The following is a 72,089-nucleotide window of genomic DNA, read 5'->3' on the forward strand; positions in this document are numbered from 1 at the left end:
CTGCAGCATTGACTGTGGATATGGCAGCAACTACTCCCCAGTGGGCTATGGCTTTGGATGTAGATATGGCACCTCCCAGCCACTTGACTACAGAAGATATTGGACATTCGACCTCTATTAATCAACTTCTAACCACAAGAACTGTACAATGTGTCCTCAGGAACCAAACTTGAAGCAATGTTGTACTAACAGCTTTCCAGAGGATAAAACATGGTCTTCAGATTCTCTATGTGTTAAACTGTGCAAAGTAGAGTGAACATAAATTTTGTGGATTGAACTTTATTTGAACTCTTAATTTTTCTTGATAGATTACTGTACCTTAAGATTTTAAATTCCCAATATGTTTTTTTTTCCATTAATTTCCCAATTCTAATAAATATACTTAGCCTATAAACATGATTTTCAATTTCGTTGTGTTCTCTTGATTCATTCTTTGTGGGTATCTTTTCCTCCTGCATTTTGCAATGAGGGTAATACTTTGCTATTCTAAGCATTCTATCTATTAAAGGGATATTGATTTAAGAAAAAAGTAGACAGTGGGTGGTGAATGTTCATGGATTCTTCTTTCATTCCCTTATTCATATTATAATCTTGAATAAGAAATATGGAGATTAAATTTAACCCTAACCTCTCTAATCTCCATTGTGTTAAGTGTCACTATAAAAGGTTTTCAGCTTTTTAAGAATACTTTCCAGTTTCCTGTTGTCTTCATTCTGGCTCAGTGCTGACAATGCCAACTAGAAGAAACAGTGTACAATCTTAAATTTGTACACAGTGTGAAATCAAAATTTATATCCCTTATATGTCCATCATTTTCTGTTTCCAGTTTGATTTTTGTTTATATGGCTAATTTCTTGAATCTGTGGTATGAGTTTAATGGTTAAAAAAAGAACAAACATGTGAATTAAAATAAATCCCAATGATGTTACAGTGGTATTTGCCTCACACAGCAAGCTACAGAAAGGTTATTCTTTTGAGTATTCTCAGTGGACTGCATGAAGGAAGATGAGAAATACATTTTAAATTCCTTTAAATATAAAAGGTCAAGAAAGGTGAATTTTGTTACAGTAAGTTTTATTTCACATTCTGGTTTATTCCTGAACCACCGAACTTGACATAAAAATGGACACATAAGAGAAATGGCAGAAGATTCACTGCATTAGATCAAACTTGACCAAAATTACAGTTCCCTGAATAATATTCACATCCCCCTGGGTCCATAACTTTGTGCATTCATGGTCTTACATTGAATTAGCTGTCAATGTTAAATAATTTTTTTAAGTGTTACTATTATTATTAAATATCACTTTAAGAACACTTCCATAATTAACATTATAATGAGTTTCTAATGTCTATTTCTTTTTTTTTTCCGCGCAGGCTCAGCGGCCATGGCTCATGGGCCCAGCCGCTCACCAACATGTGGGATTTTCCCGGGCCGGGGCACGAACCCGTGTCCCCTGCATCGGCAGGCGGACTCTCAATCACTGCGCCACCAGGGAAGTCCTGAAAGTATGTTTATTACACTGACAGTTAATTTATATATGGACTGGTTTTCTAAGCTAGAAATATATACTTTTTCATCTTACTAAAAATCATTGCTTCATTTTCTTCTGGCTTACAATTTTGCTTTTGAGATATCTAATATCATTCTGATCTCTAGTCCTTTGTATGAATGCTTTTTTCTCCCCTCTGTGAAATCTTTTAGGATTCTCTTCATAGGTGCTGGCTTGGAAATACTTTTTAAGTTAAATTTTACTACCAGGTTAGGTCATGCGGAACAGATTCCTGTGACTTTTCTTCTAGAATATCACATTTATTAATATACTTGTGTTCTCTTTTAAATACTGTGCATGTGATACTCTATCTTTTTTTTTTTAAAAAATCTATTTCTTTGTTAGAAGATTCTTGCCACTACTTATGACCCATAACACAACCCAACTAAAGGAGAAAAACAAAAAGCAAAAAACAGTACAGTGTGAGAAGAGCAGGTAATAAAATGGCAGCGACCTCTCCTGTAAACTGACTGGTTTGTTGATCTAAATATTGTTTTGTCAGTCAATAAAATGGTGAAGCCAGCACTCAGGGCAACATGACACAGAAGTTAAACACTACTCCATAGGAAGAGAGCAGCAATATTTTTCACTGACTGTTGACAAGAGGCAGGATTGGGCAAGAGAGCAAAGAAATGTTAGTGGTAGCTTGGAGGAAAATCACATTCAGACACTTGCCAAAATGTTGTTTCTTGTAATCCTACTAATCCTGACTTTAAGGCTTCTCTAATCCCTGCAATCCTTTATATAGCTTTAACCTTCCTTTAACAGTCCATACTCAAATGTGCCTGTGTTTCTACCATTACTATATCATTTTTTTAGTGAACATTATGTTAAGCAGTACCATTGGCTCTAATTTTGCCTTGAAAGGAAAATGGCTTTCCTTTTTACTGAATTTATTGATATATGTATAGTTATTTCTATTTACTTTCTAAACTTGTACTTGTGATAGCACAACTGTTTACTTTGTGCTTGCACAGCAATTCAGAGTATTTTATTGATTGTACCAGCAATTTGGTGACTCTCTATGAATGTATCAGCACATTGTACTTCTCACCATAATATAAGAAAAATAGAAAAGTAGAATTCTGGATCTAGAATGGAATTTCTGTAGGTTTCAAGGTCCAGTCTAGAAACCTATTGAGTAGATAAGATTTGTTTATGTTGCTTTACTGTTAACTGTGACAAATCAAAGTGTAGAATAGGTTTCATTTTCAAAAACTCTTTTTGAGCAGGGCCTTGGGATTTCTACTTGAGCTGTTCATCAATTCAGGGACCAGCAACTGTTAAGTTTAATATGATTCCTATTGAGCAGAGGTATTCACTGAAACACCTGTACATCCGGAAAAGTAAGTGAAGCCATTTATTATTGTTACAGAGTCCAAGTTCATACTGCTCACCATATGACAGGCCAATAAATCCAGAGACTAGTTGTAGGGGAAAGGAATAGACACTTTATTCAGAAAGCCAGCAGACTGTGAAGATGGTGGACTAGTGTCCCAAAGAACCATTTTAACCGAGTTAGAATTCAGACTTCTTTTATACTAAAAGGGGAGGAGGTATGGTTGTTGCAGACTTCTTGGTGTCAGAATCCTTTGTTCTTGCATCTGTCCACATAGGTCAGGTCATGATGTTCCTGTAAATCTCCAACAAGACAAATGTTATTCTCTGCTCTGCAACTTTTTATCTCTATATGAATGGAAAAGTGTTATACCTTTAAAGGTCAGAGCCTTGAGAATGGGCTATCCTGTAAATTTCAGGCTATAGGCAACATTCTTAACTTGTAGCAAAAGCAATAGAATACAAAGGTTAAAGTAAAAGAAACAGATCCAATATGGAGTCAGAATAGTTCTTCCCTATTACATTATCTAGATGCTTTTTGAGAGAAATAGCCATGGCTCAGGTCAACAGTGTTGGTTAACTCTGGCAGTTATCTTAGCTGGGGTCTGTCAATATCTCTAACAGTTGTGGGCAATTGCTACATTTGGACACATCCTGTTGGTCATTCAGCTTACTGGTGGGAGTGCAGGGTGTGTCAGCGTCCAGAAACCCTGTGTTGGGAAGGCAGCATTCTAAACAAGGGAATTTGTTCAGAAACTCCCAGTTTCTGGGAAGTTTCATCTAGTCAAAAGTTTTGAGAGGGGATATGAGATCTTATTAGAGGGCAAGGAAATTTCAGTATGCTGTATGTGAACAGAATCAAACAGTCTAGTTTCAGAGCTTTACCTCTGGGGTCAAAAAATTAAAGATGTTCTCTTCCTAGTGTAGTTTACAGACTGAGATGGGTACAGCGAAGTTGCAACTTGACCTCAAAGAATATTGTGTCTTTAAATGTGTAGCAAGTTTGTTCTCATGTAAAAAGAAAACTGGTTAATGAGGTTTATTATTATTATTATTATTTGCGGTACACGGGCCTCTCACTGTTGCGGCCTCTCCCGTTGCGGAGCACAGGCTCCGGACACGTAGGTTCAGTGGCCATGGCTCATGGGCCCAGCCACTCCGCCACATGTGGGATCCTCCCAGACAGGGGCATGAACCCGTGTCCCCTGCATCGGCAGGTGGACTCTCAACCACTGCGCCACCAGGGAAGCCCTATTATTATTTTTTAAATACGATTTTAGAATAATGAGTTAGGGGATTTACTTGCAGTATCCCACCCACTGCTAGGTAGATGTATTAATAAACAGACTTACAGACCATGGAAACCGTGATGGTCTAACTTTGATTACATGCTCCGGGATATCAGAGGGCACACTTAGTTTCAATATGACATTACAAAAATTGCTCTTCTGACTGGTTATCCCCCTGCCCCCGGGTTTTTCTGGACTTTGTGACTCTAGATATGGTGTCTTTGAGACCTGAATTATTGCTGGGGCTCTGGGGCTCTGGTTATGGCTGCAAAGTTTCCAATGACTTGGATATAACTGTGGATGTGTCTTTGCTGTTGGTTAGGCCTATACCCAAGCCCCAGTTTACTGTGGAAGATAATGGTCATCTGGACTCTCCCACGTTTTAACTGGGGACTTCTACACCTTGATCACCATGACCTGTCATCTTATCTGCCTGCTCACTTCACACCTAGCTGCCAGTTCCTATATTATTTTTTGGTAACTAATTTTCCTGTTCTTTCTTGTACTTGGGAATCCAAATGCGAGTGTTGAACTGACATTTTAATTCAAAGTGGATTGACTGCAATGAATTTTACCTGAAGTTCCTCAGATACTCTCTATTTAAAAGTCCATTTTCCTCTTAATGGAATGCTATGCTTGAGTGATGGAGCTTAGAGTTCACTGTCGTTCAAGCTGGGGGTCACTTTGCTATGCGGATTATTCTAAGTATTCTTTTCCTGGAGTAGCCATTGTTGGCCCCTCTCTGATTTTTTGTGTCTATTTTGTTGTATTGTTGCTATGCATTTTTTCATTCTGTATTCAATTTGGATTCTGGATTTATGTCTGTACCCTGGATCCCAGAATAATTTATCTTCCAGTTTTGCCTCCTTCTTTCCTGAATTTGCCCTCTGTTTCACTTGCTCATGATTTTGAATTTTCAGAGGTTCACATTTGGGCAGATGTTTCTGCTATTCTGAAAAGCTGATCAGATCTATGTCTAGATTTCGGCCTGTATTTTTAGGATTGTGATTCTCTGAGGGTCCTTTCCATTTGATCACTGTTGAATCACTAAGGTATTTTGACCTGTATGGTCCCCAAAAGAGGAGCATTCCTGTGTCCTGAAATAATGTAACACACCTCCTTTGGATCCAGGGCTCAAATATTACCTAGGAAATTCTCCAGAGGATGGAACACTTTTGTTGTTTATACTAGAATATTTCTAATATTCAGTTAATATCAATGATAAAAAATTGAAGTCCTTAATTATTAGACTTCTGTTTTCTTAAAAAATCATTTTATGTGTTGAGTACCTAGAGAAATGAATGAATAACACATACGTACTCCTCCTAAAATGTAGCACCAAGTGGGCTATGGTTAGCAGCCTGATAATTGATCATTTCAGATTGTTTTTTTCTGATTTGGTCCTGAATGTTTATAGATTATATAATTGATTAAGGGAAGAACCTTACTCTTCCCTGTGTGCATTTAGAAGGCATGATCATATTTTTTATATAAAGGTCTTTTAATTATTCTTGTTAATTTTGGGGGGCATAGGGATAATATTTCTAAAAGTTATGGCATTCATGTGATATTAATTAATCTTCATGAGAAAAGCACAATACACATAACATTCTTTATACTACCATATTTAATTTGTCAAGATATTGATATGGGTTATTTCCTGGAAATAAAAGAGCATATCAGTATATAAGAGGGTAGAATTCATCCTGGCTGAAAGATGCAGTATGTTTTCATTAGAAACATGTTGTCCTGAGCACATAAGTATATATTCTGTTTTAAGAGGAAAAGTAACAGAAAAAGAAAGAAAATGTCCAGGTATGTACAGAATAACATTAACATTTGCCTTGGCTTCAGCTTCTGGAAATCTGAGCAGCCTAATGTCCACTCTCTGAACTTTTCATTATTTCTGAGCCTATGATGGTTCCAGTCCTGTGGTGATTATCAGTTATCTAGACAAGGCATGTTGTTAAGATTTGTAGTTATTGTCTGAATATTCCCTTCAAATACAGGCAAACTGTCCAGATGTAAGCTGAACTGCTCATGTTTTTGTAGATTGAAGTGCTAATTGAGGTATTCATGATCATAAGAGAAATGTGCTACCTTTCCTTGTGCATCTCCTCCATCTGGCTGCTCCTGAGTTATATTCTTTTGTAATAAACTGGTGCTCTAGTAAGTAAAATGTTTCTCTGAGTTCTGTGAGCTTCTCTAGTAAATTAAATGAACCCAAGTAGGCGGTTGTTGGAACCTCTAATTTATAGTCAGTTGCTGAGCTTGTGATTGGCATCTGAAGTGGGGAGGGTGTGTCTTGCAGGACTGACCCCTTAACCTGTGGGATCTGACACTATCTCTAGGTAGATAGTGTCCAAATTGAGTTAAATTGTAGGACACCTGGTTGACATTCCGAGAATTGCTTGGTGGTGTTGGGGGGTATTCACTGCCACCCACCCCCACTATTGGAATTGGGTGCAGAACCAAGGCCCAAATCACATGAGGTTTTGTTAAAAATCAGATTCCAATTCAGTGGGTCTGGATTGGGACCTGAATTTCCTCTTTTCTAGTGTTGACTAAAAGAAAAACTGCACAAAGTAAGAGCAGTGAGTTAAGTTTTATTCATTCTTACTGAAATTTTAAACAAGATGGTCAGTGAAGCTTTCCCTGATAAGATGGCATTCAAGAAAATCTTAAAGGAAGAGAACATGTGACTCCTGTTTATGTGAGGAAAACATCTGAGGCCAAGTGAACAGCGAGTGCAGAGGCTGGACTCTGCTTAGTGTATCGAAGAGGAAAGAGTTGGAATTTGGCTACAGAGGAATGAAGTTGGTGGGTGGGTAGTAGGAAGTGAGGTCAGAGAACCTACAATAAGGGTTTTAGCTTTTATTCTAAGATGGGAGTCCACAGCAGGGTTTGGAGCAGACTAGAGGCAAAACCTGACATATTTTAACTGGATGTCTCTGGCTGGTGTGTTGATAATATTCTGCTAAGGGGTAGGGACAGGCAAAACTGGGATCAGGAAGGCCAGTCAGAAGGCTACTGGCTATTGCAATTGGCTTTTGGTGATAGCAATGGAAATGAGGATATAGTTCAAAGGTAGAATTTACCAATTTTACTGAATGATTGGATGCTGAAGTGTAAATGAGGTGTTAAGGATGATTCCAAAGTCTACGCTGAGTGACAGGAAAGATAGGGCAGTCTTAAATTGAGGTAAAGTAAACTGCAAGGTGAGTGGTTCTGTGGGGCAAGATCAAGAGGTATAGTTTGGACTTTTTATGTTTGAGATAGTCATCAGATATTCAAGTGGAGACGTTGATTAAACAGTTGAGAAAGATGTCCAGGAAGAGGTCTGGGTCAGAGTTTTAAGTTTGGTAGTTTTCAGAAACTACCAAAAATAGACAAGTATTTAAAACCATGAGACAGGATTAGACCATGAAGGAAATAAATGCAGGCAGAAAAGGGAAGAGGTTCAAAGAGAGAATTCCAGGTGCTCTATGTCAAAATCCTGCTTCAGCCTAACTATATCACAATTCTCCCTATTTTCTACCCTCATATAATTTTTCTTTCCCCCTGGAATATTTTCCATGATTCTTTGTCTTATGGTATCTTACTTATCCTTTTGAAGCTTCTCAGAACCCTCTAGCTTAACCTAGAACCCATCTCTATGTTCTCCTTGTCATATTACCATGGATTTTCCAACTTACATGTCTATTACATGTATGATCCTTGAGGATAGGGATTATTTTTCATTTTCATGATTTAACACATGTAAACTTTTCAATTAATATTTATTGCACAATCGAATGGATGCTTTAGTTCATGTAATTCATCTGCTTATCAGACGGTAGTAATGGGCGACCAGAACAAAGGTTTTGATTATATGATCCAGCATGTTATTGCAATATTAACTATTGGAAAGAATATGGTCTTGTGTTACTGTAGAAAGAGCTATACTATATACCTATATATATATACTATATATATACTATATACCTATACTTTGAACAAGGAAATTTTAGTAATAATTTGCCCCTCTATTCACTATTTGCTTGGCCATCTGAAAATAGTTTAATGTCTCCAAACCTTGGTTTTCTTTTCTGTAAATGGAATTCATAGTTTTTAATCACTATATAAGATCATCCTCCTGCTGGAAATCAGAACACATGCTGCTTCATAGAGTTGGGGTGAAATCAGGGAATTAGCTTCTCTTTTGTATTTGAAATACACAAAGATTATCTTTAAATTTTCTCCCTAGGTCTTGTCTGCCTGCACATACAGCAGGCATTTGCCTTCAGGAGTGAAAATTCTGGTGGCTTCCTGCTCTTCTATGAGGCTCACTTCTCTCTTGAATTTGGTTCACAAGGTCTTCCTGCATCTACTGCTCTTTGTTAACCCCATGGAGGAGTATGATTTTCATTTGTTAAAGCTTTTCTGGTTGTTATGGGAGGGAAGATCTTTCTTAATGTTTTTTTTTAGTTTATTAAAAAATCTTTTTATTGGAGTATAGTTGCTTTACAATATTGTGTTAGTTTCTACTGTACATCAAAGTGAATCAGCTATACATATATATATCCCCTCTTTTTTGGATTTCCTTCTCATTTAATTCACCACAGAGCACTGAGTAGAGTTCCCTGAGCTATACAGTATGTTCTCATCTGTTATCTATTTTATACATAGTATCAATAGTATATATATGTCAATCCCAATCTCTCAGTTCATCCCACTCCTGCTTTTCCCCCTTGGTATCCATACATATGTTCTCTATATCTGTGTGTCTATTTCTGCTTTGTAAATAAGATTGTCTATACCAATTTTTTCAGATTCCACATATATGTGTTAATATACGATATTTGTTTTTCTCTTTCTGACTTACTTCACTCTGTATGACTTAATCTTTTATATGACAACTGGAAATAAAACTCTCCTCATAGAGTTCTTTATTCACACTCTACCTGCAAATCAACTTAGGAGTTTCGGGGTTTCTGAACTTTCTGATTGTGGCTCTTTTCACTTTTCTATACTTGCTGGTGCAATTGAATTATCTGCTGGGGAAAACTCAGAACTTTGGAGAAATACTGAGTGTAAAAGAGCATCTGGTCCAATTAGTGATTCTTGTCTATGATTCTCTCAATAATGTGGAGGTCTTAGGCATTATTCTTACTTGGGGAGTTGAGTGTAATGTATTCCATCACCATGGCTTGGCGTCCAATCCAGGTTAATCACCTTTGATCTGCATGTTGGCATTTCTAAAGGGAAAAAATATGGATTAATTATTTCTATTCTTCTGTTTCTCTTACGAATAGTTATGTAAGTATATCTTCTATTGATGGCTTATTTCTGTCATATTTATGAAAAGGAAAAACTATGTAAACGCTAATAGAACAAGATAAAGCTATTCAAAACACGCCACATGCCTTCCTAAAAATGTTTTCAATTTTCAGAAACATTAGTAGGTAGCATATTAAGCCATTTTGTAAGTGAAAAACTCAGGGAAAATAAATTTATTTCATTTCTTATTTTCCACAATGGCTTTAAAATCCTGGGGAAAATATTTTTTTAAATATTTTATCTTTCAAAATTAAATATATAAAGCATTAAATTAAAAACTACTTTATTCATATTAACAGTCACTTATTTATATATGTTTCATCCCCAGAATTTTCTAAATGCATCCTATTTGTATTCCATGATTGTTAAACTAAAACTAATATTCAAGACCAACTGCTAACATTTCTACGTAATATTAACATACATTTTGCCTCAGGTAAAATATAGCAAAACTAATAACTATTTAATAACTTCTAAAAGTTTCACAGTCCCAAAGGTACCTATTAACATTCTCTGTCCTTAATTCTATGTATAATCAAATAGTACTGTTTTAGTTGTTTTTTCAATATTATATTTGTTTTACTTCTGAAGTGCCATAGGCCATAAAGATGTGTTACTCTTCTCTCTCTCTCTCTGTGAATGTGTATTTGGTTTTAATATATGGAATAATAACCATAGCTAACACTCAATAATATAATAATAATTACTATTTCCAGACATTATTCACAATGCTGTACATATAGTAACTCATTTAACCCTTAACACTTACTTACAGATGAAGCAATTTGAGAGACGGAGAGATTACGCTTGTCCAAATTTACACAAATGGTAAATAACAAAGCTTGGATTTGAACCTAAACAGGCAGACCCTCAAGTCAGTGATAATAGGACCCTAGTAGAATTTATTATCTAAGCCGGAAAACCCCTGAGAATAAAGGGTGGCAATACTAATAATTATACTAACGAATTAAGTACGTGGTCCCACTAGCTTTACCTTGTGACTGAACTGTGATTATATGGTTGCTTAGTTAAAAAACACATTTAAAATGCATTATACTTATGATTATGTTATTTCTTCATTTGGATATGTCAGTGTTTGTGCCAATCGCCAAAAGATGAGTGATGTTTCATAGTGGAAAAAGAGAAACAGAATGAAGGGCAGGAATTTGAAGAATACACTGGAAAATGTTAAACATTTTTTATCAGCTTTACCATAGGAATGAATTTTGAATAATAGAAATACATAAACCAATTACATGAAGGATGGATAAATTATCAAAATATGATTAACAACTAACAAGTTAGATGAGATATTACAAACAGAAAAAAATAAATTATTTGTTTTTAAGGCATAATTTTTGATACAAGTGTTGATAATTTTACTTATTAGTTAACTCTATAGATTTGATGGCACATGTGACCTAATCACAATTGTACTTTTTTTTTACATATACATATACCTATTCTTTTTCAGATTATTTTTCTATATAGGTTATACAGATATTGAGTAGAGTTCCCTGTGCTAGACAGTAGGTCCTTGTTGATTATCTATTTTATATATAGTAGTGTGTATATGTTAATCCCAAACTCCTAATTTATCCCTCTGCCACCTTTCCACTTTGGTAACCTTAAATTTGTTTTTGAAGTCTGTGAGTCTGTTTCTGTTTTGTAAATAAGTTCATTTGCATCATTTTTTTAAGATTCCACATAAAAGTGATATCATATGATATGTGTCTTTCTCTGTCTGACTTAGTATCATACTTAGTATGATAATCTCTAGGTCCAGCCATGTTGCTGCAAGTGGCATTATTTCATTCTTTTTAATGAGTGAGTGAAATTCCATTGTATATATGTTCTTCTTCATCCATTCCTGTCGATGGATATTTAGGTTGCTTCCATGTCTTGGCTATTGTAAATAGTGCTGCAATGAACATTGGGGTGCATGTATCTTTTTGAATTATTGTTTTCTCCAGATATATGCCCAGGAGTGGGATTGCTGGATCATGTTCTCCATAGTGAATGTAGCAACTTATATTCCCACCGATAGTGTTGGAGGGTTCCCTTTTCTCCACACCCTTTCCAGCATTTATTGTTTGTAGACTTTTTGATGATGGCCATTCTGACAAGTGTGAGATGATAACCCATTTGATTTGCATTTCTCTAATGAAAAGCGATGCTGAGCATCTTTTCACGTGCTTTTTGGCCATCTGTATGTTGTTTAGACAGCAGGTGGACACAGACATAATTCTGTCTCTGAGGCTTTATGCATTAATAGGAGTGTAACTCCTGCCTAATCTGATGTGTTAAATTGCAGTGAGGAAGAAGTTGAGTTTATGGTCTTAGGTAAAATATCAGGATAATGAAAGAGCAAAAGAATTTGTTGTAGTAGCTTTCACATAGTTTTGTGTTCACAGGGGAACTTCACATTAATAGAAGGTGTCACACTGATGATTATGTATAATAAAATCTGAATAGTACATTTCATAGTAATAGAACTTATCATTTTAGACCGAAGATTTATTTTGGGGACACCCATGTTAGCAGGAGGTGACCTTAAAACTTCCTTAACTGCTGTGACAAAGTCTTTTTTTAAGAGGGCACCACAAAATAATGAGAGGCTGCTACACAATCGGATGTATTTAGTGGGAAGGCAGAGTCCGTGTGAGACATGGTCCACCCATTCCTGGCAGTGGATGTATGTATAGGTCTTGGAGCTCTGAGTGACATCAATCTTCTTTTACAACCAACTGAAAATTCACCTTTCGACATCATGCATTCCAGTCATGGCAAGAATTCTTGGCAGAGCCTGTGGATGTGGCCTTGGTAGTGGCTATAATATGGATGCAAGAGCTACCCAGGGCCAGGTTGTTGTTTATGCTCAAAGTATGGTGGTGACTGTGGGTTTAGCTATGGCTGGAGCTAGATACAGCTCTGGCTATGAATACTCTTTTTTCTGACCATTATATTCCCAAAGATGTTGGTCATCTTGTGGCTATTTACTTAAAAAAAATAAATTTATTTATTTATTTATTTTTGACTGTGTTGGGTCTTCATCGCTGCACGCAGGCTTTCTCTAGTTGTGGCGAGTGGGGGCTACTCTTTGCTGTGATGCGCGGGCTTCTCATTGCGGTGGCTTTTCTTTTTGCCGAGCACAGGCTCTAGGCACGTGGGCTTCAGTAGTTGTGGCACTCAGGCTCAGTAGTTGTGGCACACGGGCTCAGTTGCTCCGCGGCATGTGGGATCTTCCCAGACCAGGGCTTGAACCCGTGTCCCTTGCATTGGTAGGCGGATTCTTAACCACTGCACCACCAGGGAAGTCCCTTGTGGCTATTTTCTGACTTTCAGAGTTTTTATGCTTCTCACTAGTATCCTGTGACAAATTTCAGGAAGCCCGTGTTGATTTTCCTTACATTTATCTTCATCTCTTGTGGACAGTGGGCGACAGCACGACATGGCAGTTTACACTTCAGCCTCTGGGACAGAGTTACCAATATTTTGTTACAATCAACATTTAAACAATTGCTCTTAAACTGTTAAACTCTGGTGTTCCAACCACTCTATTTAGTTTATGTGTTATAGCACAGTTCCTTAATAAATGCATTTAAATTCATCTCACTATTTTTTCTGCTTATTTTTGTTAAAGACTTTATGATTCTTTTTAACCATGAACTGGGCCATGTTTAACAGTTGTAATCATCCAGAAGAACTGGTCCACCTACAGAGCTGGACACAGGAGCAATCAAGGATTAGATCAGATGAAAAAGCTTGTGTTGCTTTTGGTCTCTACTTCCAATCTTATACGTTTTATATACCCATTTTTTAAGTTTCAAGTGCTACAAAACAATGTTATTTGAGAAATCTTCTTTGTCTTGGTTTGTTATAAAGTAGAAAAATGATTATTTTCTTTCTACCATGATGTTTATAAAAGTTGCAGTGTTTCTTACCCATTTAACACATGAAAACATTACTATGTTTATTAATTTCCATCACCTGACTTACCTTGAACACTGTTTATTGCTCAACCTGCACTGTGGGTATGTATTTTAGTGAGTGCATTATAAAATAAACTGTAGAGGCCTTCCTTATAATTTAGAAAGTCTATATTTCAAGCACAATGTTCATGCTTGAAATATAGCTTATACTTCAGTGAGTCTAGATAGGAAACTTTTGGGGCAAGTAAGCCCAGATTTTGGAAAAAAATAAAATGGGAGATTCTGCACATGAAAGAAGATATTGACATATTAAAAGTAAAATGTAAAAAGGAGCTTTTTAAGGCTTTAATATTCCAACAAGTAAGGAATTTTACAGCAGCAGTTCACTCAATAACCAGAAGTTTGTATGTATAGTGCCAAGCACTAGTGCTGTTTTGTTTTCATTTTTACCATTTGGTAATTATTTTTCTTATTATCACTTTAGATTTTGGAGTGATTATTATATACGTAAATTTGAAAAATAAAAGAATATAAAGTCTAAATTTGTAGTCTGAAAGCTCTTCTTCTAGCTGGAAGCTTTGTAACATCTGAGACTGTGTCTTATTTCTTGTTCACCTCTATATCCTTAGTCCCAGAACAGTGGCTGGCATAATGTGGACTCAGTAAATTTTTGTGAAATAAATTCATGTGTGAGTTTTTTACTATAATGATGCAAATTGTATTGCCTTCAACTTTCTTTTTTTTTAAACCCCACATTTTGTTTATTTATTTATTTTTTTGGCTGTGTTGGGTCTTCATTTCTGTGTGAGGGCGTTCTCTAGTTGTGGCAAGGGGGGTCACTCTTCATCACGGTGCGTGGGCCTCTCACTATTGCGGCCTCTCTTGTTGCGGAGCACAGGCTCCAGATACGCAGGCTCAGCAGTTGTGGCTCACGGGCCCAGTCGCTCCGCGGCATGTGGGATCCTCCCAGACCAGGGCTCGAACCCGTGTCCCATGCATTAGCAGGCAGACTCTCAACCACTGCGTCATCAGGGAAGCCCCACCTTCAACTTTTAATACCAGAAAAAAAACCTCTTTTGCAAAAAATATTTCACTCTATCCTCATTATAGCTCAGTGAGTTGGGCAAGATTGGCATTAACATCTCATTATTTTAATCCCCTCACTCTGCTGTCCCCTTCCCCTCATTCATTTTATTTATTTTTACCTTTTTATTTAAATTTTTTAAAATTTTATATTGGCGTATATTTGTTTAACAATGTTGTGTTAGTTTCAGATGTACAGTACAGTGGTTCAGTTATACATATACATGTATCTATTTTTTTTCAATATTTTTCCCCATTTAGGTTATTACAGAATATTGAGCAGAGTTTCCTGTGCTATACCATAGGTCTTTGCTCTTTATCTATTTTAAATATTAGTAGTATGTGTATGTCAATCCCAAACTCCCAATCTATCCCTCCCCACCACCTTTCCCCTTTGGTAACCATAAGTTTGTTTTCTAAGTCTGTGAGTCTGTTTTTGTTTTGTAAATAAGTTCATTTGTATAATTTTTTTTAGATTCAGCATACAAGCAACATGATATATTTGTCTTTCTCTGTCTGACTTACTTTACTTAGTATGATAATCTCTAGGTCCATCCATGTTGCTGCAAATGACATTAGTTCGTTCTTTTTAATGGCTAATATTCCATTGTATATATGTACCACATCTCCTTCATCCATTCCTCTCTCACTCATTTTAAAAACAAAGATACTACAACGCAATGAGCTTAAATGACTTATTTAATATCATATGAGGATGGCTGGAGCTTCAGTGTGACATTCTGATTTCCAAATCCATGCTCATTTTCAATGTGATTAATTACTATAAAATTCAAGGACATTGTTTAATGTATTTTCAAAATATTAAAAACAATTTTTGTATTGATTTACCCACTGCATTTTAATTTTTTAAAAATGTGTATTTTACCTTTAGTCCTCTGCACAAAATCCAATGTTCATTAACTAAATATAAAAGAATAAATAAATGAATTAAAATTATAAAATACAATAAAACAGATTACAGAGTCCTTATAAAACATTGACACACTTATGAGCTGAATACTTTGTGAATGTCAGTGTATCCTTTCTGTAGTTACAAAAGAACAATACATTCAATAATTTGTGCTGGAAATTCTTAGAAAAGCACAACCTTCCGAGATGGAACCAGGAAGAAATAGAAAATATGAACAGACCAATCACAAGCACTGAAATTAAAACTGTGATTAAAAATCTTACAAAAAACAAAAGCCCAGGACCAGATGGCTTCACGTATGAATTATAACAAACATTTAGAGAAGAGCTGAAACCTATCCTTCTCAAACTCTCCCAAAATATAGTAGAGGGAGGAACTCTCCCAAACTCATTCTACAAGGTCACCATCACCCTGATACCAAAACCAGACAAAGACGTCACAAAAAAAGAAAACTACAGACCAGCATCACTGATGAACATAGATGCAAAAATCCTCAACAAAATGCTAACAAACAAAATCCAACAGCACATTAAAAGGATCATACACCATGATCAAGTGGGGTTTATCCCAGGAATGCAAGGATTCTTCAATATATGCAAATCAATCAATGTAATACACCATATTAACAAATTGAAAAAGAAAAACCATATGATCATCTCAATAGATGCAGAGAAAGCTTTTGACAAAATTCAACACCGATTTATGTTAAAAACCCTACAGAAAGTAGGTATAGAGGGGACTTACCTCAACATAATAGAGGCCATATATGACAAACAGACAGCCAAGATGGTCCTCAATGGTGAAAAACTGAAACCATCTCCACTAAGATCAGGAACAAGACAAGGTTGCTCACTCTCACCACTATTATTCAACATAGTTTTGGAACTTTGAGCCACAGCAATCAGAGAAGGAAAAGAAATCCAAATCAGAAAAGAAGAAGTAAAGCTGTCACTGTTTGCCAATGACATGATACTCTACATAGAGAATCCTAAAGATGCTACCAGAAAACTACTAGAGCTAATCAATGAATTTGGTAAAGTAGCAGGATACAAAATTAATGCACAGAAATCTCTGGAATTCCTATACACTACTGATGAAAAATCTGAAAGTGAAATTAAGAAAACACTCCCATTAACCATTGCAAAAAAAGGAATACGATACCTAGGAATAAACCTACCTAAGGAGACAAAAGACCTGTATGCAGAAAATTATAAGACACTGATGAAAGAAATTAAAGATGATACAAAAAGATGGAGAGATATACCATGTTCTTGGATTGGAAGAATCAACATTGTGAAAATGACTCTACTATCCAAAACAATCTACAGACTCAGTGCAATCCCTATCAAACTACCACGGGCATTTTTCACAGAACTAGAAGAAAAAATTTCACAATTTGTATGCAAACACAAAAGACCCCGAATAGCCAAAGCAATCTTGAGAAAGAAGAATGGAGCTGAAGGAATCAGGCTCCCAGACTTCAGACTATTCTACAAAGCTACAGTAATCAAGACAGTATGGTACTGGCACAAAACCAGAAATATAGATCAATGGAACTGGATAGAAAGCCCAGAGATAAACCCATGCACATGTGGTCACTTTATCTTTGATAAAGGCGGCAAGAATATACAATGGAGAAAAGACAGCCTCTTCAATAAGTAGTGCTGGGAAAACTGGACAGCTACATGTAAAAGAATGAAATTAGAGCACTCCCTAACACCATACACAAAAATAGACTCAAAATGGATTAAAGACCTAAATGTAAGGCCAGACACTATACAACTCTTAGAGGAAAACATAGGCAGAACACTCTATGACATAAATCACAACAAAATTCCTTTAATTTTTTTTTTTTTTTTTTTGCGGTACGTTGGTCTCTCAGTGTTGTGGCCTCTACCATTGCGGAGCACAGGCTCCGGATGTGCAGGCTCAGTGGCCATGGCTCACAGGCCCAGCCACTACACGGCATGTGGGATCCTCCCAGGCCGGGGCACGAACCCGTGTCCCCTGCATCAGCAGGTGGACTCTCAACCACTACGCCACCAGGGAAGCCCCAAGATCCTTTTTTGACCCAGCTCCTAGAGAAATGCAACTAAAAACAGAAATAAACAAATGGGACTTCATGAAACTTAAAAGTTTTTGCACAGCAAAGGAAACCATAAACAAGATGAAAAGACAACCCTCAGAATGGTAGAAAATATTTGCAAATGTAGCAACTGACAAAGGATTAATCTCAAAAATTTACAAGCAGCTCATGGAGCTCAATATCAAAAAAAAAAAAAAAAAACAACCCAATCCAAAAATGGGTAGAAGCCCTCTATAGACATTTCTCCAAAGAAGATATACAGATTGCCAACAAACATATAAAAGAATGCTCAACATCATTAATCATTTGAGAAATCAAAACTACAATGAGATATCATCTCACCCTGGTCAGAATGGCCATCATCAAAAAATCTAGAAACAATAAATACTGGAGAGGGTGTGGAGAAAAGGGAACCCTCTTGCACTGTTGGTGGGAATGTAAATTGATACAGCCACTATGGAGAACAGTATGGAGGTTCCTTCAAAAACTAAAGATAGAAACACCATACAACCCAGCAATCCCACTACTGGGTATATACCCTGAGAAAAACGTAACTCAAAAAGAGTCATGTACCAAAATGTTCACTGCAGCTTTTTTTTACAATAGCCAGGACAATGGAAGCAACCTAAGTGTCCATGGACAGATGAATGGATAAAGAAGATGTGGCACATATGTAAATAGAATATTACTCAGCCATAAAAAGAAACGAAATTGAGTTATTTGTAGTGAGGTGGATGGACCTAGAGTCTGTAATACGGAGTGAAGTAAGTCAGGAAGAGAAAAATAAATACCATGTACTAACACATATATATGGAATTAAAAAAAAAAAAGTCATGAAGAACCTAGGGGCAAGATGGAAATAAAGATGCAGACCTACTAGAGAATGGACTTGAGGACATGGGGAGGGGGAACGGTAAGCTGGGACAAATTGAGAGAGTGGTATTGTATATATGGACATATGTAAATACAAATGTAAAATAGATAGCTATTATCAAGCAGCCACATAGCACAGGGAGATCAGCTCAGTGCTTTGTGACCAGCTAGAAGGGTGGGATAGGGAGGGTGGGAGGGAACGAAACGGGGAGGAGATATGAGGATATATGTATATGTATAACTGATTCACTTTGTTATAAAGCAGAAACTAACACACCATTGTAAAGCAATTATACTCCAATAAAAATATTAAAAAAATATTTTGTGCTGGAACCTCTGATATCTACATGCAAAAGAGTAATGTTGGACCCCTTCTTTTCCCTGTATACTCTTAATAGAACTTAGACATAAATATCAGAGCTAAAATTGTCAAATTCTTAGAAGAAAATATAGCAGTAAACTTCAGGACATTCAGGTAAAACCTTCTAAGTTATGATAATAGAAGCAAAAGTGACAAAAGAAAAATATGTAAATTGCACATTATCAAATTAAAAAGTTTTGGTCTTCATTTGACATGATCAAGATAACTCACAGAAGGGGAGAAAATATTTCAAATCATATACCTTATGAAGGATTTATCTAGAATATATAAGGAACTCTTACAACTCAATAATAAAAGACAACCTAATTCAAATATGTGTATAACATCTGATTACAAACAGCATCTGATTCTACAAATATCCAATAAGAACATGACAGGATTTTCAGCATAATTGATCATCAGAGAACTGTAAATTAAAATCCCTGTTGGATATTACTTCACACTCAGTAGGGTCACTATAATAAAAAATCAGGTAATAATAAACATTTGAGGATGTGAAGAAATGGGAACCCTCATACAGTAATTTGTGGGAATGTAAAATGGTGCAGGTACTTTCGAAAACATTCTTTCAGTTTCTCAAAAGTTTTAAACATAAAGAAACCACATAACCCAGCAATTCAATTACTAGGTATATATATCCAAGAGAAATGAAAACGTATGTCCATACAAAAACTTTTGCTTGAATCTACATAGCAGTATTCATATTAGTCGAAAAGCGGAAACAAACCAAATATATGCCAACTGATGAATGTGTATAGAAATGTTATATATCCATTTCGATGGAATATTATTATTTAGCAATAAAAAAGAATGAAGTACTGATACAAGAAGATACAGTTGTGCCCATACTGGCCATTTGAAGCATTGTATGTGTACCTGAGCATTGAAACCCATGAAAAGACTCATCATAACCTATACTTTAAGACAGGTAGCAAGAAGATTCATGATGGTTCTCTCTGAATTACCTATAACACTGTGAACTAGCCCATTTTCTTTTCACTTCATATAAGGTTATTATAGGATAACTGCTAGTATGACAATCTCTATTTTACAGGAGTCAGTTCTTCCAACGTCAGGTTGAGAGATGCCTCCCAACAGTCCTTGGTGTACCCCTATTTTCTTTTGTCTGTATTCAGGTGCTTTTTGAGTCTCTGGAAATTTCTTACAGAAGCTTGTATTTCTTATTCATAAGAAATATGGAGGAAATAAGGGAAGAGTATTAATTAATACTCTGGTTCCTAGGATTGTAAGGAACAGAGACTTCATTTCATTAGTTATTATCGGCATTATTATAACATGAGTTCCAAAGGAGTTCACTGGAAAGAACAGCCCACTCAACAGTAACGTTGTCAGTCGGTTAAAACCCTGTGTTTCTGTGGATATTTTTCCTTCTGTTTATTCATTTTATTCATGTCCATGTTTCAGTATGTTTGTTTCCATAGATCACCCGCTATCTAGTGTGGACTGAATACCAAATGAAGTTTTCCCTCTTGAAAAAAAATGATATATGTGTTTTAATATTTTTTGATTTCCTCCTCAGCATTAAACTGGAGTTCTTAAATTGCCAATAAAATCAGGGAGTGCTTAATCAGATGTAATGATCTGGTACTCAGTTGATTGCATTAATCAATCGCCTGAGGGGTTCCTCAGAAATGGAGTGTGTGGCTACTCCATCACATAGTCTGAGTCTTTCTTTTTTCTTTTTTATGGGCCATGACAAATATTTGAAAATTAGAATTTTTTAGCAAATATAGATACAGTGTGTAAGAGCTAAACATTCAAATATTTAAAATAGCCAGAATATTATCTAATTTTTTTCTTCAGGTTTCAGATGTGACATTTGATCACGTGAAGACAAGGTCTAGGTATTTTCCTAGATATTTAGGTTTATTTAAATTTTAGGTATTTTCCTAGATATTTATATTTATTTAAATTCTATGTATTTAAACTGATGAAAAACCCAGAGCTTTCTATGAGCTGGATTTTATGAGGTGCCAATGAGAGGCATAATTTTGTATTTATTTCAATTTATCTTATATTTAATGAAGCACCTATGTTGAGGAATTTATTACCTGAAGTAACAGTTCAAAACTTAAAATCTAGGTAGGGAGATAAAATCTTGCTAGTGTTATAGGGAAGGAAATAAAACTACTTACTGGTTTTAAAAAGGATTCATCTGCCAAACTATATCAATTCTTTTACAGTAGAGATATTTTAGGCATAAGAAGATGAAAAGAGGAGGTAAGAGATCTAAAATACTGCTTATTACCTGCTTATTTTTCATTGACTGAGGGTAAGAGTACAAAACTCAACAAAACCAGTTACTTCCCCAAAGCCCCGTCTTCAAATATCAACACTATCACACAGGGGATTGGGGCTTCAACATATGAGTTTAGGGGGACACGATTCAATTCATAGAAAGAACCTATGCTAATTGCAAATTGGGATAGTTACCAAGTGTCATATGTACTATGGAGAGAACCATCATTAATCCTCTTGCTGCCTATTTTAAAGTCTAGTATTATGCGTCTTTTCATGGATTTCAGTTCTCAGCTGCATACACATTTCATAGGATTGTAGGGGCACAGTTGTATCTTCCTTGAGATAATTTTCTTTTTCTTTCAACATCACATGCAACGTGTTGCTATAGATTTCTCTTGTGAAACACAGCAAAATTATACAATTGGCACAAAAAATGTCTTGACTGTAAAATATAACAACATGGTTTGCCATTCAGTTCTAGTTTTGGAGGCTTGGTGGTTGCAAACACAGTCTCAGTACTTGTGAGAGAAGAATTTCTTGCTTTTCTAATATCAGCATCAGCACAACTCAGGCCACAAGGCATGCCCTCCCTTGGGTTTCTGTTCTGCACAATTAGGAGTGCAACCCAATACTGGCTTCCCTGGATTCTCCTGTAACTTTAAAGAAGTAATGACCAATTATCATTGAAACTTACATTCCCTCAGACATTTAGCCAATTACAGTTTGCTGGTGAACCTGAGATTCTCAGAAAGAAATTATCTGGTATAAAATTCATAGGGTCATTCTTAATAGGAACACTTAGGCAGGCCCACATCTATACTTCATCATGGTTACCTCACTTGCTGTTATACTAGGATGACAAAATAAATGATGTAACAACTGCAAACTGTGTTTACAATAAGGGATTGTGGTGGTTACAAGAGTAGCCAAAGGTGTAAAGTTAATAACTAGATCATATCTTTTATGAGCATCTCCAGGGTGTGAAATACCCAGTGGAGATGAGTATCAGAGCTTTCATTGTGGGAATCTTTCCTTGATCCCAAAGATCTTACACATAGAGAACTGAAATCATCTTAACTTTAAAAGTAAAGAAAAGTAAAATAATAGATATTAAAATGTTGTCGTCTTTGCCAAATTGCAAAGGTCTGAAAGTTTGACATCATCATCCAGTTGTTTTCCCTTACCACCAGAACCAATCTCTTGTCAAATTCTGCTCGTATTTCTTTTAATTTACTCTTCCTTCGAGTGTCATTTCAACTGTCTGGGTTGGAGATTCTTTGCCTTTTATCTAGTAAAATAATTTTATAAATGTTCTCTATGACTTCAGCTTTTCTCTTGTGTAATCCATCCTAGACCTTACTATAAAAATTATTTTTTTTGTATCCAACCCAATTCCACTCCATCCCATTTTATTCCATTTGATGTAGCAAATAATCAAGCCTATATATATACCACTTGCTGTGTATGATAGACAATGGGAGACTATAAGATAAATGAACAAACAAAAAATCATTTCACCCAAGGTATTCCTAGACTTTATAAAAAAAGGAACAAAACCAACAAGATGACAATTGTAACAAAGTTATGCTCAGGATACTAAGTAGTTGTTTTTAATTAAGACATCTTTACTTTGTGTTTAAAGTTCAAAATGAATAATGAAACAGCAGATAAAAGTAATTTCTCTTTGTAATTCATGTGTCTACTCATCTGTAAAGCCATTAATGGAGTGCTATGCTGGACACTGGCTGGTATGAAAGGACATCCTAAAAACTTCACAAAAGAGGTGAAGGCTGATTTTGCCTGATAGCACCCTGGTGGAGATATTCCAGGCAGGCAAGGTAGCATGTGAAAAAGCAGGAAAGTATGAAAACACTGGTATTCTTCTTGCCAACTAAATACAACAGATGTTTACTAAGATCCTCCTGCAGGCTAGGATTCATATCTTTGTAGTTTGGCAAAGTTAAGGAATACATAGTATGTCATGTTGTAATTTAAAATGTGTATTTCACTCTTATGGTGATGGGGAGTGTTGAATTAAATGAATGAAGACACACAATTAGCCTTGTAGCTTAGAAAACTTATGGTAGTGGTTTGTTAAATGGGTTGGTGTTAGACCAAATTTATATTAATAATGCAGGAAAGATGATGATGATGATGATAATATATGAATAGAGCATGGCCTGAGGGGACGTGCAGATTCCAGAGATATATGTACGACATAGAATCAAGACTTGATGACTGCCTGGTGGTTGATGGAGATGTCATTGTGAAACATGACTTTCAGGTTTGTGGCTTGGGTGATTGTGTTGCACTGATCATTGAGAGTAGAAACATGGAGGAAGAGGAGATTTAAGGATAAATAAGATGTATTTACTCTTTCATCCATATAAGAAACATTTATTGGATCTAACAAAGTTCTGGGCACCACTTAAGATCCTAGGAAATACAATGGTGAAAAAGATCTATGGAATTTGTGGTATTTCAGCAACGTTCACGAGAAATTTTCTTTTTTAGCAAGCTGGATTTATGTACTTGGAATTACAGGTAGTTAAACAAATGGGAAGAGGAGAGGTAACTCAGTAAGCATGTAAAGAATGAGAAATAAGTGGTGAAGACAGAATTAATGCAACCCTAATAATTAAAAAGCCAAACAGGAGGTATATTAAGAGGAGCCAATGAGAAATAAGAATTTTTCAGAGAAGTAAGATCGGAACTAAAAATGTCTATTATCACGAAACTGAAGATTCCAAGTTTTCAAGAAAAAGGCATGGTTACTATGCTAGAAAATGGGCATGTAAAAGAGGCACTGAAAATGTAATATGGGTCATTATAAACATCCTTACCAAGAACAGTTGCAGTAGATGATGGTGTTGAAGTGTAGTCATGAAGAAGTGGAGGTTGATAACATGAAAAAGAAGTGTAATTGGGTCATAGGCAGGAGACATGCATGGTCAAAGGGGAGTTCCTGAAATAGAAGTTTAAACCTGGAAGACAGGGAAACATTTTTAAAATTCAATAAGTTAAGGCCTTTCAGATTGTGTGTGCTTAATAAATGCTCACCAGTTGTCTGATGACCACAGAAAAGCAAGAAAATTAATGCAAATAAAGATTATTGTAATAAAATCTACTTTGTGGTAATGGTAGTGGAAAAACACATTTATAATAAATCCTGGAGTCTGGAAGGATTGATATTTCAGAAGATAATTATGAAAGAGTAATCATAGCACCCACAATAATTAAACAGGCTGAGGAATGTTTGAATAAAAGGCACGTTTTGCCCATGGAGGTTGTGGGATTATGACACTTTATTACATAAGATTCAAAATTAAAACTGTTAGAAAAATCACTGTTCTTTCTCCTTAACTCCTAGTGTTACATAACTCCTTTTCATAAAAATACTGAGGCCCCTCTCTCTAAAACCAGACAATAGCATGGCATTACCACGAGAACATAACACTTTGAGTTTGAAGGCAGCCTTGCAGTGAATGTAAGAGCTCAGTAAGGGGGTCTACTTAAGAAGCATTCGTGGTTTCACTGCAGTGGTGGAGGTCAAAAAGGAGATTAAAAAAAATTGGTATCTAAAATGAAAGAATCATAAATTTTTGTTACTTAGAAGATGTGGTGAACATAAACTTTATGAAAAAACCTTGGTAATGAATCACCTTATTTATCTTTCTCTTGTTTTGAGGCATCAAGGAAAAAGTATAGATATTATATTCAAAAGACATGATTTAAGTTCTGCTGCTGAAGATCTGAGTGGTCTTGTAAATATCTTAACTTCTAACATCGGCCTGTTTATTTATAAAATGATAAGAACAAATTATAAAATATTTCTCACAGGACTCTTGAGAATAACATGGGCTAACATGGGTGGGAGTACTTTATAATCAAATCAAATATAATTGTTAATATTTGTTTTATTAACTATTATTGTTGAAATTTGTGTTTTTATCTCTAACAAAAATAATAAAAATTAAATATTAGAATTGGGATCATCTTAAATATTATCAGATCTAGTGATTATTTGTCTTTCATTAATTCATTCATTTTCTCATTCATTCTTTGCTTTATTAAACCACAATTTGCTCAGTGCCTCTTTTGAACCAGATGTTGGGCTAGGTTCAATAAACAAAAGGTATTTCAGGTATGCAAATAAAATTCAGTAAGGTAGGTAGATAAAGAGAAGACTATAGTATAATGTGCAGGGGTCATGATATAGTATAGAGCTACATCCTTCAAGAAGAGGTATGTGAATCAGATTGTGGGAACCAGGGAAGACCCTCTGGAGAAGGTGATGTCTGTGTTGATTCTCAAATGATGAGTTAGGTTTTCCCAGACATTACTCTGGTGGGAGTATGTCTTACACATTTGAAGCATCATATAGGGAAATGTTGAATTTAATCTTCAGTATTTCTGAAAGTACAATGGAAGAGAGATTAACAAGGAGAGGGACTGTTGTAGGTTAAAACCAAGGTTGCTGAATATGTTTTAATAGCATGGACTTGGGTGATGTTGATTTCCTTCAAGGTTGCTGACTGTCTTTACATACTTTTTCAATAACAGCAGATTAAATAGAAAGTTTACAACAAATTTGAAGTCACCAAAATAATGAGTTCATTTTATTCAAATTTCTGTGATGAAAAAAAGATTCTTACTGAGGTAAGCCCCACACATTCCTCACAGTATATGAGTCCCAGGTGTGTGAGTGACATTAGAAAATTCTTACTATAACCCACTAGTCCTGAAACCATGGGCTGCTGTGGTTAGGACCACAGTTATGGCTGTGGATGTGGCCATGGCTATTGCTATGGATGTGGATGCAAGAGCTACAGAGGACTAAACTGTGGATATGGTTCCAGATATGGCTGTAGCTATCGTTGTGGATTTGGATCCAAATATGACTGTGGATGTGGTTCTGGCTATGTCTGTGGTCCATTTTGCTAGAGAAGATGTTATTTCTCTTGTATCCAAAATATATAAAGAATTATAAAATTATCAGGAAAAAGGACAGCCTGGTAGAAAAACAGACATAAAACTTGGAGGTTTTACCAAGGAGGATATTCAAATAGCCAAGTAACATTTAAAGTTTTTTAATCTTCACTATTAGGGAGATGGAAATTGAAACTATAATGTGTTATTATTACATACCCACCAGAATGGTGAAAGTGTAAAAACAGATAATATCGAAGGTAATTAAAGATATGGATAAATAGGACTTCCATTTACTGCCCCAGGGAATATATATTGGTACAATTTTGGACTATTGCTTGGCAGTATCTTTTAAAATGGGCATATGCATACCCTACGATCAAGTACTTCTACTAAGACTATTCCCAAAAGAAATGCATACATATGTTTATAAAAGGATGTAACACAGAATACTCTTGGTAGCATTATGTTTAAGAGCCAAAACAAAAAACAACTCAAATGTTTACCAACAGTAAAATTTATAATGAAATGTGGTATTTTCATAAAGTTATATATTATGAAGAAGTGAAAAAGAACACATTACTTTGACATATGCAAAATGGGGAAAGAATTGTACAGTTATAATTATGAACAAAAGAAGTCAGACACAAAATAATGGATGGGCAAGATTTTGTTTATGTGAAATAAAAAACAGGTAATACTAATTTATAATATTGAAACTCATGGTATTGGTTATAATTTTGGTTCTCCTCTTTGGGAAGAGAATTGAAATGGTAGCTAGGAGGAGGAGAGGGGTGGCTTCAGAGAAACTGATGTTTTTTCTTGATATCGATGGTGGTTTCCCAGTTGTGCTAACTTTATGAAAATTTATTGAGCAGCACACTTCAGATTTGTACTTTTCTGTACACATGTTATATTACAATGAAAGATTTATAAATATTCTGCCATCTGTCTCATTTCTCTCTGACCAGTTCTCTCCTCATTAATCACCATTCACTATGTCATCTCTGTTCCCCACTTCCAAATTCTCTCTCTCTCTCTCTCTTTTAATATGCAGAGTAATTTAGTTTTCTTTGTAGCCATCATCTAGGTTATGCTTCTGGGGCCTTACTTTTTTCTACTAAAAATAAAAATAACCTACAAAGTTGCATTCCTAAATTAAGATACCATTTATTTCCTGGAGATGAATCCTCTCCACTCTTTCTTCTCATAGAGGTCTGGAATTTAATACACCACATTTTTTCATTGTAGTTGTTAATTGTGGCATTCACGAAGGGCATAGGAGAGATTTTCAAGTTTATTTAGAAAGATTCATGATAGAATTATTTAAATTAAATAGGTATTCATGTGCATTAAAACATTGCTCTCTATGGAGAGCAATGAAAGAGTATTAGGAAAATCATATATTTATCGTTGTGTGATATTTGGGACACTCTGATTCATGGGTACCCTTGTATTCCAGAAGAATATTGAAAGAAACATTGATTACCATTAAAATCTCCTGTGACAAGAAATAATGATTTCAGTTCATTAAAAGAGCATTTCTAAGCCTAAACTTAATGACATACAATGATTGAAATTCCAGGATCTAGCATGAAAACAGGATCTTCTCTTTGTTATTTACTTGATTTGTGGTCTTGGATAATTTACTTTCCTTCTAAACTGTATTTTTAAGAATAAATTATAAGGAATAATAGTGCCCATTTCATGAGTGTTGTGAGGATTAAATGTAGCTTTTAGAGTAGGGTTTATTAAATTCTAAGAGTTAATCATCTAAAAGTCATCAAACTCATTTAATGGTAATAAAATTTCAAGGAAGAATTGCAACTATTCATAATTAAATGTATAGAAATAGTTCTAAATGGAATATTATGTAAGGATAAAAATTCTTCATCCCTTAGTTACTGAACTCCAAAGTATCATATTATACCAGATTGCTTTTATTACATCTTCAATGATATATTATTATATGAAACACTTCAGGCAAAGTATAATAAGGCCACTAAAAGTAAGAGCTTATATTTCCATGATATGACCATTTTATTTCCTGCTTCTTTGTAAAATAATAAAGGAATTATTCCAAAGCATCAATTACATTGACAAATAGTTCAATTATGGTGATTTCATGAGAATATTGAATATTTTCATAGAGAGGTGAGAGTGAATACAGTTTGCTTAACTTGGGACTGAAAGAATAGTAAAGGAGTGAATAAAATGAGTATCAGTTACTATTTTAAGAAGCATCATGGTCAAGGGGAGGAGGGAGATTGATGGTCATTCATCAGAAAGGAACTTCCAAAACACTCTATGTGAAAACATAAGGTGAAGAATATATGTATTCTTCAATTTTGCAGTTCCTCAGAGATTCATTAGCTATGGCTGTGTAACAAGTTACCACACACATAGTAGCTTGAAACAACATACATTTATTATCTGCCAGTAGGTCAGGAGTCTGGGAACAACTTCACTGGTCCTCTGCCTGGGGTCTCACAAGGCTAAAATCAAGTTGTTGACCAGGCTGGATTCTCACCTGGAGGCTGAAATAGAACGCATTACTTCAAGTTTCCTCAGGTTTTGGGCAGAATCCATTTCCTTGATGCTATAGAATTCATGTTTCATTTGATTCTTTAAGACTAGCAATGGAGGGAGAGGGGAGAGAGAAAGAGAAAGAGAGAGAGGAGAAGGAGAAGGAGAAGAAGGAGGAGGAGAAGAAGAAGAAGGAGAAGGAGAAGAAGAGAGAGAAAGGGAGAGAATGTGCCACTTCAAGTTCTTGCCTGATAGGCTCATGAACACCAAGGATAATCTCCCTTTTGATTAATTTAAAGTCAACTGATTACGGAGCTTAATTATATCAGAAAATCCCTTCACTTTTGCCATATGAGGTAACACAATCCTGGGAATGATTCCCATCACTTTTGTGATAGAATTCTTGTTAGAAGGATGTTACAGGTCCTGCCCATAATCAAGGTGAGGGGATTGCAAAAAGCATGGATGCCAGTGGGTGGGACTCATGGGGGCTGTCTTAGAATTCTGCTGACCATGACATGACTTTTATATTGTCTGGGTTTAATGAGAGCTGTTCCTTATTAAGACAATCAGCAAAATTAATTAAAAATATTGACATTACAAAACTATTGAGAGAGAAGAAATGTGAGAAACAAATGCAGAAATATACTTGGCTTCAGGAAGAATGGAGGGAAGATGGCTACTTTTTAATGGGTAAAAATTGTCAAAGTTTACCATTCATGACTGAATAATAAAGAATTTCTACAAATAGTTGAGAACTTGAGGGTCTGTTTTTAGGATGGGTATTCTTTGATCTTTGGTATTCCACTTTCCTTTACTATATATAAAAAGGGAAACTCCTGGAGTGATCCCACTTTTTTTTCCTATATTCTGCCAAAATTTAACTCTTATAAAAGAATAGCAGTGATAATAATATTCTGTAACTCAGAGAAGATATACAATAGGTTTGTGAATTAATCACAGTGATCTGCTTACAAAACAAACCATGATTAGATCAATAAAGATAAAAATAACAGAAAAAGCAAGATATGGGAAATACATGGAAAGAATTTAGTGTTAAATTATCAATATGTTGAATATTCACATTTGAAAATGGAAAACTGGGAGATTTCCCTTACTAGAAAAAAAGAAGCCTGTTTTCATACTATTTAAAATGATAGAAATAGGGGCATGAAATATTGTCTGGGGTGTTGGATATTTGAAAAGTATTAGATAACTGTATTTTATTTGCTTTCCCAGGTCAAGAGGCCATAATCATTAAGAGTAAATGGAAGATTCAAGGGGTTAGACTTCTTGACATTAGAAATTCCTCTAAAAATTAGTTCTGTCTGAAAAGTGGATTGGCAATATGCTTGGCTCCCCTGTCTCCAAAAGTTTTAAACTAGTTCAGGTCACCAATTTGTGGACATGTTGTGGATGGAAATGCTGCATCAGGAGAGAGGTAGAACTAATTGTCCTCTCAACTCTCTTCTTACTGTAATACTCTGGGATTCTGCAGGCAAAGAGTGGCACTGAAATATAAAGGCTTGAGAAGAATAATGATGCTGGATGTAGAAACAGAAAAAAATAACATGATTTTGTACAAGTTTCTGTAATGGAGGGCGAAGTCAAATAGTATTAGTTAGTTTTAAGAAACCTCATCACATTGTGGAGAGATATCTTCTAGCATTGAATACCTTTGAGATCCAAAGTAGGGAGCAGATAAAATGTGATTGCGTGAGAGAGAGAGAGAGAGAGAGAGAGAGAGAGTGTGTGTGTGTGTGTGTGTATGTGTTCATGTATGTGTGTGTATGTGTGTGTGTGTATGTATGCGTGTGTGTATGGATGCTTTGAGGAAAGACAAAAATTCACCTTTAATGAACCAATCTCTATTTTAGATTCTGAATTATAAACTTTCATTCATCAAACATTCATGAAATATGATGTATTGGACTTCACTAGGGGCTGTGGATTTAATGGCATAAGTTAAATTTCTAGACCTCAAGGAATTCATACTCTGGGGTATGCGAGAGGTAACAAGATCACACATGCCATTTTATAACACAAATAGAACTTCTTAAATAGCACTTACTGGAAGCCAGGTGTTATTCTAAGTGATTTACAGATATTAACTCAGATTTTCTCAACAACTTTAAGAGTTAGATACTATCATTTCACGTCCTCATTTTATAGGTGAGGGAACTGAGACACAGAGAAGTTCATTGAATTGCCAGAATTTGAAGCCAGGATTCACATTTTTAAAGTGCCACACCAAGAGGCCTCTCTTGCAGAAGTGTGCAGAAGCCAGCCTGTACCAGCTTGGGAAGGTTAACAATGTGCATCTCTCCCCAACTCCACACCAGTGACATCCTGTTGGTCGTTTGAAATTAACCAAGATGGAAATATTTAATTTTTTTAGTGAGTCAATTTACTAGTGACCTACTGGCAACTTATGGACTGCTTACAGGGTCAAGGACTAATTCCTAAAATATCGTTGGAATTTTGCATGTCTGAGAATACCTGCTCTTCCTACTTAATCCTCCCAATCCTTGGCACCGTGTCCAGGGCCAGCTACATAATCTGCAGAGCCCACAGCAAACTGAAAATGTGTCAAAAATGCAGGAAAAAAGATATGTTGCCTGTATTCCGTGGTCTCTTTTGACATATTATGATGCTTTTTGTTTTCTACTTAGTGTCATGTGCTTTTGGGCATGAGGATAGCTGTTGAGTGAATCTAGACCCTCACAAGTACCGGATCCCAACTTTCCCATGCCCAGGTTCCTGTCAGGCAGAGGGAATAGAAGGTAGCAGCAGTTATAGGACTACTGGATGGGGCTGAGGCAGTGGGAAACTAAGGACTTATTCTGGGGAGGTGGGGAAGTGGTGAGAGGTGGGACTGCATGTGACATAACACCCCAAATCCTCTGCACATGTTCCATTGTCCCAGCAGACTTCACTTACAAACCACAAATTTAAGGATGAAAAGTGTTAAGAACTTAGAGATGGTGACGATGGAGCATTTAACACCAAGCACAGGGAGCCTTCTGAGCACTGGGCCTTGTGCACATGCACTGGTTGCACAGCCGTGCAGGTGGCCCTGATTGTGCCTCATAAATGGTGTGTACTCAGCATATGTTGGATAAATTGAATTGATTTGCTTCATGACTGTCTAGCGAAGAATCCAATTAAACTTGTGTAAGCAAACATCATTATTCAAAACTTGTTTGGAGAGAAGGCAGGGAAGAATTTGCTATGTGGGTGGAATCATAGCACCGATCCAATTTTAAAGGATTGCACGTGTATTGGGGACTTCTTTGGGGGCAGGGATGGGCATAGGCAATAATGATGGAAGTCTAAGCTTCAAGATGACATTTACTTTATGGTTTAATTTTATAGGATCATGATTAAAGTTTTACACAGGTTCAGATCCAGAATTAAAGCACTTATAAACAGCCATATTAATCCTCTCTTAAACCTATCTTTGCCTATCTCTCCTTTCAGTAGGAAGAAGAGTAGGCAATTCTGACCTCAAAGGACAAAGCTTAGAGCAGTATGAGTGGAAGAGAGAGTAATAATGGTATTTTGCTCATGAAGGGATACTTGGAACTCACAGAAACATAGTTAAAATTATCCACTCACATTTTGTTTATACAGACCTATGGAGGGCAAAGTGAAAGGTAAGAAATGCTCTGTTAATATAAAAAAGCAAAGCATGGAGGTTGACAATTTACAAAATGCAAATATTGGCATTTTTATATTTTTAAAGATAACTAATTTATTAAATTCTGCCTCTTCTTGAAGTCAAACTTGAAGCATATGGAATTTGGAATCAAATGACTAAGTTATATTTCTATCATTAAACAGCTGTGCTATTCTGACCAAGTCACTTAATTTTTTAAATCTCAAACTATTGGGTGTAAGATAGGCTCAAGGATGTATTGTACAACAAGGGGAATACAGCCAATATTTTGTAATAAATGTAAATGGAAACTAACCTTTAAAAATTGTATGAAAATAAAAATATAGGGACCAATAAATAAAATATTCTCCAATTTCTCTGGATCTCCAAAAAACCCCACAGTATTGTAGTATTATATTATTTTATATAAAGTGTAGATAGTGATAATAATATTACTAGTCTTGCCTAATAAGGATAAACATATACACACACTATGCAACATATATACACATGCACACACATGATTTCAAAGCCACTGAATTTAATTAGGGGACAAAATATTTACTTTGGTCTTTGTAAGGTCATGAGTCACATGAGAGATATGTTTTCAATAGAGTTGGGGTCATGAAAAAGAAGTCAATGTTATTCCAGGCTTATTAACTAGAGAAAACTCTGGGAAAGAGCAAATTAAAGACACTTCTTAACAAATTTGAAGTGCCTACTAAAATGGGCTCTTTCGAAGCAAATTGTTATGTCACTGAGCAGGCTGACTCAGTGTTTCCCATCCACACCTGACTGCATGTAAAGGTCTGAGATTGTGGGTAACACTCTGATTTGCAGACTCCCTTGCTTCCCACATATACCTTCCATTGACACTTTTAGCTCCTAAGCATCATGTGTTGTTACTGCTATGGAAATTCCTATGGAGATATAGCTACAGCTATGGCTCTGGCTATGTCTATGAATAAAGGCCCTGTGGTAGTGGCCCTATGGGTCAAGCTATGGATCTAGCTGTAGTTGCCGTGGCTACTATTCATTTTGCTACAGGAGATGCTATTTCTTTTGCTGTTAGCAAATTACCACTAGAATATCCTTTGCTACTGAAGTGACAAGTGGAACTCTGTTCCAAGGAGGAGTCATTGAATATTTTTATTCCTTTCAAATGTTTTTGTCATAGATGGGCTTTGATAACAATGGAAGAAAGAAGATAAAATTCCATTTGTTTTCTGAAATTTAACCCTTACATCTATCTCATGCTTCCTTTCTACATTGTGTCCTTGGCCATGAGCATTAGTGCTCCACACTGGGGCAAATTGGTTTCCCAATGAAATGCTTCTTTGAATCTATCTAGTCTGTGTCATTAATCTTACTATAATGCATCACTGACTACAGGTTTTGTAACTTCCCTGTTTTTTTAATTTTTAATTTCTTGTGCATCCCTGTGACTTCATTGGTTCCTCCAAACATTTCTCTTCAATAATTTACTGTTTAGCAATTACTCACATCTAAAATAACAAATACATACTTGTATATGCATATACACAGAAAGAAGAATTATTTATGTGTTTATGGGGAATGAAACTGGTATTGTCTTACAGAATGGATTGAAACAGAAAGAGATATGAGTCTAGGAGAATTCAGGGAAGCTGTGATGTGGACCTGAATTGGATATTGACACAAATAAAGGGGAAGAAGTGATAGACTTCTGAACCCCTTGAGAGGGTAAATCTCTGAATTCTGGACATGATGAGGGGGGAAGATAGAAGAGATGTCCAAGGAAGAGAAACAGTGGAAATGTAACCATATAATATCTAGACTTGTGAGGAAAGAAGTGACATGAGTTATCAAAGCATATTTAAAGGCTTATAATATGGCAGGAGAATTGGATTTGCTTCTCGTGTCCCAGAAATCACAATTGGAACTAATAGGTGATAATTACTGGGGAAATGACTTCTAAATATAAAATATGTTTCCAATAACTATGGCTCTGAGAGCTGAACTGACTATTCCACTGGAATGCATGTGATGGAAGCTGCCTGATCATAGGCAAGGAAGGCAAGATCACCACAGTGAGAACTCCAAGGTAAGTGGTGACCTAGGGTACATCCAGGCCTGACATTCTGTGAACTGTTCATCAAGAATGACTCAGAAGTATTGAGCCTGACTAGCAGAGAAAATGATGTTAGTACTCTAGAAACAAGAAAGTAAAGGGGGATATTCTTTCTCTGATTTGCGTCTTCCATTGCAGGAGTAAGGAGAGTGGATGGAGGGGAGAGTCAGCTTTTCACACTGCAAAGTATTGTAGAAAAATAGGAAAAATATCATGGCTGGTGTGAGCTTCAGTCATTCTGTCTCTAAGTAGAATCATGTCAGGTCTTCTGGATCCTCAGCAGTGTAGGAAGAAGTTGTTGTCCAGTGTAGAGGCTAGGGAAAGAGAGGTAAGGTTTGTGGTATGGCAGATGTTGTGGACAACTTATCTGTGTATCTGTTTATTATTTATATTCTATCTATCATCTATCTCTCTATCATCTATCATATCTATCTATATCTATCATATCATATCTATCATCTATCATTTATATCTATCATCTATCATTTATATCTATTTACCCATCTATCTATCATCTATCTATCTATCTATCTATCATCTATCTAATCTGTCTATCCAAATGGGCTCAGTTCTCAGTGAATTCATAATCTTGTGTAGGAGTAACATAAGATTAAAAATAGAATGAAATAATTGTTTTTATAGCCATATGTTGTGAAAGTTATAAAATATGGAGGGTTATTTAGTGTTGTGAGCAGCAGGAAAGAGATCTGAGGAGACCCTTGAGTTGAGGCCTGAGTAGGAATTGGCCAGACAGATAGGGGAGTGGGACAATAAATCTTTGTGTCCATTTATTATCATTCCTGGGGGACGTGTAATCACTAAGCACATCTAGAGAGGAACTCTCAGGTTTTCCCTGTTCTCATAAGAGTACCTAGAGCGCAGTGCATACCTCTTCCGCGAGCGGGAGAGGGCCTGGCCAGAGGAGCATATGCCAGGGAACCCACCAGCAGAAGACTATGAAGACTTGGCTCTGATACCCCTCTGCTGTGTGACTTCAGGCTAGTGACTTGATCACTGCAAGGCTCGGCTTCTTTCTCTGAACACTTGTTTGTCAAGTACCCACTCTGTTAATTTTACGAGGTTGTGAAAATGAATTGAGATAATGTGTATACAGACACTTTCCAACATACAACAGAGATGGACTGATTAGAAGGAATGTTTTCATTGTTTAATGAGAGTTTATATTAGAAGATTTGGGGGGATTTGAAGCTAGAAAAAATATACTCTAAGGGGGAAATTTATGTACATTCCTAATTATGGGAATCTCTAGAACATATTTCACATGGATAATGAAGATTTACTGTTTAATAAATCTTTGATCTTGACTAAAATGTCTTACTGCAAGATGATACTTAATCCAAGCTATCAAAATAGACATAGTCTTAAAAATAAAATATTTTTCTATGGACTGATCTTTTTACTCTTGTGGATTTCAAAAAAGTCCACATCAAGTTTTTACATGATATGTACCTAAACGTGTTCCCAAGATATATGCTTTAAAAATACAACATAAATTTCTGAACTTGAAAATATGCATGATTCCATGCCCTATGACATAATGTTGACATTGTATTTTTGGTAATAAATTACTATACAAAATGGCTCAGTCAGGTTGCAAAAAGGCTGCTAAGAAGGTAATTTATATTCTGGGGGGTTTTGCTTCCTTATCAGAAAAACAATTTTAATTAAGGCATATATATATGTATCATAGAATGACCTCTTTTGAGTTACAAAGCTATTACCTTAAGTTCAGACTAAATCAACATTTTAGTACAAATAAATATGGGTATCTGAAATCTATTAGTAGACAAGAGTTTAAAACTATGGGGTAAGAAAAATGAGATTTTTTAAAATTAATTTTTATTGGAGTATAGTTGATTTACAGTGTTGTGTTAGTTTCTGCTGCACAGCAAATTGAATCAGTTATACATATATACACTCTTTTTTAGATTCTATTCTCATATAGGTCATTACAGAGTACTGAGTAGAGTTCCCTGTGCTATACAGTAGGTTTTTGTTAGTTATCTATTTTATACATAATAGTGTGTATATGCCAATCCCAATCTCCCTATTTACCCCTCCTGCCCTCCCTTTCCCCCTTGGTAACCATAAGTTTGTTTTCAACATCTGTGATTCTATTTCTGTTTTGTAAATAGGTTTATTTGTACCATTTTTTAAGATTCCACATATAAGGGATATCATATGGTATTTTTCTTTCTCTGACTGACTTACTTCACTCAGTATGACAATCTCTAGGTCCACCCATGTCACTGCAAAAAAAAAAAAAAAAAAAAGTAAAATTATTTAAAATTAAAACTTATGTTTGGATTCTAAAAAGCACATTCTTAAATAACATGTATTAAAATGATAATCACAAAAATAAATATTTATAGCCAAGGGGAAAAAAAACAACTGAGATAAAGGGAATAGCATTTACTGAGTAATATTCCTGACCCAGAGCACTAAATAGGCATGCAATATATGAAAAACAGTTATGTAAAAATAGTTAGGCTCCATTTTAGAAAGAAGAAATTGGTGTTCAGACAATTTAAGCATATAATCAAATATCTTATAAGTGGCACACCAACGTTTGAACATATGTTTGACTTGATCCATTCATTTTTTTTTTAATTTTTTTTTTGTGGTACGCGGGCCTCTCACTGTTGTGGCCTCTCCCGTTGCGGAGCACAGGCTCCGGACGCGCAGGCTCAGCAGCCATGGCTCACGGGCCCAGGTGCTCTGCGGCATGTGGGATCTTCCCACACCGGGGCACGAACCCATGTCCCCTGCATCGGCAGGCAGACTCTCAACCACAGCGCCACCAGGGAAGCCCCAGATCCATTCATTTTTTATGGAGAAATAGTAAGTTCAAATTATGTGTCGGTCACTGTACTCATAGCTGGTTATTCAGGGATGCACAGAATAGAGATTGTTTCTACTGTTATAACCCAGTATCCAAGATCTGAATGGAAAGGTATTAGAAATAATGCAATAAAGATAAAAGACTTTTTCAATAATCCAGGGGTACTGTGACCAAAAAGTGTGTGTTGGCAGTTGCACTGAAAAGTAAAGTGTCTATTCCAGAGAATTCGTGAAGTAGAATTTATAGTTTTGAATTTTAAGGAGGACAGAAAAGGTAAGAAACTGAAGAATAAGAAAAATTGGAGTGGGAATATATTTTCTTTCTGTTTATGGTTAGGGATGAAACATAGCAGAGTGATCATTAGACTGGAGACCAATACCAGAAAAAATAGATAGAATGATTTCTCTGAAGGAAAAATGTCTAATAATGAGAATTCTCAAAAATTGAAATTGGCAGCTTTGTGAAAATCCCTGTTGAAGGCATTCAATAAAGTATTCAATCACCACTCATTCCTTTGTTGTTGAAATTCAAGTATCCAGTAAAAAGAATGACCTTCTTGGCCTTATATTCCCTTCCAACTTGGACTTCATGGTTGTTACAGTAAAAAATAATGTAAATTTTGGAGTCTTCCTGATTCTGAAGATGCTGATTTAAATAAAACCTAGAAAGTAAGATAAGCAAACAAATCAAAACAAAACAACCCCCTCCCCTGAAACAAACAAAAAAAGCAACACTTTTGTTTTGGACTGAATGTTTGGTCAGGGAAAGACTGAATGTTTGGTATAGAGTGACATATTTTAATTAGTGAGGTAAGACATTGTTTCAATAAAGCTTGACAAGTGCTATGACATGTACCTGCACATAGGAGCCAAGAGGAGGATGATCCAATCCAGATGTTAGCAGTGAGGAAAGGCATCTCGCAGGAACTTATCACAGATGTGAATTTTGATGGGCAAACAGATTTTTTTTTAGCTGAGAATTAAGGTGGCAAGAAAAACATTAATAGCAGAAGAAATGATGCTGTTTTCCCTCTTTTACATGTTGAAAAGGTAAATGTGATAGGATTATTTGGAAGAAAGGGGACACATTATACTTCAAAATCACAATAAAAATTTTTGTAGAAGGTTGAGAACTTCTGATTAATGTACGTATAAATACAGGGCAAAATTGAGTTTTGTACTACTTTATGTCATGAGGGTGGGCTTTTGCTGTAGGTATCAATGTTACTTCCTAAACTTTAGCTTCTGAACGAAACATACGAGGAACAGTAGTGATAGGAAAAGGAAAGAATGGTTTATCGAATTAGGGGAATGCACTAATCTTTCATAATGTAAAACTCTGGTAAGTTCTGCATATGAAAAATATTAGGCTCTGGTCCGAGGTTTCTGATTCTTCAGCCAAATAAAGTTGGTTAGGTTGTGAAAGTCTCCTCAATGGTATGATAATACTTATGTAGCTACAAAAAATGCAAGAGAAAGGAGGGCTGCCTCACCTGTGAAGGACCTTACTTTGCCTGGTACATGGAAGAAGGAAATATAACAAGAAACACTTACATACAGCACACTGTCTCCACACTTATAAGTAGTTATTGTTCCAGTGGATGGGCTTGGCTTTGAATGATCAGATGTTGATCTGTTTCTTGGGATTTGAGGAGAGTTGGACATGGAGGAGGTACGGAACACTGAGAGGGTTGGAGAAGCCTGGCAAGAAGTCAAGAAAGGAGACAGGAGTATTACCTTTCCTATGGCCGGAAGCAGGGGTTTTGAAAAGATGAGAGAGAAAAAGGTGCAAAAATTTCCTACATTCCCCAACAAGCTTGTTTTATAAGATACATATTAAATGAAAGGAGACTTTGAAAATGATTATCAGTTTTGCACATGATTCTACTGAGACAATTCTTCAGCAGAACATATTAACATGATGCTCTTTAAATAAAAGTGGAGTCTCCAAAACAACAAGTTATTTTAAGCAAATAATTATTGATTGTCAACAGTGACTGGCACATAATGGTTGCTTACATATTTGTTGCCTGTGTCAAGGAATGAATGTTATGCTCTGCCAATTACTGACAGTATATAAAGGTCCATGGGAAGTAGTGACACACACACTTCAGAAACACCCTCTTGCAACCCACCTGAATCCACTTCCTTTGACAACATGTTTTGCAACTACTACAGCAATTCCTGTGACTACAGGTGTGGAAACAGCTATGACTGTGGATTTAGTCCCTATTATGGCTGTGGATATGGCTATGGATATGGCTGTGCATATGGCTCCTACTATGGCTGTGGATATGTCTCTGGCCCTGGCTACTGCAACTACCGGCCAGTTTGCTATAGGAGATGTTATTCTTCTTGCTACTAGAACATCACCATCCAAGGTCCATTTGCTTCTGAAAAGACATCTAAAGATAATGCTGATTCAAAAATCTTTAGGGCACAATTTTTATATCCAAGAAATTACATGTCTGACAGAGGTATTGACCTCCAACTACCAATTTTTAGATTGGCATCTTTGTGGCCTGAAGTCCATGGTGGTATCATTTGCCTATTTTCCAATTGTTAGCCTTTACTCCCTTAATCTCTGATTCTCTGTATTGATGATCCTAACATCCTATTGTCGGGGAAATCCCTTGTTATCAATAAAAATTGTTCATTGTTATTAACAAATTTCTGTGTATTCATTTGTGAATTAGTCTTTTTTGAGATGTTATGGCCTCTGTTGAAAATTGGGCTAATATCTTGTCTGAATCTCGAGTTTTTCCTTGATATAATATAAGCATTTCTTCTTATATTTGCGTCAGAAATAATACCTCTACACTTATTTCTTGTATCCCACATGCTCAGGCACTCACATACTCAAGCACAAATCTCACAGTATTTCAGAACTGTGCTTTGCAAATCGCTCTTTGTCTGGGAGGGAGCTGGAGGGGAAAAGAGGAGGAGGAATGACACTTTAAGCAGGATGTTAATGCAAAGCCTAAGGTAGAGAAAAGGTGACCTGAGGGCTTAAAGGAATAGTGGAATGAAAGAGAATACTTTCCAGAATTAATGAGAAATTATAAGCAGAGCTAGGTATTAAAGTACATGAAGAAAAGAGAACTAGGAAAGGATAAGTTAGAATAAAATTATTCTACTGTATCATCTGCTTTTGATGAAACTGCAAATATATTTACTTGCACATATTTATTGAGATTGAGGAAATTTATTCAAGTCACTTAATTGACAAATAATTTTGAGTAGTTTTGAAAGAGTCTCATTTGATACAGTGAAGACACAGTAGGAAAATTATAGACAAGTTTCCTGCTCTCACAGTGTTTATATTCTAGTATGTGAAGATAAAAAAAGTATAAAAAATAATTAAGAAAATTTCAAACCGATAGTTGGGAGAATAAAACAGCTTAATGGGAAAGAGAGTAAGGACTGAAGTGTTAGAGGGATAGTTCAGGGAGGAATTTTGAACTTGTGACAAATGAGCTGATGTCAATTGCAAAGAAAGACAGAAAGTACAGTAGTAAGTGTAAGGGGTGAGAGAAGTTCACTAAGTTTTGGAAAAATATGATTTATTAAGCATGTATGAGATCATTTGTGTATCCAGAAAAGAATCTTCACACACTAGCTCTTAACATACCTTCAAAATCTGAAATGTTGTGACTCCTTAGTTAAAGAACATTTGAGACACTCAGCTTTATAGAAATGAGAAAATGGTGATAATATTTACAAATATCCTACAATTTATATGTGCCACACAAATGTTTGACTTCATCCATTTTCTTATTGGAGAAATATTGATTGAGTACAAATTATGTGCCAGGCACTGTTGTGAGAGATGATTATTCAGTGATGTATAGAATATATATATATATATATATACATATATATATATATGTATATTTGTTTTGGATCAATATCGAGAGGTTTGAATGGAAAGGTATTAGAAGTAATGCAATAAAGATAGAAGACTTTTCAGTAATCCAGGTGTATAGTTATCAGAAAATGTGTGTTGGCAGTGGTATTGAAAAGTAAAGTGTCTAATCCAGAGACTTTGTGAAATAACATTGATAGTTTTGAATTTAAATGATGACAGAAAAGGAAAGAAACTGAAGAATAATAAAAATTGGAATGGAGATATATTGATATTTTCTTTATGTCTATTGTTATGGATTAAACATAGCAGAGTGATCAGTTTATACCAGTGACCAATATCATAAAAAAGATATATTCATTAACTGGAAGAAATTTGGCTAATAATTAATGTTCTCAGAAAGTGAAATCAGCAGCTTCATGAAAATTCCTGTTGAAGGCATTCTATAGACTACTGGATCATAACTCATTTTTTGTTGTTGAAATGTGAGATTCCAGTAGAAGGAATCACCTTCCAGAGTTTATACTCCCTTCCAACTTGGATTTCATAATTGTTACTATAAAAAGTTACTTTAATTTTGATAAGAAAGGAAAGAGGAGAAATAACAGCTGATACCACAGACATACAAAAAATCATAAGCGATACTATGAACAGTTATATGCCAACAAATTGGACAGCCTAGAAGAAACAAATTTCTAGAAACATACAGAATGACTAGACTGAATCAAGAAGAAACAGAAAATTTGAACAGGTTGATCACTACAAGTGAAGTAGAATCTGTAATTTGAAATACTCCCAGCAAACAAAAGTCCAGGACCAGAGAGCTTCACAGGGGAATTCTATCAAACATAAAAAGAAGAACTTATACCAATCCTTCTCAAAATGTTCCAAAAAATTGAAGATGAGGAAACACTCCCAAATTCATTTGACAAGGCCACCAAAACCAGATACCAAAACCAGACAAAGAGATTATAGAAAAAAGAAAATTATAGTCCAATATCTTCGATGAACATAGATGCAAAAATACTCAAAAAAATATTAGCAAACCAAGTCCAATAATACAAAAAGGATCATACGTCATGATCAAGTTAGATTTATTCCAGGGTCACAAGGATGGATTAGCATGTGCAAGTCAATCAATGTAATGCACCACATCAACAAAAAGAAAGACAAAAGTCACATGATCACCTCAATAGATGCAGAAAAAGCATTTGAAAAAATTCAACATCGATTTATGATAAAAATTCTTGTCAAAGTGGGTTTAGAGGGAAAATACATTAACATAATAAAGGCCATTTACAGCAAACCAACAGCCAACATAATACTCAATGGTGAAAATGCGAAAGCCTTCCTGCTAAATTCAGGAACAAGAGAACAAGACAAGGATGATCACTCTCGCCACTTCTACTTAAACTGGAAGTTCTAGCCACAGCAGTCAAAAGAAAAAGAAATGAAATGTATGCAGATTGGAAAGTAAGAGTTAACACCATAACTATTTGCAGATGATATGGTACTTTATATAGAGAACTCTACAGTCTCCACCCAAAAACCATTAGAACCAATAAACGAATTCAGTAGGTTGCATGATACAAGATTAATATACAGAAATCTGTTGTGTTTTTATATATTAATAATAAAATATTAGGAAGATAAAGTAAAACAAATCCCATTTAAAACTGCATCAAAAATTACCTAGGAATAAACTTAAACAAGGAGGTGAAATATCTATACTCTGAAAACTATAAAATTTTATGAAGGAAATTGAAATTGATATAAAGAAAAGGAGATATATCCTGTGTCCTTAGATTTGAACAATTAATATTATAAAAATGGCCATACCTCCCAATGAAATCTACAGATTTAATGCAATCCCTATCAAAATACCTATGACATTTTTCAAACTAGAACAAATATTTTTAAAATTCACAGAACTAGGACAAATAATCCTTAAACAACTCTAAAATTCATAGAAAAATATTTCTAAAACTAGGACAACAAAATATCCTCAATTTTCAAAGCACTCTTCATAATAAAAGACAAAGCTAGAGGTTCAACCCTACCAGACTTCAGACTATATTACAGTGTGGTATTTGCTACAAAACAGACACATAGGACAGTGGAACAGAATACAGAGCCCAGAAATAATCCCACACACTTATGATCAATTAATCTATGACAAAAGAGGCAAGAATATACAAAGAGAAAAGACAGTCTCTTCAACAAGTGGTGCTGGGAAAACTGGACAGCCATATATATATAACAATGAGAGTAGAACATTCCCTCACACCAAATACAAAAACAAACTCAAAATGGGCTAAAGACCTAAATGCAAGACCTGAAAATATAAAACTCTTAGAAGAAAACATAGGCAGAACACTCTTTGATGTAAATTATATTATCATTTTTTTGGATCTGTATCCTAACGCAAAAGAAATAAAAGCAAAAATAAACAAATGAGACAAAATTACACTTAAAAGGTTTTGCACAGCAAAGGAATCAATTGAAAAGATAAAAAGACAACCTATGAAATGTGAGATAATATTTGCAAATGATGTGACTGACTAGGTGCTAATATCCAAATTACACAAACATCTCATACAACTCAAAGGCACAAAAAACAAACAACCCAACCAAAAAATCAGTTATTGGTCACATGATTCTACTGAGACAATTCTTCAGCAGAACAAATTAAAATGATGCTCTTTAAATAAAACTGGAGTATACAAAATAATGAGCTCATTTTAAAGAAACTATTATTGTCAACAGTGACTGGCATATAAAGGTTGCTTGCATATTTGTTGTCTATGTCAGGGAATGAATGGTATGCTCTGCCAATTACTGACAGTATATAAAGGTCCGTGGGAAGCAGATGACACACATGCTTCAGAAACATCCTCTTGTAAACCATCTGAATCCACTTCCATTAACAACATGTGTTGCAAGTACTATGGCAACTTCTGTGGCTATGGCTGTGGAAACAGCTATGGCTGTGGATTTAACCCCTATTATGGCTATGGATATGGCACTAGATATGGCTGTAGATATGACTGTGGCTATGGAACCAGTTATGGCTGTGGATATGGTTTCTGCTGTGGCTGTGGATATGGGACTCTCTATGGCTGTGGATATGGCTCGCGTTATGGCTGTGGTTATGGAACCAGATGTGGCTGTGGATACGGCTCTGGCTACTGCAGCTACTGGACAGTTTGCTATAGGAGATGTTATTCTTCTTGCTGCTAGAACATCACCATCCAAGCCTTGTTTGCTTCTGAAACAACACACCGAAAGATAATGGTGATTCAAGGATCTATAACCCATGATTTCCGTATCCAAGAAATTACATGCCTGACAGAGACTTTGACCTCCAGCTACCCATTTTTAGATTGACCTCTTTGTGGCCTGAAGCTCCATGGTAGTATCATCTGACTCTTTTCCAAATGTTAGGCTTTACTCTCTTAATCTCTGATTCTCTATTATGACTGTGTTGATGATCCTAACATTGTACAGTTGGAGAAATCACTTATCCTCAATAAAAATGGTCCATTGCTCCTAACAAATCTCTGTGTACTTGCTTGTGAATTAGTCTTTTTTGAGATAATATGGCCTCTGTTGAAAATTGGGCTAACATGTTGCCTGAACCTTGAGTTCTTCCTTGATATAATACAAACATTCCTTCTTATACCTGCACTAGGAATAATGTCTTCTCCACCTATTTTTTGTATCCCACATGCTCAGGCACTCATATACCCAAGCACAAATCTCACAGTATTTCAGAACTTTGCTTTCCAAATTTCACTGTGTCTAGGATGGAGCTGGAGGGGAAAGAGAAGGAGGAATGACACTTTATCCAGGATGTTAATGCAGAGTCCAAGGTAGAGAAGAGGTGGCCTGAGTCCTTAAAGGAATAATGGAATGGAAGAGATACTTTCCAGAATTAATGAGAAATTAGAAGCAGAGCTAGGTATTAAAGTACATGAGGAATAAAGAACTAGGAAAGGGTAAGTTAGAATAAAATTATTCTACTATATCATCTGCTTTTGACGGAATTGCAAATATATTTATTTGCACATATTTATTGAGATTGAGGAAATTTATTCAAGTCACTTAATTGACAGATAGTTTTGAAAGAGTCTCATTCTATACAGTGAAGACACAGTAGGAAAACTATAGACAAGTTTCCTGTTCTCACAGTGTTTACATTCTGGTACCTGAGGATAAAAATCAACAGTAAAAAAGATTTAAGATGAGTTCAGACTGACAGTTGCTATGGAGGAAATAAAACAACTTAATGGGAAAGAGAATAAGGACTGAAATATTAGAGATATAGTAAGGACTGAAATATTAGGGATATAGCTCAGGAGGTGTTTGAAAGTTGTGACCAATGAGCTGATGCCAGTTGCAAAGAAAGACTAGAAAGGACAGTAGCAATTGTCAGAGGGAAGAGGAGTTCATTAAGCTTTGGGTTTGCTTAGGTAGTACTACATTTTTCAGCTGGAAAAGAGTAAGGTCTAATGGCTTAATAAGGTTGTCTAATGCCTTAATTGGGACAGATACAAGAATGAGATTAAAAAGTCCCATTAAATTACTGAATTGGAGAACCTATTGCTTTGTTGGATTCTGACTTTAGTGTTCTTTCCTCATCTGATCTTCCCAAACTCTAACATTTAGATCCTACAACAGAAAAGCCTCTTCAGACTCAGTAGCAATCGAGTTTCAACCAGCAGTGATAAAGATGTTGTGTCTTATTTGCATGACATGGGTCACTGCCCAAAGTCTGACACTGAGGTCCCTGGAGCTAGCAGACCCCACAAAACGGCCCAAACCAAGGAAGATCGTCCTGCCATCAAAGTCTGCCCTGGTGTAAGGTTATGTCCAGGATATAATTTGTCTAACTGATGAAGAAACAGGGGTTCTTTCAAGAGCAGGATGGTTTTTGTAGCCGGAACATTTGTTAGTCTGATCTGAGGAATAACTATGCTCTGGGTAACCCTAAGGTTAGTCTTACAAGCAGAGGCAGAGGATTCTAACAGTTAAAGCTCTTTGAAAAATCTAACTTGTTTCCTTATGTTCCTCCTCATCAAAGGTATGTCTAAAATAAGGAAAAATGTAATTTATTAGGCATATATAAAATAATTTATGTATCCAGAAAAGGTTCTATCCATTATTAGGCATGTATGAAATAATTTATATATCCAGAGAAGCATTTTCACAATCTATCCTCAAAATCTGAAATGTTATGACCATCACTCCAAGAAAATTTGATACTATCAGCTTGAGTGAAATGAGAAAATGGCGATAATGTTAAGAGAGATAAGGATGATTAAAATTAGAGAAAATTTGTGTGTGTGTGTGTGTATGTAGTATGGGTTTGGTGAATGTTGGGAAAAATGAAGATTTGGTTTCACATATCTAATCATATTATAGAGGAAAGGAAAGACCATTGCCATGAATGAGTTTTTTTCTGTAGTTAGGAAATGATTTAAACTTTATAACCCCTTTATGAGGAAACTCAAAATCATTTTCTTTGATGAGCTATTGCATATTGTAAAGGTTTTAAACTGTAAAATTCATTATTTGTTCTTTCAGTCATTTAACAAACCTTAAGTTCATGTTCCAGCTATGTGCTCAGATTTGGTGTTTGGTATAGAGATATAAAACACATCGTTCCTTCTAAGAATTTGAAATACTCAGTTGAATACAAAATATCAATAGTAAATCATAGATTCACATTATAGCAAGTATGCTTGCAGGTGTTATAGGGCTACTGAACAAGAACTCCAGGGGGAAGCCTAAGTCAGCCAGAATATGGGAAGAGGAGGCTACACAAGGGTCATAAATTGCTTCCAAAGGAGAATGGTATATGAGCAGAGACATAAATGATAAGTTGAAATTGGTGAGTTAAATAAGAGGGAAAATAGAATTCAAGGCAGAGGAATTTAGAAAAAGAAGCAAATAAGCTGGCTGCTTATTTCTAGAGTAGTAACTGCTACTGGAAAAGTTATAATCAATGGCTACACCCATAGAGGAATCCTCAGATTTTCTCAAGCTGCACTGTCCAATATAGAAGCTACTAGAGAGATGTGGGTATTGAGCACTTGAAATGTGGCTAAGAGCTGTTAAGTATAAAGAACACACCAGATTTCAGAGACTTACTGTAAAAAATTCATGAAAACTATATCAAATAATTTAAAAAATACTGGTTATATATTGTGATAATATTTTGCATATATTAGGTTAAATAAAATATGCTATAAAATTAATTCACCTTTTAAACTTTTTAAAATGTGGCTCCTGGAAAATGTAAAATTCTATAAGTATTTCATGATATATTTCTACTTTTCCATGTGGTTTTAGAAGGTCTCAACAAGCTGGTCCAGAGAGGTCTGTAGCTAGGAAGAGAAACCATGTTAGGCCACCAGTAAAGATCAGACAATCTAGCCATGCTATCAACGTATAGGCAGTAGATCATTCTGAACCAGTAAGACCACAGTACTCAATGCAAAAGACTTCTGGAGGAGGGGGGTTTCCAGTAAAGGCAAAGTTTTGATCTGAGATAGTGTATTTCGTAAATGGAATCGATCAATTTGCCATCTGTTTAGACACAGAAAAAATAGATGCCTGCCTCATACCATACACAACAGAACTTCCGTATTGATTAATGTTTTAAACATGAAATTTAAATTTTAAAGTATAGGTTTTCAGCAATTTTGTAAGCCAGTTGGTAACTTGAAACCAGTCATGCTAGTATGCCATGGAAATTAGCAAATCAGACCCCATACTCCCAACAGAAGTCATTAAACAACAGCACACCACTGCCGTATCCCTCCTGTTATTGAGAAACAAGTTTATTTCTTTGAAATTTTTACAATAGGTATGTATTAATTATAAGCCTGAAAAAGAAAAAAAAAACAGGAAAGAAAGAAAAGAAAGATCCATGGAAATAAAGGAAGAGAGGCTATAATATTTTTGGATGTTCAGAAATCTTTAGCCTGTTTTGAGTCAATATCCACATTCTCCGGTGCAGGAAACATTGTCTTTAACTGTACTTTCCTTCAAGATATCATTTCCTCAAGGTCATACAAATGATCACACTTAAAATAAGAAGATTGTATAGATAGTGATGGAGAGCCTAGGTTCTGGAGTCACACTACATGCTCAAGCATAGACGCCATCAGTTATTAGCTGTGTGATCGTAGGAACATTATCTAACTTCTCTGAGCCTCAGTATACTCAAAGGTAAAATGACAGAATAGTGCTAGATCAGTATTGTTGAGAGTACTGAACTAAATAAAATATGCATTCTATGCCACCGTGAGAACTCAGTAGATGTTTTGTTATATTTATTATTAGGTTGTTGAATAATGAAATTGTTGACATTTAACCATCTTAATCTACAAAAATGACAATTTTATATATTATTTTTATTGATAGTATTTTTAAAATCCCAGAATTTTAATCAATAATTTGTTTCCTCATGTCAAATAGGTAGACGCACTTCTTTTAGATGTTTTGTACGTGTATCATATATATATACTCCATAGTTATGAATGCTAAAATACACTGTGACACCAGGTATATTGATATAATATTTGTCATTGTATTATTAGTAACAAATTAGTGGGCTTTAGTGGAATAGTTTTTTTTCTGGTGATTTGGTCCTGCTTTTTTACTTTATCATCAAATTGTAATAATTACTTGAGAAGCTTCCATTAGGTTTGACAAAAGACATAGGATCTTTCGTGAAAAGTGTTTTGTTTTTTTTTTTGGAGGGGGTAATGTGATAACAGTAAATAGTGGTTGCAGTAAACTGAAGAGTGAATAAGTGAGGAAATGTAAATATTGAAATGACTAATCTTTCACGTAGCATGTGGTGAAAGGATGGAGACTGGTCCAAATGGAAATGGTATTCACTCTCCCTGGAGACTTTCAAAAGCCTAGAGCTCACCTTTGAGCACTATATACATATTTTTATTCAATATTCTATGTCCCGGAATAGGGCTTGCATGATGTAGGCATTCAAAAATTCTTGTAAAGTTAAACTGTGTGGTTCAGTCACTGCCTAGAAAAACAAGTAATGAAATGATGCAAGTAAATATGGTCATGCTAGAGCTATTTTGGGGAATAGCAGGTGACACGTGAAATGTGGATAGGGTCATGAAGTTTGCAGGAATGGAGCCAATGCTGACTATATTTTAGTGGAAAGAATTTCAAAAGTGGTACAGTCATAATTAGAAAGCAAACCTAGAATCTGAGGTTTTAATTTTGACATGAAAGTTGCTGATCTAGAGTGCTTATATCCTATTGATTAAAATTTGAGATGCCTAGAAAAGTTATAATCATTTCCACTCAGATGCTGTAATTTCTAAAATTAACTTGCAGAGTGTTAAGGAATTTCTACTCTCAACAGACAGAGAATGCCTTTGCATGAGCAGAACAGCTCTAATACCACTGTGTGGTACTTAAGGCTTATGGAGCAGTTCTGAGAGGGACTCAGTTGTTCGCTTGATGGTTTACAGCATGCTTTGGCTAGAATGGCAAAGATCATAAAAAAAGGAAATCCAGAGGATAAAAGTGTAAGGCAGAAGTTGCAAAATACTGGTAATTTTAGTCAGATGCAGTGAATATTTTCCATCTTAAAAACTGGAGGAAAAAATAGTTCACGGATCCTCCCCTAGATTTTATGGTTATAGTAGCATTTGGACTAATTCAACTCTATTACTAAACAGTTGAGAGTCCTTGGGCAAGACAACTCTCCTTGGCCTCTGTTTTCTCGTCTGTGCATACGACAATAAATACCACAACTTCTTATTACATTGTTTTTGTAAGAATCAAATGAAGTAATAAATATGAGTGTGCCTCAAAGCTATAAAGGGAAATATAAATATTATTAATTGTTATTATCATTGTTGTTATTTTTCTTATATAACATCCTATACATCAAAATAATTACAATTTTTCCAGGTGGAAGAAATCTTACAGGCTCTCATTCAACGGTGAGTGTTTAGGTCTTTAGAGTCACAGAAGATAAAATTATCTGTCTTACGTTACAATTGACTGAAGGAATCAGGTAATTAAAACAGTGTACTAATACAGCATATCCAGAATCACAATACATTTAGACATGGGGAGCTGTGGAAGAATAGAGGAATTACAGCTAAAGCACATTGTGAATGTCCAGGAATGCTTCTAATATGAGGTATAGTCTAAGCTGTGCTTTGAAGAATCAGTAGGATTTGTGTAGATAAAATTTTGATGATGTAACTGGGCAAAATGTTTCAAAGAAAGTATCATACTGAAATATTCCAAGAATGCTTAACTAGAGTTGGTTATGTTGTATTGGACAAAATCATGGTCGCTTTTATTTTGATATATTATACCAAACCCCTGTTTTGTGCCAATCAGATCTTCTTTGCCTCATCTGACTTTTGCACTAGCCACAACTGCAGTAGGAATTCTACTTGGGTCCATCCACATTTTTGTAGATATAACCTGAGAATTTCTCCCCTTATGCCCCTGCTGTTTGCCTCTCACCTCCAGCCCTGGTGTTTTCCTATCAATTCTGAGATATGAGATGCTGGAGCATCTCCCAGTGCGCACATATATGTACCTGGAAGCACAGAAGAGTTAATGCCTCCCGGAATGAAAATCTAAGTTAGGTCTGATTACATTCCACAAGACATGCTTGTTCAATGTGAAGGTTACATCTGGTTTCTTATAATTTTCATGCCTAGCTATGGCCAGATCTTGGACATAACTACATGAAAAAAATGTTGTCCTTAGTTTGATGAGCTTTTTAAAAATGAAAATTGCTGTGATAATGAGGCCACTGAGTCTGTGTTGTGTGTTCCACTCATTTCTGGTAGTATTAGAAGTCCTAGGGCAAGAGATAACATTCAGACTTCAGAAACCTCTGTCTGATCCTCTACAGAACTACCAAACTCCCTCCTGTAAACACAGTGTAAACACAACTACAGAAACTCATGTGGTAGCTGTGGATATTGTTCTTGATATGGCCGTGGATATGGCTGTGGATATATATGGTTGTGGCTACAGCTGTGGCTATTGCTCTGCCTGCTGTGGATACCAACCATTTTTCTATAGAAGATATTATTCTTGCTGCTAAAATGTAATTGCAGTGCACATTTTCCTCTAAATGATTATCCCAGGCTTTTTCCATTTCAGTGTCTCACAATCACATCGTTTTTCCTAGAATATTCAGAGCCTGCAGAAAACTTTTTGATTGTCTTCTTGAATGTCCTATTTGTAATTGAGGGGGCCTGAATTACTCCATAATCTTCCTGGAAAGCAAAAGACTTCATTTTGACCATAGTCCAAGTGTAAACCCACTACCTTCTTATTCTATGTTTCTATATTGTGATTACAATAAGTCCCCTACATATGAAGGAATTCCATTCTGAGAACACGTTTGTAAGTCCAATTTGTGTGTAAGTCCAACAAAGTTAGCCTAAGTATCCAACTAACACAATCGGCTATATAGTACTATACTGCAATAGGTTTATAATACTTTTCACACAAATAATACATAAAGAAACAAACGCAAAAATAAGGAGAACATTTTTAATCTTACAGTACAATACCTTGAAAAGTACAGTACAGTACCAGTTACATCACAGCTGCTTTTATGCTTGCTTCCGGACATCCTGGGCTTGAAATAAGCATACTGTGCTACTGTACTCTATACAGGACTGTGCAGTAAAGTACATAAAAGAACAACGATTTGTAGAGGATGCACGCACGTGACAATGTACGTCAGACACGTGAACTAACTTACGTGATTAGACATGCGAGCATCTGTTCACATTTTCAAAGTTCACAACTTGAAGGTTCGTATATAAGGGACTTATTATATTTCCAAATAAACATGTTTTACTGGTCCTAACAAGTTTGTGTATCTTTTGTGTCAGATACGCTACTGACATATTTTTGTCTCCTATTTCGGTGCCCTCCTCATAGGCTGGCAGGGATAATGTTCAGCTGTTCATTTCAATTGTGTATGTCTGGTTTCCAACCTGATTCATCAGTACCCATGACATTAAATGTTACAAATTTTTTTTTTTTGCTTTTAGCATGTATTTTGCTTATCCCAATACATCCAAAATGTTATCATTTCAATAAGTAATCAATATAAAATACAGTTGGCCTTCCTTATTTGTGGATTCTGTATTTGTAAATGTACCTACTAGCTGAAATCTATTTGTAAATCCAACATGAATACATGCAGCACTTTTGCAATCATTTGCAGACATGCGCAGAGGGAGGAAGGTCTGGTCACCCGATATGCACTTTCCTGGCTGAGGTCGAACAAGACAATCCTCTGGCTCCGTTTCGCCCTCATACCCTAGAACAAGCACACTTTTCACAGTATATTCAGTGCCAGATTTTCTATATGTCTGTGCCTTTTGTTGGTAATTTCACTGTTTACCATGGGCCCCAGGCATAGCGCTGCAGTTCTGTCTAGCTTCCTAAGCACGGGAAGAGCGTGATGTGCCCTCTGGAGAAAATACAAGTTTTAGATAAGCTCTGTTCAGCCATGAGTTCCAGTGCTGTTGGCTATGAGTTCAATGCTAATGAGTAAAAAATACATATGAAATAAAATGTCTTCGAACAGAAACACACACAACACAAGGTTGTGTATTTTTTTAACATCTTTATTGGAGTATAATTGCTTTACAATGGTGTGTTAGTTTCTGCTTTATAACAAAGTGAATCAGTTATACATATATTCTCATATCTCTTCCCTCTTGTGTCTCCCTCCCTCCCACCCTCCCTATCCCCCCCCCTGGGTGGTCACAAAGCACCGAGCTGATCTCCCTGTGCTATGTGGTTGCTTCCCACTAGCTATCTATTTTATGTTTGGTAGTGTATATATGTCCATGCCACTCTCTCACTTTATCACAGCTTACCCTTCCCCTTCCCCATATCCTCAAGTCCATTCTCTACTAGGTCTGTGTCTCTATTCCCGTCTTGCCCCTAGCTTCTTCATGACCTTTTTTTCTTTTCTTCTTAGGTTCTATATATACGTGTCAGCGTACAGTATTTGTTTTTCTCTTTCTGACTTACTTCACTCTGTATGACAGACTCTAGGTCCATCCACCTCACTACAAAAAATTCAATTTCGTTTCTTTTTATGGTTGAGTAATATTCCATTGTATATATGCGCCACCTCCTCTTTATGCATTCATCTGTCAATGGACACTTAGGTTGCTTCCACTGGCTATTGTAAACAGAGCTGCAATGAACATTGTGGTACATGACTCTTTTTGAGTTATGGTTTTCTCAGGGTATATGCTCAGTAGTGGGATTGCTGAGTTGTATGGTAGGTCTATTTTTAGTTTTTTAAGGAACCTCCATGCTGTTCTCCATAGCGGCTGTATTTATTTACATTCCCACCAACAGTGCAAGAGGGTTTCCTTTTACCACACCCTCTCCAGCATTTATTGTTTGTAGGTTTTTTGATGATGATCATTCTGACCAGTGTGAGATGATATCTCATTGTAGTTTTGATTTGCATTTCTCTAATGATTAATGATGTTAAGCATTCTTTCATGTGTTCGTTGGCAAACTGTATATCTTCTTTAGGAGAAATGTCTATTTAGGTCTTCTGCCCATTTTTGGATTGGGGTGTTTGTTTTTTTGATATTGAGCTGCATGAGTTGCTTGTATGTTTTGGAGATTAATCCTTTGTCAGTTGCTTCATTTGTAAATATTTTCTCCCATTCTGAGGGTTGTCTTTTCGTCTTGTTAATGGTTTCCTTTGCTGTGCAAAAGCTTTTAAGTTTCATTCGGTTCCACTTGTTTATTTTTGAGTTTTTTTTCCATTTCTCTAGAAGGTGGCTTAAAAAGGATCTTGTTGTGATTTATGTCATAGAGTGTTCTGCCTATGTTTTCCTCTAAGAGTTTGATGGTGTCTGGCTGTACATTTACATCTTTAATCCATTTTGAGTTTATTTGTGTGTATGGTGTTAGGGCGTGTTCTAATTTCATTCTTTTACATGTACCTGTCCAGTTTTCCCAGTAGCACTTATTGAAGAGCCTGTCTTTTCTGCACTGTACATTCTTGCCTCCTTTATCAAAGATAAGGTGACCATATGTATACGGGTTTATCTCTGGGCTTTCTATCCTGTTCCATTGATCTATATATCTGGTTTTGTGCCAGTACCGTACTGTCTTGATTACTGTAGCTTTGTAGTATAGTCTGAAGTCAGGGAGCCTGACTCCTCCAGCTCCGCTTTTCTTTCTCAAGATTGCTTTGGCTATTTGGGGTCTTTTGTGTCTCTATACAAATTGTGAAACTTTTTGTTTTAGTTCTGTGAAAAATGCCAGTGGTAGTATGATAGGGATTGCATTGAATATGTAAATTGCTTTGGGTAGTATAGTCATTTTCACAATGTTGATTCTTCCAATCCAAGAACATGGTATATCTCTCCATCTATTCATATCATCTTTAATTTCTTTCATCAGTGTCTTATAGTTTTCTGCATACAGGTATTTAGTCTCCTTAGGTAGGTTTATTCCTAGATATTTAATTCTTTTTGTTGCAATGGTAAATGGGAGTGTTTTCTTAATTTCACTTTCAGATTTTTCATCATTAGTGTATAAGAATGTAAGAGATTTCTGTGCATTAATTTTGTAACCTGCTACTTTACCAAGTTCATTGATTAGCTCTAGTAGTTTTCTGGTAGCATCTTTAGGATTCTGTATGTATAGTATCATGTCATCTGCAAACAGTGACAGCTTTACCTCTTCTTTTCCGATTTGGATTCCTTTTTTTTCTCTTTCTTCTTTGACTACTGTGGCTAAAACTTCCAAAACTATGTTGAATAATAGTGGTGAGAGTGGGCAACCTTGCCTTGTTCCCGATCTTAGTGGAAATGGTTCCAGTTTTTCACCATTGAGGTCGATGTTGGCTGTGAGTTTGTCATATATGGTCTTTATTATGTTGAGGTAAGTTCCCTCTATGCCTACTTTCTGGAGGGTTTTTATCCTAAATGGGTGTTGAAATTTTTGAAATCTTTTGTTGAAAGCTTTGTCTGCATCTATTGAGAGGATCATATTGTTTTTCTCCTTCAATTTGTTAATATGGTTTATCACATTGATTGATTTGCATATATTGAAGAATCCTTGCATTCCTGGGATAAACCCCACTTGATCATGGTGTATGATCCTTTAATGTGCTGTTGGATTCTGTTTGCTAGTATTTTGTTGAGGATTTTTCCATCTCTGTTCATCAGTGATATTGGCCTGTAGTTTTCTTTGTTTGTGACATCTTTGTCTGGTTTTTGTATCAGGGTGATGGTGGCCTCGTACACTTGAGTTTGGGAGTGTTCCTCCCTCTGCTATATTTTGGAAGAATTTGAGAAGGATAGGTGTTAGCTCTTCTCTAAATATTTGATAGAATTCGCCTGTGGAGCCATCTGGTCCTGGGCTTTTGTTTGTTGGAAGACTTTTAATTACAGTTTAAATTTCAGTGCTTGTGATGGGTCTGTTTACATTGTCTATTTCTTCCTGGTTCAGTCTTGGAAAGTTGTGCTTTTCTACGAATTTGTCCATTTCTTCCAGGTTGTCCATTTTACTGGCATATAGATGCTTGTAGTAATCTTTCATGATCCTTTGTGTTTCTGCAGTGTCAGTTGTTACTACTTTTAATTTGTAATTCTGTTGATTTGAGTCTTTTCCCTTTTTTTCTTGATGAGTCTGGCTAATGGTTTATCAATTTTGTTTACCTTCTCAAAGATCCAGCTTTTAAGTTTATTGATCTTTACTCTTGTTTCCTTCATTTCTTTTTTATTTATTTCTGATCTGATCTTTATGATTTCTCTCCTTCTGCTAACTTTGGGGTTTTTTTTTTTCTTTCTCTAATTGCTTTAGGTGCAAGTCTAGGTTGTTTATTTGAGCTGTGTCTTGTTTCTTGTGGTAGGATTGTATTGCTGTAAACTTCCCTCTTAGAATTGCTTTTGCTGCATCCCATAGGTTTTGGGTTGTCATGTCTTCACTATCCTTTGTTTCTAAGTATGTTTTGATTTCTTCAGTGATCTGTTGGTTATTTAGTGGTGTAGTGTTTATCCTCCACCTCTTTGTATTTTTTAAAGTTTTTTTCTTGTAATTGATATCTAGTCTCATAGCGTTGTGGTTAGAAAAGGTACTTGAAATGATTTCAATTTTCTTAAACTTAGCAAGGCTTGATTTGTGACCCAAAATATGATCTATCCTGGAGAATGTTCCATGAGGACTTGAGAAGAAAGTGTATCCTGTTGTTTTTGAATGGAACATCCTATAAATATCAGTTAAGTCCATCTTGTTTAATGTGTTACTTAAAGTTTGTGTTTCCTTATTTATTTTCATCTTGGGTGATCTGTCCATTGGTGAAAGTAGGGTGTTAAAGTCCCCTAGTATCATTGTGTTACTGTCAATTTCCCCTTTTATGGCTGTAGCATTTGCCTTAGATATTGAGGTGCACCTATGTTGGGTGCATCAATATTTACAATTGTTATATGTTCTTCTTGGACTGATCCCTTGATCATTATGTAGTGTCATTCTTTGTCCCTTGTGGTATATATTTTTTAAAGTCTATTTGTCTGATATGAGAATTGCTACTCCAGCTCTCTTTTGATTTCCATTTGCATGGAATATCTTTTTCCATCCCCTCACTTTCAGTCTATATGTGTCCCTAGGTCTGAAGTGGGTGTCTTGTAGACAGCATATATACGGGTCTTGTTTTTGTATCCATTCAGCCAGTCTATGTCTTTTGGTTGGAGCATTTAATCCATTTACATTTCAAGGTAGTTATTGATATGTATGTTCCTATTACCATTTTCTTAATTGTTTTTGGTTTGTTTTTGTAGATCTTTTCCTCCTCTTGTGTTTCCTGCCCAGAGAAGTTCCTTTAGCATTTGCTGTAAAGGTTGTTTGGTGGTGCTGAATTCTCTTAGCTTTTGTTTGTCGGTAAAGTTTTTAATTTCTCCATCGAATCTGAATGAGATCCTTGCTGGGTGGAGCAATCTTGGTTGTAGCTTTTTCCCTTTCATTACGTTAAATATGTCCTGCCACCCCTTTCTGGCTTGCAGAATATTTGCTGATAGATCAGCTGTTAACCTTATGGGGATTCTCTTGTATGATATTTGTTGCTTTTCCCTTGCTTCTTTTAATATTTTTCTTTTTTTTGATTTTTGATAGTTTGATTAATATGTGTCTTGACATGTTTCTCCTTGGATTTATCCTGTATGGGACTCTCTGCACTTCCTGGACTTGATACTATTTCCTTTCTCATATTAGGGAAGTTTTCAACTATAATCTCTTCAAATATTTTCCCAGTCTCTTTATTTTTCCCTTCTTCTTTTGGGACCCCTATAATTCGAATGTTGGTGTGTTTAATGTTGTCCCAGAAGTCTCTGAGACTGTCCTCAAGTCTTTTCATTCTTTTTTCTCTATTCTGTTCAGCAGTAGTTATTTCCATTCTTTTATCTTGCAGAGCACTTATCCGTTTTTCTGCCTCCGTTATTCTGCTACTGATTCCTTCTAGATAATTTTGAATTTCATTTATTTTGTTGTTCATCATTGTTTGTTTGCTCTTTATTTCTTCTAGGTTCTTGTTAGACGTTTCTTTTATTTTCTCCATTCTATTTCCAATATTTTGTTTCATCTTTACTGTCATTACTCTATATTATTTTTCAGGTAGACTGCCTATTTCCTCTCCATTTGTTTGGTCTGGTGCGTCTTTATCTTGTTCCTTCATATACTGTATGTTTTTCTTTCTTCTAATTTTGCTTAACTTACTGTGTTTGGGGTCTCCTTTTTGCAGGCTGCAGGTTCAAGTTCCTTTTGTTTTTAGTGTGTACCCCAGTGGGTAAGGTTGGTTCAGTGGGTTTTGTAGGCTTCCCAGTGGAGGGGACTGGTGCCTGTGTTCTGGTGGATGAGGCTGAATCTTGTCTTTCTGGTGGGCAGGACCGGATCAGCAGATTATTAGTGTATCTTTGACAGTGACAAAACAAAAGAATAAAATTCTTGAAGATATACATTAGCCATTTGAAGGTCGAATACAAATAAATAAATTATAGATAGGGAAGTTGGTTCCAAGCACTAATGGTAGCATTGAAACCACTTAAACACATCATTTAGTATAAATAATTAAAATATGTCTAAATTAGAATAAATATATTAAATACTAAGAGAAAAAAATATATAAAACTAGGAAAAGATTCAGACTATAATAATAAAAACAAGGACAATTTGAGGAGTTGGAACTAAAAGAAACTACGGACTATAAAAGCAAAATAAAGAAAAAAGAAGATAAAAGAAAACTGCAAACACAAGTATGTATTTTCTATGAGATACACATGTAAAACTAAGTCAAAAGTGTAAAATTCAAAGGAAAGACCAGGACTAATCATCTAATAGACACAAATATAAAAATGTTTACGATATTAATACCAAACTTTAAGGTAAGATATTAAGCAATTATAAAGGAAGCTTATATTTTGTTGATATGAATCTAAACAGGTGACTGATTGTTATTCTCAGCCATTGCAATATCAGATTCATCAGATGACTGGGTTTGTAGGACATTTCCTTTATTTGGAGCAATGATTCTCAAATCTGATTGCTCATCAGTTTCACTTGGAAGAGCTTTCATTAAGTGTCAGTGCCTGGACCCCATCCCTGAAATTTCAGTTTAATGGTCTGGGGTGGGACTGTTGTCATTTTATAAAAGCTTCCCCAGGAAATAAAATGCACTTCCATGAGTGAGAAGATGTTCAATATTACCATAAAGCCTGCTAAGAAAAATTGTGCCTCAGACCAAATCATTGAAAAGTCTTTCCCAAAGCAGCCAAATCTGTTTTTTTTTTTTTTAAACTGCTACCTGGAGATATATACTTTCCATTTGATTGAGATTAAAGCTCAAAGTAGCTCTGTTATTAAATATGTGTGGAGAACCTGAATTATGTTATAATAAACATCAAGGACTCAGACTGTTCACCATCTGTGATGGTTAATTTTATGTGTCCATTTGGCTGGACTATGAAGCCCAGATGTTCAGTTAAACATCAGTCTAGATGTTTCTGTGAAGGCATTTTTAAAGATGACATTAACATTTAAAGTAGTAAAGCAGATTGCCTTCCATAATGTGGGTGTGCCTCATTCAGTCAGTTGAAGGCCTTAAGAGAAAAAACACAGCCAGGTCCACCAGAGAAAGAGAGAATCCTGCCTACAGAATGCCTTTAGACTTGAGCTACAATGTCAACCTTTCCCTGTGTCTCCAGCCTGCCCTGCAGATTTTGCTCTTGACAGTCCTCAAAATCATGTGAGCCAAATTGCTCTAAATAAAACTTTCCTATCTCCTATAATAGCCAACATATATACATATATATATATATATATATCCTATATATGCTTAATATCATCTATATCCTATATACTCTATGTATCTCCTATTATAATCTATGTGTACATATCATCTATCCACCTACCTACACTGTAACTTGTAAGGTTCTGTTTCTCTGGAGAATTCTAACACACTACCCAACTAGGTGGAAATGAAATTAACTGCTAAGTTTCTGGGGTTCATGGCTTCCCTTTGTACAACTGTGGCCCTTGAACAGATTACAGGTCAACACTGAGTTCCCTCAATTACTCTTAAAACATTCTGAACTTGTAATGGTCTCTTTGGGGTCCTCACTTCAGCATCTTCAGTCTCTTTTCTTGATCTCACCTCTATTCAGATCCTCTAAGATGAGGTTATCCATAAAGGGTGGTGAATGGAGTAACTGAAATCTAATGTTTGGGTCTTAAAATCTTCCAATATATTCTGAATTATGTGGCTTTCAACAATAACCTCTGTTCTTTAGCTTCCAATTTCAGAACTGCATGATAAGTCAGTTTGGGGGGACAATAAGGCAAAAGTTAAAAGAAATATGGAATATTAACCTTTGCTGCAAAACCTTTTAGGTTTTGAAGAAGCATTGTGGAAATAGGCTGTGTTTCCATTATCATGTAAACTTTGTGAATCACAATAAGGACATTGCTAATCACCACTTGCCTTGTTTTAAGCAGATCAGAATGTCCTAAAAAAAAAAAAAAAAAAGCTCAGTAAATTAACCATTTGTGTTGCCCAGCACTATTTTATCTAGAAACATTGCCCTGACGACCAGATGATTCATCCATAGACATGGTTCTCAAATGACAGTGTAAATCATAATCACTCAGAGGGCTTGAAAAACAGATTTCTGGACCCCACCACTAGAGTTTCTGATTTAGTAGGTCTCGAGTAGAGTCTGGGAATTTTTATTTTTAACAATTTCCCTGGTGATGCTGATGCTCTGGGCTCATGGCTCACATTTTCAGCAACCATGGCTCTTAAACAAATGGTGTCAAATTAAGAGTTAGTGGCAAATATTTCTTCCACTTGGGCCCAGCACAGGATCAACAGGGATTCACTGAGCACTTAATATGTGTTCGATCACTGCTGTGATGGGTGTTGTAGAGACACAGATTAAATACAGTTCCTGCCATCAAAGAACAAACCTTTTTGGAAAATCAAGACTAACACCTCAAGAACACAACTTAGTAGGTAATAGCTACATAGTAGGTAATAGCTGTGTGACACAAACAAGAAGATTGGCAGGAATTCAGAAGACTCTGGTGACCACAGAATGATTGCATAGAAGGGAAAACTTGAATTGGACTTGAAGAGCTAGACCAGTAGATTAGAAAAGAAGGCAAAATTCAAGGTGGGAGAACTACTTGGGGACAGAGGCAGAGATGAAAATGGGCATTAAATTTGTGGTCTAGGGAATATGGTTGGTGTCTTTCATATGTATGAATTTAATAAATAATTTTATGATTATTGCAATAGAGTGTTGAACAGGTTCAGAATGGTTGGTGAGGAAGTATATTTAAAAAGATCTGTGAGCCAGGCAGAGGATTAAGAATGAGCAGAACATGAAATCCAGAACGTTAAACAGAAGAAACTTGTGATAGGAAATACAAATTTGGTAACAATGTGCAGAATAGATTGGAGTGTAGAAATGCAAGATGTCTGAGTACCTGGAGCTAATGGTTCAGTGGGGGATCCAAGAGTGAGGAGATTACGCCCAGAATTAGGCTTGTTGTAACAACAGAGTAAAGAGAAATGGACATGTGACATTCCCAATGGAAAATTATTGGGTTTAGTGACACAAATAAATGAGTAGACGTGGTACTTTTATAATGAACTTGAGTAATCATCAGGAGAGGTAGTGCTACTTACGGGCAGGAATATTTTCAGGAGAAGTCAGTTTTGTTGGAAATACATGGATTTGAGGTTATGATAACACGTGTGTCATCTACAAATTGGCACTTTCCATTGGCACTTGCCATCTACCCCTACAAAAATTAAATCATGTGCTGCTGCATTTGCTGACTTTCAACATCCCCTGAAAGGAGTTCAGGGTGGAGAGCAGAAATGAGGCACTCTACGCTCTGGGAGAAACTGGCAGAACAGGTCTTCAGATAGTTAGGTATTTTCAGGAGATGATTTTATGAGCCCAATTTTTGTATATGAGCCCAATTTTTTTATCTCCTCGTCTAGAAAAGCACTAAAATCCTTTGTTGTGATGTCTTCTACTCATGACTAGCAGTAACCTTCATGAGATTAGTAGAAAATTTCTGCAAAAAATATGTGCTTGATTGCATGTACTCCCCCTTCAGCAAAATCACATATATACTGAACTTCCCCCCACCTTTTTAGAGCAGTTCCTCAGAGCTATCTGAGATGCTGTCTCCCAGGCTATAGTCCTCATTTTGCCCCAAATAAAACTTAACTCACAACTTTCACATTGTGCATTTTTTTAGAGTTGCCACATGCAAGAAGGGAATTGCCTAGCTGAGATTTGTAGATTCAAGAAGGAGGAGAGTACATGACTTACCAATTTGAAAGTGACTAATATTAATTTGTTATTTAAAGCTGTAAACATGACAGAAAATATTTACTCATGCATATTTTTCTTTTGAGTTTTAATTGAGTGCCTTCAACAGGCCAGCCATTGCATTTGGAGTACAAACTGTAATGTAATGAGAGAATTTAGAGGAAGAGGGTGTAAAGTCAAAGAATTGAATCTTGGAAGACTGCCTTAGAGTTAAGTTAAAGGCAGAGGAATCAATGAAGAAACATGTAAGAGGTAACGTAGTACAGGGAGAATGAGGAGGGTATTGAAAAGGGTTTGAAGAAGAAGGTGATCAGTTGTGGTGAACACAGCAGAGGTTGAGAAACACAAAAATGGGAAGAGGTCACTGGGATTGGCAAAAGAAAGCATTAAAAATCTCTTAGAGTGACTTCCCTGGTGGTCCAGTGGTTAAGACTCTGTGCTTCCTCTGCAGGGGCATGGGTTCAATCCTTGGTTAGGGAACTAAAATCTCACATGCCTCGTGGAGCAGCAAAAAAAAAAAAAATCTCTTAGAGTCAAGTAGGCAGGAGAAGAAAGTAGAGTTGAGGAGACTGATGAAGAAAGACCCAGAAGAAATAAAATGAGAAAACAAGGCAGAATGCCACACTAATGGAAGGCTAATGATTAGAAGGAAGAAGAAAAAAATAGCTGATCTTCTTAGAATGAAGGGAAAACACAACACAGATATGATTTGTTGTTAACCCAATCACCCGCTTTCAAAATTAAATGTATTTATTTACATAAATCTATAGTTATTAAATATTTCTTACACATGATGTAATCTACTATAAATTATACGTGCATTTTAAAGACCATATTAAATGAACACTGACTTTGAACTAAAGGAATTTCCATAAATATTATAATAATACTGGATTTTTGTGTGACTATTTTATAGAATTGGATAGATTAAATCTAATACATATGAATTACAAAGTATCTAGTGGGATAATAAATGGCTTATTTTCTATTTTTTTTGGATGAATGAAGGTTAATAATTATTTTTTTTCTCCCAAGTTGGAGAAACTTCATGGAGGATGAAGAACATAGGAGGTAAACAATGTCAAGAGGGGGGAACAAATGAAAATTTCCAAATTTGATGATGTTCCCAGCATAGAGAAAAAGCATTGATTCAAGAAAGGAAAATTAGTTTAGAAGATCAATAGTACATTTGGTAAGAAGTAGTAAAGAGCTGGAAGAAGAATATAAAACTTTACTACCACACATTCTGGGAGTTTGCAGTGTTTTTATGGAGAGGACTTCACTTTACAAATGAAGGTTGGGGATACAAAGGTTCTGAATTTTATTTAGGGTGGCACAAAGTCATTGTTTATGATTAACATGAGAGTATCAGTGCAAAAAAGAAAAGGAGAGTATGGGAAAGATGAATTAAGTTGTAATAAATTTTGCACTTTATTTAATGTGGTGAATTTTTACTAATGAAGAACTGAAAGTAATGACATATTACCAGTGATAATTGGGAAGTAAAATAGAAAGGAATTTCCAGAAGAGCAAGATGAAATTTTACATGGTAAGGAAATGTTGTCCAGAACAACTGAGCATTTTGGGATGGTGAAAATAGCAACTGCAATAGTCACATGAAAGTCCAAAATCTAAAAAGGAACAGATACTTAAGTGAATAAAATGGTAGAACAAAATAATTCCACAAAAGAAACATGTATGGTGGTTCTAGTATTCTGAAGAGCCTGCACAAGGCAACATGGTTTCCAGAGTATAGAATGCACAGAGAAAAATCAAACAAAAAAGAAAAGTAATAGTAGGTTTCTTACTTTTAAAGACCTTACACATCTTACAATTCGTAACATAAGACACTTATGCAAACAAATAAATGCACAATATGATATAATATAAATTATTTGCAAAAAATAGTTTCAAATAAAGTACCAATTTTCAGAAGCTTTCTTCTCATTCACTGAAACTCAATCCTCATTCAGCATCTGAAAAAGGGATTTTCAAGTCTCATGGTCAAGTATACATACTCTACTGAGGTTGAGTTGAGATTAACTTGGTAGGTCTGAATCAATTTTCTATCAAAAGCTTATTTTGAAAATATTCAGTTGAATGCAGGCAAAACTGCCTCCACACGATTATTTTTAAAATAACCAGTTTGACTTACCATGGCTTATTCTTTATTTCTGTGTAGAAACACCCATCATTTTCTTTAGGAAGCCTGTACACTCTTAAGACTTTCATATTTTAACATATACTCTAAAACAGTACTTTTCAATAAAAACTTAAAAAATTATTTCTCAACTTAAAAGTATTTTTATTGCACAGATATGTTAGTTTGTTGAACGACGTCAGATTGGTTCTTTCTATACGATTCTCCAGAGGACATTTAAAAATGCTCCCTTACATTCCAGTTGGTATTCTTATTATACTGCCTGCCATACAAGAGGTGCTCAAGTAAAATTTTAAGAATGAATGCATATTGTGAATATCCCTAAAGGGACTTTATTTTACAGCATTTGACAGTGTATTTTTCATCTTGGAAACTTGGGTTTTTGGAATACCTTTTAATACCTCCCAGACCCAGTGTTCCTGAGAACATAGCTGGAGAATGCTGCTTACATAAACTGCCACAAATCCAATGCAATCAAGGCTAATACTCAAGGAGAAATTTTTTTACTCAAGAGTGTTTAGCAAATAATGGTTTCAAGGAAATAGGATATGACTAAATGAATTGGCAAAGAAGTAATGATCACTGTGTCTCAGAATATCAACCTGATTACGTCATTCATTTGCTCAAAAGCTTCTCTTATTCGCCACTATATTTAAAATGAATTCCATGCCTTTTGCAATACCTTGATATTTAAATTACTTTATTATTTGACCCCAGTATATCAGATTCTTTTCTCTAGTTTGTTCCTGTGGTGGGGGAAAAAAAGAAAAGCATACCTGACCTCACAGAGTCTGTTTTATTGAGAAGAAAAGAGAGTAAACAAAATAAATGAGTAAAGTACAATTGGCTATATGGTGATGAATGATATGAAGAAAAATTAAGTGGAGAAAGATATATGGGAAGATAGAAGTTATAAATAAGAATGATCAGGGAAGGCCTCCCCTAGATGGTGACATCTGAACAAGACCTGAAGAGGGTGAGGGGATGAGTCACATAGACTCATGACATTAAAGTTGCAGGTAGAAGCATAGCAAGGATAAAAGCCCTGAGTGGACCCATGACTGAAGTTCTCTGAGGACTGTTTCACATCATTTCTCTTTCCTTTTTCTCTACTCCTGTGTCACCCACCTTCTATCTCCATTTATTTTCCCAATCAGTCAGTGATTTGGTTGTATATGCACTTTTCTTCCTCGCTAAGTTGGAGGTTCTTTGAAGGCCTATTCTGGGTCCTATTCATCTTTTTATTTTCAGCAGTGCCTAGTGTGATGTTATGTTTTTTAGGAAGCTCTCAACAAATGCTAATTAAATTGAAGGCATATTTCTCAATTTGGCTTTCCCAATTCTACCCCTCTCCTATATGCTGCTGTAGATTTTAGGATAATATTAATGGCACCCGACAAGGTAGGGATCCCTAATCTCCTATCTTTCTTTAGGAGCCTGAGATGGGAATCCTGTAGAGGATGGGAGATTCTCAGTGTTAGAGCTGGGGGGGAATTACTCCCCTGCAACTGAAGAATTTCCTTTTTCTTGTGTCCTTGCTGGGTTGGTGATACAGAGCTTTTACTGCTTGGTGGCCATGTAGACCATGAAGTCAAACACATGGTTGCTATGGTCATATTAATTCTCCCACTGGGAAATGAGCTTCATGTAGTATTCACTGAATCAATGCCAACCTCAGCCTCAAAGTTGAAGGTGTGATTTTTCACTTTGAATATCATAGGAGGCAAACTGGTCTTTTTTATATCTCAGGATATGATCTTCAGAGAACTCTTCAATGTCTGCTTCATCACCTTCTTAATGCATCGTATTTGGTAGTTCTACTAGGTTGAATAGTATCCTGTCCAAATTCATGTCCACCCAGAACCTCAGAATGTGACTTTACTTGAAAATGTATTTTCCGATACATGTATAATCAAGATAAGATGAGGTAATATGGATTAGACTGTGCCCCAGTTAATCCAATGACAGATGTCCTTATAGGAAAGAAGAGGGAAATTTGGCCAGAGATATGCACAGAGGGAAGATAAGAGATACACAGGGAGAATGCCTGTACATTTTATGTCTCTGTGAAGACAGAGGCAGAGAATGAAAAGATGCATCTACAAGCCAAGGAATGCCACAGATTGCTGGCAACTGTCAGCAGCTAAGAGAAAAGCATGGAACAATTATCCCCCTGAGTCCCCAAGAGACAACTAATCCTGCTGACATCATGATTTTGCACTTTTGGCCTCTTGAACTGTGAGAGAATACATTTCTATAGTCTTCAGTCAGCCAGTTTGTGGCAATTTGTTATGGCAGGCCTTGGAAAATTATACAGTAGCATTCTCTAGACAGTAGGTCAGACCTAATATAATCAGGTTGGGTGTGAGGACACAGAAGACCACACCAGTCAGTTTCAGAGGCAGCTCTGGGATAACTTCCCCCACAGCCTGGGCCGTGCCAGGAAATACAGGGGCTGTGCTCTGGGCAGTATCATGGCCATAGTGCCACTGCCGGAGGACAATCTTTGGTCTTCTGGGCAGCAGTGATGTCATGGACTGTGGTCATCAGAGCTTTGTTAGTTCCCTCACAATGCCAAAATTTAATGAATGATCTTGGCTAAAGGAGTCAAGTACTTGGTGCAGTACAATGCTTTGGTGACAATCTTGAGGGAGTTGTCGTTTCTCTTGGTTTAGTCTCATTCCCAAAACAGAGGCATCAGCAGAAGTGGGAGAGAAAATGACCTTTTGGCTTCACTCTAATAGTGGGGCTTGGCATTTTCTCAGGTTGTTATTACAAGAAAACTTTGGGAAGTATAGCATATGTCTATTACCTTGATTGTGGTGATGGTACAATGGGTGTTTGCATATGTCCAAACTCATTAAGTTGTACACATTGAGCACATGTAGTTCTTTCAACTATTCTTCAATAAAACTGTGAAAAAAAAAAGATACATGGACTCTACAATATATTCAGCACCAGCATTACCCTGTTTGATGTTGGTGGTATCCCAATTCTAGAAAATGGAGCTGAGTTTTCCAGTCACTATAAGTTTTGTGTTCTCAGCCTTGATGGTACCATTGAACTTGCATTGGCTGTTCTTGGGGTCAACAAAAGGGTTATTTATGGCCACAATAGCCACATTGTAAGAATTGAAAACAACTCTGGTCACATGATCACATCTGTTCATGTCAATCTTCACCATCATGTCTCAAGGATGAAGTTGGTTTTGGACCAGAAGCTGTGGCTTTTGATTGAATAAGGAAGAACAGAGGCTCAATTTAGCTTTCATTGGTTTCTTGCTATAGCTCTTATAAAATGGAAAAAGAAAGAGTTAAAAGAGTTTTTTTTTTTTAATTCAAAGACTTCATATATATTAAGCAAGAAAATCTTTGGAGATTACATATATATATATATATATTTTTTTTTTCTTCCTCAGTAAAGCAATCAGTAAAAAGTTGTTTTTGCCACAGTCACTTGTTTTGGGAACATCCCACATTGCAAAGATTGTTTTGCACTTTTCTGTGAGTATCAGAAATAGGCAAGAACAATGAGATGGCTTTTTGCCATTGTCACAATCTTCAGTTAAGTGATGCATAGCTCCACAGTCAAATGTTGACCATGCCTGCAATGCTCCTTGATTAAAACATGGGCATTCTAAATCTCTTCCATTTCATAGCTAATATTTAATGAGACCAGGTTGTATGTCAAGAATTCCCACCTATGCCCTATAAAACAGACAAGAATGTACTGAGTAACACAAGTGCATTTTATAGGTGGTGAGATAAATATTTTAATAAGATGTAAATCAAAATGACATATAGGATGTGACAATTGTCCTAAGTTGTAATAGTAAACTTTGCTTTAAATAAAGTGTAATATATTTCCTAAATTTTCTTCCTTAATTTCATATTGAGCAAAATACTAATCCTGTAGAAACAGTTACAAGTATTATGACCAATGTACTTGGCAGATTTTAAGCTGGAGAAGTAAATGTGAAGAGTAATACCAACTTGTGATAATAAACTTTTTGATAATATTGCCACTGAGTTTCTATGAGAAAAACAAAAGGTTTGGATTGGATTTAATTAAAAAATATAAAGACTGTGTTGTCTGGAAACTTTATGAATTGTGTCTCAGAGGATGTCTAAGAGATGGAGCCATGCTTTCTGCAATAAACAAGGAAGATTTTTCTTTACTTAATAAACGGTACCCTTACAGAGCATGCAGTCCAAGGCCATGATATTTTAGCTGAGGAAACTGAGGTTTGGAGAAAAGAAATTATTTGACCATCAGAAGAGCTGATAGTAATACTATTTATGAATCTACACAAAGCTGTCAAAATCGATTTCTTTGGGGTTCTTGTAGAATAAGTTGATAAACAATCAAATATAACATGTTTATTTCCTTAGGTCATACTTGCCCAGTTTGCTGGATTTGAGAATAGGCTGTTTAGTTGTTTTGGATAAACTAATAAAATTATAGTCAACAATTATAATGTTAAATACAGGATGGAATTTGTGGGGAAGGAAACGTTGAACCATTAGTTCCAAATATGTCCCTCATGTAATGAGAAAAGCATGCATTTTTTTTTTTCGCAGTACGCGGGCCTCTCACTGTTGTGGCCTCTCCCGTTGCAGAGCACAGGCTCCGGACGCGCAGGCTCAGCGGCCATGGCTCACGGGCCCAGCCGCTCCGCGGCATGTGGGATCCTCCCGGACCGGAGCACGAACCCGTGTCCCCTGCATCGGCAGGCGGACTCTCAACCACTGCGCCACCAGGGAAGCCCCAAAGCATGCACTTTTAAAACACATTTTCTTATTTGGTATTTTATTTAGGTTCTAAATAAGTGGTTAAAAGAAAGCTGACTCTTGCTATATCAAGATTCTGATTATCCAAACATTTAAACATATATAAGTGGAAGCTTATAACAAAAGAAAGCATGCCATGAATAACATGAATAGAGGATATGTATTGTCTATGAAAAAAATCATTTCTAGGATGACTCATTAGGCAAAATCCTTTTGTAGCAGCAGATAATGTCTTTTTATGAAGCCCACTATGGATGGGAAAATAGCACAGTAAAATTCACCACATTTATGTGAAGCAGTGTCAGGAGTGAAATGGTAGAGTGTGTGGTGACCCCTACCCACTCTCAGTTGTCCAGGTGACTGGCATCTCCTGTCCCCACCACCTCCTGGCACTTTGTGTTGCAGCGAGGAAGGGGTCTCTCCTGGGATCTGTGGGGTCTCTCATGAGAATATAGCTTTGGTTGAGTCTGCACCTATAGACATAGCTGTGGCGATGCCTCTGGCCGCTGGGGTGTCTGCCATCTTCTATAAATGGCTATTCCTGTCACTGCTTACAAGTTAAATGCTTTTTGTGCCACCAGACTGCTAGATTTGTAGGTGATGTGAAAGACTGAATTTTTGTGTCCTCCCCCCACAAAGTCACATGCTGAAATTCATTTTAACCCACAATGTAATTGCATATGGAGATGGGACCTTTGGAAGGTACTTAGAATTATATTAGGTCATGACCGTGGGGTCCTCGTAATGGGAAGGCAGAGAATGAGGTTTCTCTTTCTCTCCACTCCACCCTGCCCACATACACAGAGGAAAGACCATGAGGACAGAGGGAGAAGGCAGCCACCTATGTACATCCCAAAGGGAGAGCCATCATCAGAAACAGAACCTACTGTCACCTTGATTTTGGACTTCCAGCCTCTAGAACTATGAGAAAATAGATCTCAGTTGTTTAAGCCACCCATTCTATGGTATTTTGTTATGGCAGCCTGAGCAGATTAAGACAGTTGATTTCTGTAGCACTTCATGACATTGTTTCTAGACCTAATTCAACACTAATTATCATTGCAAATCCATTTTGAGGAGTGTCTACAAAATGATGCATGGGTCAGGTTATTATGGTAATGGCATAGCATGGCCAGATGACAGGTCATATGATTCTAAAATGTACCAAAATTATGTTATGATAATATTGCTTGATCATTCTGATTGTGCTTGTGCAATGACACATTTAAAAATTTTGAATAAAATAATTTACTGATTTTTAATACACATTTCTATTAGCTCAATTAATTTGTTTTCTTATTATTTACATAGGATGTGGTGTTATAAATAATTTTTGCCGGTTGAGTTTTCAATAAAAGTCATTGATACAATGTTTTTTTTTTTTTTGATACAATGTTTTAAACATACAAACCTTGATAAATTGATTTCAATACCTCAGCAGCATTTTCTGTGGATCCAGAAAAAAAAAGTACTTGCTTTAAATGCTGTGAATGTAAAACGAGAGCACATATATGTACTGTTTAGGATGAAGCCTGACACACAGTATGTGCTCAACAAGTGTTAGTTATCTTCCTTTGTCTCTTAGTTCTCATAATTTGTCCTGAATGATCATCCTGAAACCCCAGTGTCCCATAGTAAGGGAGAGGGCTGTAAATATTAAAGATTAAAGTGAAAGATTAAAGAACTTATAGTTCTTCCCCCTTTCAGAGTTGGTTGTCACAGACTGGATAGAAAATGAGTTGGTGGTTGTGGTAATAGTGTACTTTACACACATATAAAATACAGGAGATGGATTTAAACCAGATTTGGTGGCTTGTGATTTTGAGGACAAAGGGTCAAAGAGATCCCATAGTCCTAAATCACAGTGGCTGTAATACATTGAACACCGACTCAAACTTGGATTGCCTTTAAGTTGTGGTTAAGAAGTAGAAAGACTTGAGAGCCATGATGATGGTGGTGATTTTATTTGTAGCATAAACATTCATTTATATTTTTGAGGTGGGGCATATACTATTAAATTGAACCATATGAAATGGATTACACTTGAACATGTCTTGACTGCTAAAGCATCAATCACATATGGTTCAACCAAACAGTTCTGGAATGAGGAGAGCAAGTCCTGGCTACAATAGTCTCTAGTTATGTCATGTAAAATCCTGCAACTGCAGATCTCAGTTTGTTTCTCTGTAATATGGGCTCGTGATATTTGTCCTATTCCCTAGACAAAAAGAATGAATGTGAATATGATTTGAAAACTGTGAATACCTGTATTCAATCAAATTAAGTCATGGTAGAACATCCTTAAATGTGTTGGTTAAAAAATAGTTCTGCCAAAACTACATTTGCTTGCATGTGGTTATGGGCATTTACCATTATAAAATTAAAGAAGTCCATACAGATTGTGTTGAAGGTAATTCTTTAAGGCTTTTGAAAAATCTGTGAGAGGAACTAACTAAATGTATGAATCCAAGCATATCGTGAAGATATATAACTGGACACATAAAATAACTGCTGTCCAGAGAGGAGCAGAGGCTGTGGAGACCTTTGGACACAGCATAAATTTTTACTAGATAATGAAGTCCAAAAAGGACAGATTGGACATTAAATTCTACAGAGTCATTATTATGTACATTTTCACTGAATTTTTATAGTGCATAATCATATTACAAATCAGGCTTTACTATTTGAAAGGAAAGGCACTGACAAGGAAGCCAGTGATGTTTATCAAATTCCCCTCCCTTCCACTTTGATCACTCTGAGGACAAGGGAGATGACCAATGGCAGCTAATAATAAAACTGATAAAAATTCTTACATAAAATGCTTTCTTCCACACTAGGAGGCATGCACCTAATGTATATATTCACCATACTGTAAGTGACACACAACCTAGGATTTTGCTTCAAGAGTTTTTAGTCACCTTTGTGGGACTTCCCTGGTGGTCCAGAGGTTAAGAATCCATGCTTCCACTGCAGGGGGCATGGGTTTGATCCCTTGTTGGGGAACTAAGGTCCTGCATGCCATGTGGCCAAAAAAAATAAATAGAATTTTTAGTCACTTTTGCTCTACATTCAATTGCAATGGACTGAATGTGTATGTCCCACTAAATTCATTTGTTGAAATCCTAACCCTCAATGTGATGGTTTGAGGAGGTGGGCCCTGTGGGAGTTAATTAAGATGGAGCTCTCATGAACTGGATTAGTATCCTTCTAAAAGAGAAC

At 35.9% G+C, this 72,089-nt stretch overlaps 1 protein-coding gene across 1 annotated transcript; it reads left to right on the forward strand.

The window, feature by feature from the left end:
- The first annotated feature begins 39,291 nt into the window (after positions 1 to 39,291).
- On the forward strand, positions 39,292 to 44,238 carry LOC132424291 (keratin-associated protein 21-1-like). Its single transcript, XM_060010077.1, has 2 exons — positions 39,292 to 39,462; positions 43,810 to 44,238. The coding sequence occupies exons 1-2, from the start codon at positions 39,292 to 39,294 to the stop codon at positions 44,236 to 44,238; spliced, it is 600 nt and encodes a 199-aa protein (XP_059866060.1).
- Positions 44,239 to 72,089: the final 27,851 nt, after the last annotated feature.

This window comes from Delphinus delphis, chromosome 4 (genome assembly GCF_949987515.2).
Source record: "Delphinus delphis chromosome 4, mDelDel1.2, whole genome shotgun sequence".
NCBI lineage: Eukaryota > Metazoa > Chordata > Mammalia > Artiodactyla > Delphinidae > Delphinus > Delphinus delphis.

Bases quoted from the DNA above. Each gene is read 5' to 3' on its own strand.
- LOC132424291 (XM_060010077.1), top strand. From the start codon at position 39,292: ATGTTTTGCAACTACTACAGCAATTCCTGTGACTACAGGTGTGGAAAC. The intron at 39,463-43,809 runs GTTTGCTATAGG...TGTCTATGTCAG, and splicing joins GCTACTGCAACTACCGGCCA to GGAATGAATGGTATGCTCTG.